This window comes from Protopterus annectens, chromosome 4.part0 (assembly GCF_019279795.1).
Source record: "Protopterus annectens isolate FY-2018-M chromosome 4.part0, PAN1.0, whole genome shotgun sequence".
Lineage (NCBI taxonomy): Eukaryota > Metazoa > Chordata > Ceratodontiformes > Protopteridae > Protopterus > Protopterus annectens.
This window is the reverse complement of record NC_056733.1, coordinates 1,011,763,841-1,011,835,929: the sequence shown is the minus strand read 5'-3', so window position 1 is coordinate 1,011,835,929 and position 72,089 is coordinate 1,011,763,841.

Sequence of the window (72,089 nt, the reverse complement as noted above, 5' to 3'; positions counted from 1 at the left end):
ATCCTACAAACTTTCTCAGTATGTAAGGGAAATATTTACAACATGTGCCTATCATTGTGCCTTTGTCCCACTTTTATTTATGACTTTTCCAGATGTCTTGCTGTCAGAGGTGGGGAGGTATGGGTGTGGGTACAAAGTGCATTCTACTGTGCAGACATGTCCATTATATGTATAGTATGTTCCACATAGCACTGTGACTTCCAGGTATGTCAGTGGCAGAGCAGTACAGAGTAATGTGGTGAACCACTGACAGACAGTTTTGTATAAGTTGGGGGTTTGCTATGACATTACTAGTGTACTGGCCCTGAAGCCCTTAATACCCATGCAGACAAGAGTGTAACCCATGTTAAGACATGTCAGCACACAGAGCCCCTGTCCAGCAGGGACACAGGTGGGATCACAGGACTGTCTTCTGTGTTTCCCGAGCACTTATACAGGGAACACATCACTAGGTGTATTGAGGCACTTGGCTTGCCATTGACAGGGAGTGAACTCAACAGATGGGGAAGTGTGTGGTGCATGTATCTGTCACACCAACAAGTCTTACTGATATCACAGCCCAGGTTGATGCTGGGCCTACAGGTTGATGGAGTGGGCCTTGAGTTCCAGATGTGCTACAGTCCCATCAAGGCAGTTTCTGGATTGCTTTGTATGCCAGACAGGGGTCACCTCAGCAGAGTGAATGGAACAGGGTAGAGGGACAGTGCTGTTAGACTATCTGTGTAGGGTAGGTGTTTGGGGATTGGGGTAAGGCCTCAGTGTTTGCATGACCCTTGTGGGTGGAGTCTACATGGTCTGTGGTGTGTAGGTTTGTGAGGTTCTCATGTGATTCTGCCTCTGAGGTGTCCATTGTTTGGGTTTTGTTTTGTTGCGGACCTCCACTTACATGGGTGTGTGTTGTGTATTTGCAGGTGATGTATACTGACCCCTTACACTGCATGGCACCTATGTAACTGCAGAATCTGTTCTGGTGTGCACATTCTCCATTTGTCTGGCCAGTGGATCCCCTTCCCCTTATGTATGTCTCTTTGTCCTTCTTTAGTCCAGTCACAGGCTTTGGCCACAGTGTCTGCTGTTATGTATTTGTAATTCTGATGTGGGTGGGGTACATGCCATTACATTGCACACAGGGTTGTGGACTTCACACCTCTGAGTGTACCTATTTAGCAGGTTGTCCATCATTGCACCACTCCATTTGCTATGGTCCTTAGTTTATGTTGCTATATGTTATTATGAGGCTACATGTGGGCCTAGCTGTCATACCATCACAGACTGACATCTGCACAGGCCAAAATATGACAGTCAGACAAAGGCCCAAACATGGGGACAGGGTATTAATCGTGTTCTGCCAAACATAGACAGTTGGGAGACCAGTTTGATAATTGCTTGTTTGCTCTTATGGATTTGATGTTTGCTTCTCCACTGTCTGCCACAGCTATTTTGACATGACCATTTCTTGTTTGGCAATTAGTTGGCAGGCAAATGCAATGTTAAGACAAGTAGAATAGATATACAAGGCATAATTGTGCTTCTTCTGTGACAACATGTGTCATTCCAGGGGTATGGCTGTTGACCACTGACATGTTGTCAGTGCTGACACAGAAACGTGGTAGCCTGTTATACACTGGCAGTACACTGACCTTCAGGTACCTCAACTTCTGAGATCTAGACATCTGGACAACACCATAAGTGATTGGGGGAATGGAGGCCTAAATGTAGTGACCATTCTTAAGTATTGGCTTTACAAACTTAGAAAGATGATTCAATAACAGGTTTTGCATTGACATGAATGTTTCTATGAGTATGCAGTCTGACACTACAATCTGTCATTATTTTCTGACCTTAGTCTTGTGTGATTTGCTTGTGAATTCCCAGGCAACCACTGTTTCATGTTATACAGACCACAATTATGATGCAAACCTCTGGACATTCTGCAATAGGTCTGTACAGTTGAGAGGTATGGTAGGGGCTGTGTAGGTTACTCCAAGCTATGAACTGTCCACCCCTGTCCATGACCTGTACAGCTTTCCTGCGTTAACAGATATTGACATCTGGACAGTGTGTACATCTCCGACCGTAGGTGTAGCTGACATGCGTAATAATTGGCACTGCAGTTCTCTGAACATGGCCTTGTCAAAGACCACACTGTACCTAGGCCACTACAACACAACAGCCAGGAGTAAGTGTTGGCCAAATCCTGACAGTATTAACCATGCATATACACAGCTCATTGACCCCTGCATATTGTGGACATGCAACAAGTTATCATGTGTATTGGGACAGCCCTGGCAATGTGTGCTTTGCTGCTATTTCCCTGCAAACATACATGTTATTACATTTCTGTGGGAATATGGGGGTGGGGCACACCTGTCAACTGTACACATTTGCACAGACTGTGCTGATATTTGCTTTACATTTTGGTTCCATTTAGCATACTATTGTGCCCATTGTCTTGGGGACGACAGGCATGTCACTAAAGACCACAGAACAGATTGTAATGGCATACATTTGAGTTCCAGACTTCTCATCCTTCAGAGTCTTACTGCAACTGCAAGACCTGCTGTGCTGTCACTGTGTAAGTCTGTAGGGGGTATTTCATCATTGTCTCCATTTGTGGGCCTTTCCCAGACATTTCTTGATTTTTGTTTACAGCTGACTTACTGGGTGTGGCTGAGGGATGAGTATGGGACTCCCACACTGACATCCATGCCTGTGACCTGTGACCCCCCCACTTAGTTGGTCCCCCACATATACTGCAGGGGGATTTGTCACCTTGGGTACTACTGCATAGTGTGGGGAGGCCAGTATTGGGCAAGCATTTCCTGGTGTCTGACATAGCTGTCAGTTGTCTGCTGCTATCCCAGTAGTCCACCCCATTCCCTCGTATGCATGCAGCAATACCATAGATATGCTAACAGAACATACTAATACATTCATTTATTGTTAAGAAGACTGACTTACCTTGTGCCTGCGGCAGTTGTGTGGCTGGTGCTTGAGGGCTGCCTATGTCGGATGCACACAATACACTGCCTATACATGGTAAATTACAGGTAGTGTGATGTGTGTGTCATCCATTTTACTGTGTGTGTGGGTTGGGGAGAGGTGTCAGTCCCTGGGTGCCTACAGTGTCAGTGTGTGTGCTATGTGTTGCTTCTTTGCCAAAGCCAGGGCATACTGGCCACACCTCCATCTGTCTACAGGAGCTGGCTCAGGGGGTTCCTCCCACATGTCCCTCTGTGCCTGTGGGGACCTTGGCAATGGTGGGGGCTGTGTGGCCCTTCCACGTGCTGTTCCTGCTGCAGTTGTTTCCAGAGGATCATATTTTGTAGCATGGCAAATACTATGAACATATATGCACATGTGGCTGGAGAGTACTGCAAGGCTCCACCAGATATGTCAAAGCAGCGTAACCATAACTTGAGCACCCCGAACACATAGTCCATAATGATCCTCATTTGTGTGTGTGCCTCATTATGGCATTCTTGAGTGGATGTGTGTGCATTTCTGATGGGTGTCATCATCCACAGCTCCAGTGCATAGCCATCATCCCCATCAGATGGCCATATGGGATGTCCCCCCTGGCAAATCCCTGATACAGTTGTGAGGAATGCCAGATGTGGGTGTCATGATAGCTTCCAGGACTGCCAGCACACACATTCATGACAATGCTTTGGGCATTGCACACAACCTGGCAGTTGATGCAGTGGAAGCCCTTGTGGTTTATGTAGAACCTGCCCTGCTCACTGGGTGGTGCTTTGATGTAGATGTTCATGCAGTCTATGGCACCCAGTACCTCAGGGTAGTCTGCTACACTGTGGAAGAGGAGCATATTGCTGGCCCACTCCTTACGGGGCTGAGGAAGTAAATGTGCTCACTGGCATGTGGTAGCATGGCATCCAGGAACTGGTGGAGTATCCTGGATGCAGATGCCTGTGAGACCTCCCCCATGATGTCCCCAGTAGGTCTTTTGAAAGTACCTGTCACTAGTATTCTTAAGGCTACACATACCTTAGTATCCACTGGGATGGGGTCCCCTCTGTTGGCTCTGGGTCTGAGGTGAGGCTGGCACAGCTCGATGAGTTGCTAAAGTATATCCCTGTCCACCCTGTAGCACTCTACTATCTCCAGATCATGTAGCCCCTGGTAGGTTACCCTGGATCTGAACACTCTTCTCCTCCTCAGTCTGGGGTGGTTGCCAGCATTATCCTCCTCACCGCCCTCAGCTTCTAGCACATAATGATGGATTAAAGCAATGGGAGCCCCTAACATTTTGTCAGTACACCAATAGTGCAGAGACTGTGGGAAAAAAACAGACTGAAAAGTGTTTGCACAGTTTATACTGTTGTGCTGCAGATACTGCCTGTGTGATTGGCTGGCTATGATACATTCCACCCGCTAGCTCTATTTGTACTTGATTGCTTTTATTCTGCTATTTCCCTTTTTTTTGTTTTCCCCCCTCCCCATTTCTGCCTCTTTTAAGCCCAGTGGCATACCGTACAACCCCTCTGCCCAAATGTAAACAGTTATGCTATTTCCATTTTTTTTTTTTTGTTGTTGTTATTTTTAAGACCCACTGTGCGCTGCGGAAATCTATTTAGCTAAAGTAAACACTTTTGAGCAGTAATGGCCCTCCTCTAAATGCAAACATGCTCCTTATTTCATGGAAGAAGTACATACGGCCACAGACACACCCCATTGCTTAGCTGTGCTAAGCTAAGCTCAAATGGTAGTCATGGAGCGCCAATGTGTTTACACCAAGCATGACACACCCCCTTTTCATGTCAGCTGCTTCTCCTGCTTACACTGCAGAATTATAGCTCCTACTCGGTTAGGTGCATTCGGACATGGTCTCCCACTTTGTGATTCAGTAAATTTTGCTCATTTGCATACCCCACTTCCTTAGTCCCTTGTTACACCACTACACTGCAGCATTTCTCCTTAGCAACCCATGTCCCCTGTTATTGTTTTGGTTCTGCATGCTACCCACTATAATGGTATAATGGAGATTTCACTTAAAATTGTCTTTTCACATTTTTTCTTTATTTTCAGCATGATCCTGTTTGCATGCCACTGCCCTATGCTTAAACGGGCCAAACTGGCCAAAACAAAACTTTTATTTTTATAACTTTTAAACTATATTCCATGCCAATGGCCATATGTTTGGCTATTGGCATACAAAATGATTAAAATACATGCTTTACTTTAAGCTGTCATGCCCCCCATTTTGATTTTTAAAGTAATATATTTGGTTAGTAGCCGAATACATTTTTGCAGCGGTCACTATTCTGGCATGGATGCCTGCCTGCTCACTGAATCGCTAATTTACCTCATTTACATGGTTTTCATCTACAAATGAGGTAATTAGCATTATTCGGTGGTGTCCATGCCAGAATAGTGCAGCCAGGCTTGTGCAAGCCCCAGCCTGGTTTACTGAATCGCACAGGCTCCGAGCTCCATGTTCAGGCCGTGCCACTATTCGAACTCGGGATTTTAGCTTACTGAATCCCAGGGAGTAACTATTACATTTGTAATATTTTTTAACAACTTACAATATCTCAACAACCACTCAAGTTACCCGCATACTGTCAGCAGCATTTTATTCATCTAGGTGAGAGCTTTCATATGAGGGTAAGGAGTTCTGTCTGTTACTTGGTTGTTGAGATATTTAGAAAATGTGAAAATTATATCTATATAAATTAATATCATAAAAACAACAGTTAATATCTATTTACTTGCACTAGACAGTCATCAAATATTAATGCAGTTGAGTTTGCCATTGTGTAAGCATTAAGATTAAATCTTTTAAAACCTTGTACATAGCATGGTTCTGGAATTACTGATGCAAATATAAACAAGCAGTAGCTGATGCCTAGAGGCATTAGTAGGAGTAAACTGCAGATGCACCTGGAGGCATCACTGGGATGTAATGAGTTAAATGTGGCTCTAGATGACTGTCACTGTTGAAGTGACACCCTGAACCCATGTGTAAAATGGGGAGAAGGGGTGTGGGTGGATGGATGGATTTAAACTGTAGTTGCTTTTGTATTATTTTTAAATACTGGAAAAGTATTGTCCCTAAAATATTTTGTAATGCTTTGCACTTTTCTCTCCAGGCCTCCACTGAAAATGGGCTCCTTTCCAGTTGGATGTTCCTGGTAATCAAATACCAATCAATCAATCAATAAATAAATAAACTTGTGAAGAAAAATTGTCATAGCCTTGTTATTGCATTTAAATTTGGAAAGTGTAGTCATTTTATGCATTGTAAAACCACATATTTGTATGAAATGAATTTTACAAACAGCAACAATGATATGGACAAACAAACAAGTAATTAGATAATTTGGTGACTAGTCTATGTGGCCTAATATTCTTGTTTGAGCAGGTATCTGTTAACCTGGTGCTTAAGAACTGTAAAAACCAGAAAAGGGCACAGGGCAGTCTGAAGCAATCAATTAATAGCTATTACCAACATGAGTGACCCGTGTTCCACACCTGAAGTCAACTGCTCGTTGGTCCGATCTGACCATAAGCTAATCACCCTTGATAGCCACATCCCGCCCCCACCCCCATTAAGGAAACCATAGTAAAAAAATTCTCCAAAGCCAACTTCATGCTTCTTAAGACAGAAGTGGTGAACTTCATGACACCCATGCAGATGGACAATACAGTTACAACTGCTGACTCCTACACAAATGCACTCTATAAGCACTTACACGAGTGCATGGATCGTGCTATCCCAAGCAGAACCAATACGCTATCCTCCAAAAAAAGGAAGCCAACCTGGTGGTCCCCTCCCATAAACAAACTGTACAACAGAAGGAAGACACTGTTGCAAAAGAGAGTAAAATCCCATGAGTGGAGGAGCTCCCTGGTCAACCTCAGTAAGAAGCTGAGATCCCTTATAAGATCCTCCAAAGCTAGCTACGAAAACAAAATCACCACTAATTCCAAAGGACAACTACAAAGCATTCTATAGCTATGTCAAGAATCTTGATGGCAACACCCAGATCTGCTCTGAGTTACTGCACAAAGGCAAGAAAATAACAGAACCAACTGATATTGCCAACATCCTGGCAGATAGGTTCAGTGCTAACTTTACCCCCTCTCACCCCCTAATGGGCCCATATCTATACCAGAAGAATGCAGAGTCCCTGTAATCACAACTACGCAGGTAAAAGCTGCACTCTCTAAAGCCAAAAACACAGCATCCATGGGACCAGACAACATCCAAGGCTGCATTTTACACGAACTTCAGAATGAACTGGCTCCCCACTTAAGCACCATGTTCGATAATAGCCTCGCATCAAGCTTTGTGCCCACTGAATGGTGCACAGCAACAGTTATGCCACTCTACAAAGGGGGAGCCACCACTGATCCCAGGAACTATCGACCTATTAGCCTGACGAACCTGGTCTGCAAGGCCATGGAACGTGTCATCATGGAACTCATAAACAACGATATTGGTAACCTCCAAACTCTGGATCCCACCCAGTTCAGGTTTGTGAAAGTCAGATCATGCCTTCTGAACCTGATCAACTTCTTTGAGGCAGTCATCAAAGCCGTAGATGAGGGTAAGGTGGTTCACACAGCCTATCTTGACCTCACCAAGGCTTCCAACACCATCCCCCATTCTGGAATTATAGCTAAACTCACTAAACTAGGTATAAATCCCTACGTCACAAGATGGGTTGCCAACTGGCTCACTGACAGAACCCACACTGTAAAATTTGCAGACTCCAAATCTGACCTCAAAGCAGTGACAAGTGGAGTTCCACAGGGTTCCATCCTGGGACCTCTCCTGTTTGGTATCTACTTCTCTGAAGTACAGGCTAACACAGAAGGCTTCTGGCTAACCAAGTTCACAGATGACTGCAAACTAGGAGCCATAGTTAAGTCCCCAAATGATGTGGACATCCTACAGAAGGGCCTCGCTGAGACAGATGCCTGGTGTCAAAGCCATGGCTTCAAGCTCAATGCCAAAAAGTGCAGTGTCATCCCCTTTGGTAAAAACTCTGTACCCATGAACTACCACATAGACAGCAATCTACTTAACACCGAATACGTGATAAGAGACCTTGGGACCCAGGTGGACAGTAGTCTCTCCTTTGATAGTCACATCACCACAGTAGTCAGGAAGTCCTTCTACATGGCACACCTCATCATAAAAGGGTTCTCATCCAGGAAAAAAGAGGTCTTTGTTCCCCTCTACTCGACACTCATTAGACCCATTATAGAGTACAATACCCCTTTTGGAATGTACCTCACAAGACATCTGCAGCAGCTGGAAAGGCCACAGAAGTACCTCACAAAGAGGATTACTGGTATCAAACAAATGCCCTACACTGACCGCCTCAAAAAAGTCCAGCTTTACTCCATAGCATATCGTCTACTCTGAGGTGATCTCTGCCTAACATATAAAGCTATGTCAAACCCAGAGCTGTTGGGCATGCTACACCTAAGAAAATACCAATCCCTCTGAGCTACACTCTCTAGAGACCTAAACCTTGTCACCACAAAAAACAGGACATGCTGGAGGGATAGAGTCCTGTTCCAGAGACTTCCCATACTCTGAAACAGGCTACCCATCTATGTCAAGCAAAGTTCTTCATTAGCACTCTTCAAGAAAAATTTTGATGAGTGGATGGGAAATAGCAAATACACCCCAGGGATCACTTCTGTGTCTCTGCTCAACAGTGGCACAGGAAAATAACTTTCTTGGGTGGCGTAAGCCAGGGAACCTTGTTGGCTAGGCTTACGTAGGCCCTTGGGCCGATAGCCTAGTACCTACCTATGAACTTATGAATATGCGCACTCTAAGAGACAGAGTAAAAATAAATCATGTCAGAAATTTGCAGGGCAGTAAGATGACACACTTACTTTGGGACAAGATATTGGGGCCAGTTCTATACTCAAGATTTATAAGTTACTGGGCTGTAACTGGTGCCAAATGAGCTCCAGCAAGGGTTTACAGCAGGCAGGTTTGGTCAAAATAACCCGGTTAATTTTTGTGATTGTGTCATCAGGAAGGTAGATTAATAATCCTGTGATGTGTGCTATTTGAATCTTAGTAAGGCCTTTGATACAGTCCCCCACCATATGCTCTTTGCAAATGTGACAGAGTGAAGAGTGGTTTAGAAATGTCAGGAGGGGTGACAGAGGTATGAATGGTTTAGAAATGTCAGTAGGAGTGGGGAAGAGTTTGTGAAGCAGAGAAATTAAGATAACAGTCACAAATAGGTCTCAAAAGGTAACAGGAAACAAATGTTCCACAGACATCAGCCTTGGGTCCACAGCTGTTTAATACATTTGCCTTTGATAACACTCAAGGTACAGAAAATAGGAGTGCACATGGGACCATGCAAGGTGAAAGACATCTCCTGAGAGAAATGCATGTTCCTTTTATTCTAGAGGTAAATTTGATATGTTTTTGAGGTCATTAAAACTGTTTAACAATCTTACTTTAGTAGTAAGGCATCTGAAGGTCTGACATAACATATATTGGTTGTCTTCACCGGTAAATTAGCCTGTTTGGGAATTTTTTAACTAATGCAACTGTGAATGACATTCCAATATTGAAGCCTACAATGTGGGTAAGGAAACAGCTTCAGAGGAAATGAAAGCAGCTATAACAAAGCTGACAACACTCATTCAGGCAGTGTTAAGCAATGCTGCTCAGCTTGAAAAGGTGAGCACTAGACAAGAAGCAGAAATGTTAACCAACCACCTATGGGACCTTGTAAGGCAAACAAGGTTGTTTTAGCAGATACCACCCAGATTTTTCCTTAAAAGCACACCATTACCAGTTACAGTTTAACATTGTTGACATGAAAAATAGAAGTAGGTCGAGTAACCTGAATGTAATTGGATTTACTGACTATAAGAAAAGCAGTTCCTATTAGAAAAAGTGTTGGCAAGAGCTTTACATTTAAAACATTATCTTGTGATAGAGCAGGCAGGCAGGGTGGCTAGCAGTCTCAAATCTTCCTGTCCCACCAAGCATTTCTTTTTAAGATTTTTGGATTACAATATCAAGGAACAAGTGTTGCGCAAAGGAAGAATGTTGAGGATAAATCATCTTGTCACAGAAGCCACAGTAAGACTGGAACCAGACTATAGCAGTACTCTTTTTACTAACAGGAAAGCCACTGTCCCACTCATTCATAAGCTAAGTGAGCTGGGATGTTCCTGCCAGATATGTTTTCTGGCCAGTTTTGTGGTCACTTTGAAAGATCAATAAACTCTGTTTGAAAATCCTAACAATGCCTACGCCTTTCAGGACATCATAACATAACAGTGTAAGTCTTCTTTGATGTAGAATGAGGTCTGTGAATTGGAAGTTTCTCATGTAGCAAGGGATAAGAGGAGATGAGTTAAGAGGGTCTCCAACCTCACCAACCAAAATGCCAGAAAGGAAAACGCTTAAACCACAACTACTTCTGCAGTCGTCTATCTTGCTATACCTCTTAAGGTACAATGGGGTGACACTAGAAGAGCCAACAATGCAGTCTGAACACCAATTTCAGTTCTGCAAATGCTTTTAGAACAAGAGGATGAATAAATTTTATTTCTTACACTTGATCCATCCCCAGACAACCTGCAGAGTCTGGAAAAGAGCAGTAAGGACAATTATTTGGACCCCAATCAGGACCATGCAATCAATGGCCCAAGGCCAATAAGGCATGATACTCTTAGAAACTGAAAAACCAACCCAAGAAGCGACACCAACAGCTCAAAATAAATCCTTTATTAGGTACAGGCACCACACTTAGAAACAAGCGCTTTCACTCGGTATAATACCGAGCTTTTTCAAGATACTCTTAGACAATACTATGCCCTCTGGGTCAAGTGGGACCCCATGTAGGGAACTTAAAGCAGACGGTGCTATTCCCAGGAATGTATCCGATGGATTATCTCTCTTCCTTGTTCTGTCTTTGATTTTGTACTTGTTATTATACTTGGTCATCAATGACTATTTAAAAGCAGCAGTTTGACAAGCACTTCTACTTGTTTAGGTGTTGAGAATCTATATTGCATGGAGAGAAATGCCAATTTCCAATTTTAGTGTCACCTTTCAGGCAAAAAGAGAATGTAAAATTGCATTAATCTTGATATATTATGCAACCGCAGGATACTCAGTTTAGAAGCTCACCTTTCTAAACTCTTTGGGTCTTTGCCTGTTACAGACCTTAGTCTGTTTGTAGACAGTATTATCTGACAGCACTAGAGTGTATTAGACTCTTTGGGTCTTTGCCTGTTATGGAACTTAGTCTGTTTGTAGACAGTATTATCTGACAGCACTAGAGTGTATTAGACTCTTTGGGTCTTTGCCTGTTACGGACCTTAGTCTGTTTGTAGACAGTATTATCTGATAGCACTAGAGTGTATTAGACTCTTTGGGTCTTTGCCTTTTACGGACCTTAGTCTGATTGTAGACAGTATTATCTGACAGCACTAAAGTGTATTAGACTCTTTGGGTCTTTGCCTGTTATGGACCTTAGTCTGTTTGTAGACAGTATTATCTGACAGCACTAGAGTGTATTAGACTCTTTGGGTCTTTGCCTGTTACGGACCTTAGTCTGTTTGTAGACAATATTATCTGACAGCACTAGAGTGTATTAGACTCTTTGGGTCTTTGCCTGTTACAGACCTTAGTCTGTTTGTAGACAGTATTATCTGACAGCACTAGAGTGTATTAGACTCTTTGGGTCTTTGCCTGTTACGGACCTTAGTCTGTTTGTAGACAGTATTATCTGACAGCACTAGAGTGTATTAGACTCTTTGGGTCTTTGTCTGTTACGGACCTTAGTCTGTTTGTAGACAGTATTATCTGACAGCACTAGAGTGTATTAGACTCTTTGGGTCTTTGCCTGTTACGGACCTTAGTCTGTTTGTAGACAGTATTATCTGACAGCACTAGAGTGTATTAGACGATGTTAACTTAAGTGTCTGGAAAGCATTATTCTACATTTTTTCTTGCTTTTTCCTTTTAGGTGTGGAAAATGTTGCACATAATTTGAGACGTAGCTGACTGTGAAAATCTTACTAGACAGGGTTAGGCACACGTACCAATTGCCACAATAGCTATCCCTCAGGATTACTTAAAAATAACCATATTATCCTGCAATGTGTAAAGCATCAATTTTGCCTAATGTACATATCTCTCGTTTTTTATTACAAACAAATCCTAATATTCCCCTTATCGGTCTTATTTATATTGCATCAAGACTGTACGATGGGTTGAGTTCTGAGAATATATGGTTCTGGCAGTGTTTGCGGCTCAGCTCACTATATGTAAGAAGCAAATGAATACTGCTTTCTTAACTCTTGATGACTGCTATTCCATTATGGTTGGAGTTTGTATTTAAAACGAGATGATACCAAAGACGAATGTTAGCAAATGTCTATCTTATACTATTTATTTTATTTGTTTTCCAGGGTAGAACACTGATCTCCATGGACTTTTTTTAGACTGAGTCCAGGAGCAGTTCCTGGTTAGGTGACTTGTTCAGAGTCACTCAGGCAATGGAGGCATTTGGAACTCAAACATTATCCCACTGGGCACCAGGAAACAGCTGGTTAACAGCTTCTTTATCCTCTAGCCAACTGCTGGACTATCAACATAATGTTTGATATGGGAAGAATACCTTTAACTGAAGTGAGACAAAATGTGAAATACAATGCATGCAGGGTCATCTGCCTAGTCCCTGTGGTGGCTTTACAAATTTCAAGCTAGTATGTCAGTGGTGGCATTCTCCTTTGAGAATTTCTAAAAAGGAATGGATAAACATTTAGCTTCATAGGTGTTTACTAGGCAAATGACTACAATGGCCTTTTTAAGTCTAGCCATGCATCCCAAATGCTAATGCTGGAGGTGTAACTGACTAGAAGTGGACTACCTACATATACTCTGGAGCTGTGATTCAAGCAAGCAGATGTGCAAGATGACACAGAAAGTGGACTCCTGGCCTCCACGTTTCTCTCTTCTAGGTTTAGATGAACCTGGTATTGTGTTACTAGGTCTAGTTGAACCTGGGACCCCTTTAACAGGCTTGCATAAAAAATGGCTACTATCATTTTCAGTAGTGGCTATAATCTTCAGTGAGTGGTGGTCAGGCCTGAATAATTTTATCACTAAGCTTTCGACATATGAATCCAGATTATAAATTAGCTCAGGTACTTCAGGACTAATGGTCTCTTTATGCTCTGTCTTACTTAGTCAAATCAAAACATCATATTCTGAGAACCACACATATTCCTATGGTTTTGAGTAAGCAGGTCTAATTACATGTGCATACCATATATGGTCATTTACCTAGGCAGAGGATACACCCTTAAAGGGAAATTACCCACAGTACACAGGATGTTATCGTTTCCATAGGTAATCAGACAAGAACAATCAAAACTGGCTAAAGATTGGAGCTGCTTGCTAGTTTTTCATGCATTCTTTGTTAGAAGGGATTATTTCTTACAGCTTAGTGTTTCAGTTGCATGTTTTACATGAAAATAAATCCTGGCTGCTGCACAGTACTGTATACGGTGCCACATGCTGTTTTCAATTTTTGCAGAGAAAAAGAAAATGTTTAATCAATTGTTTTAAAAATTATATGGAAAATTATGCAAGCCTGTTAAAGGGGTCCCAGGTTCAACTAGACCTAGTAACACAATACCAGGTTGTGGCTGACCAAGTTCGCAGATGACTGCAAACTGGGTGCCATAATCGACTCTCCAGCCGACACAAGCATCCTCCAAAAGGGCCTCATAGAAACAGACAACTGGTGCCAGTGCCATGGCCTCAAGCTAAATGCCAAAAAGTGTATAGTCATCCCCTTTGGCAAAAACAAAGTGCCCACAAATTACCACATAGGTGGAAATCCATTAAGTACAGAAGAAGTAATTAGGGACCTGGGGACCCAAGTTGATAGCAGTCTCTCATTTGACAACCACGTGGCCAAAGTGGTTAGAAAAACATTTTATATAGCCCACCTAATCATGAAGGGATTCACATCTAGATCAGGGAGGTCATCGTGCCTCTTTACTCATCCCTCATCAGGCCCATAATTGAGTACAATGCCCCTTTTGGGATGTACCTTACCAGACACCTGCAGCAACTGGAAAGACCCCAAAAGTACCTCACCAAGAGGATCAAAGGGCTCAAACAGATGCCATATGCTGCCCGGTTAAAGAAACTCCAGCTCTACTCAGTGGCATACCGCCTGTTCAGAGGCGATCTGTGCCTGACGATAAAGCCAAGTCCAACCCGAATTAATGGACATGCTGCTCCTCAGAAAATCCAAATCCCATCGCGCTACACGCTCGAGAGACTTGAACCTCAGCACTGAAATAAATAGGACATGCTGGAGGGACAGATTCATAACCCAGAGGCTCCCTTCACTCTGGAATAAAATCCCAGTCCAGGTTAGGCAGAGTCCCTCATTGACTCTCTTCAAGAGGAATCTTGATGAGTGGATGGGAGGTCGTAGGTTTACCCCGGGTATCACTTCTGTGTCACTGTTAGATAGAGGCACAGTATACTAACCTCGAAAAAGGGCATAGCAAAATAAATTTAAAATGGGTGGCGAAAGCCAAACACATTCTGGCTAGGCTTATAAATGCCCTAGGGCAGATAGCCTAGTATGAACCTATGAACCTATGAACCTAATTATGACAATCTGACCATGATAACAGCATAATTAGGAAGGGACAGCAGAAGATGAAGGTATATATCTGAAGAAAGAACTATGGAGAATGAAGGCCTAGTACAAACTGTGGCAACTTCATTTTAGTCCATGCAAATCCGGGTCTATATTACCTAATTGACCACAAATTCACGGTGATACACAACAAGGATACCACGTAAAGGTATACATGTCAACTGTACAGATTTTTTGCAGAATGTCCAGATTTTTTGCTTCATATTTTTGGCATGGTTTTCATAAAATTGTGGTTTTCTGGCAAATTAGTAGCAAATCATTAAAGACTGAAGTTAGAAAATGACAGACATTTGAGTTTCAGACTTCTTACTCTAAAGAAAATTCATGCTAATGCAAAACCTGTTACTCTATCAACTTTCTAAGTCTGTAATAGCAATATTAGCAATAACTCCCACTAATATCATCCACCCCATCCAACTACTACCTTTCTTTCACCTCCACTAACTACTTTGATGATAGCAAGCTCAGATGCTCATAAGCCTAGTACTTATTATACAGCAGGAACTTCTCATTGTTACATTTGTTAATGCCTGTTATGTACTTCACAGATAAAGATTCTAGTTGCCTACTGATGTACTATGTTCTTCATCTGTAAATATGTTGTAAGTAATTTCTATGTTAAATTGTTAATCACTATCTAATCCAATGTAACTACTGTCTGTTTATTTTACTGTGGAGCTTTTCTCCCCGGGCCTCCGCTGAAAATGGACCCATGTCCAGTCGGACACTCCCGGTCAACAAATTTAAATAAATAAATAAATAAATACATCATTTAAAAATTGTCCCTATTTTTGGGCCTTTGTCCCCACTTTTATTTATGATTTTGCCCATATTTCTTGTTCTAAGAGTTTGAAAGGTAAAGGGCAGTTAGGCCAAAAGCCATGGGGCATAAAAAGATTGAATGTTAATATTTACAGAGAACCTAAACCACAAACCTGAGAATGAAAGAGTATTGTCAAAGGCAAACCAAATGCTAATGGTAATACACTTTTGTTAAACTCTGTTAAGGACACAGTTCTTGAGGCCTTACATGGAAGGAGCAGATACAATGTGAAGAGAGTATAAAGGAAGATGATATGTACAAAATTATGACATCTGACAAACGATTAAGGTAAATTAAAAGGAGTAACTATATAATTAAGTATATAGATGTATAAGACACTATAGGGGGCATATGAGGGAAGAGATGAGCAGCATATAGGAGGCATACCATAACTAATTTAAGACATTGTTGGCGCATATGAGTAAATGACAGGCAGTGTATATTAGGTATGCTATAGGTGTATGAGGCACCTATAACAGGCACACTATAGGTGTAAAAAGCATTGAAGGATGCATGTGATGGAAGACATAGGCAGAGTATAGCAGGCATGCTATAGATTTATAAAGTACTGTAGGATTTATGTGAAGGAAGAGAAAGTATGTATGCTATAGGTAATATAAAATGTAGGGGCACATGGCAAAAGTGGCAGGTAGACTATAGCAGGCATGCAATAGGTATATAAGTGACTGTAGGCTGTATGTGATAGCACAGATAGGCAGGGTATACTAGCCATGCTCTGTATAGATATATATATATATATATATATATATATATATATATATATATATATATATATATATATATAGATATATAAAAGGCTTTGTAAGAGCATGAGACAAAAGTGACAGGCAGAGAATAGCAGGCATGCTATAGGTGTATAAGGAGTTATAGGATGCATGTGATGGTAGAAATAGGCAGAGTAGAGCAGAGTAGAATAGGCATGTTACAGATGCATAAGACACTGCAGGGTGCATGTAATGACATTACACAGGAAATAAATGAACTGCAAGGAAAACTAGCGGGACACTGTCAGCCAGCAGATCACAAAATTAAGCTTAATATTGATACAAGGAAGTCTTTTTCTTTACAGAGAGGGTCGTTGGTGGATCATGGAAACTAAGGCAGCGGGGCCTTTGCAGTGACTTGGGAGCCTCAGCAGGACTGGAAAGAAGAAGCAAGAATGACAGGTGCCTTGGGCTCACTGCAGTAATTTGAGTTGGATCATTGTGTTCTTCTGCTGATTAGTTTATAACATACCTGCCCTTAAACGACTTCAAAAGCAAAAGCTGTATTAAGATATTAAATGTGTTAAATGAAATAAAGAGTTTACTGTTTGTCTATTTTAGAATCACAAATCTTATACTAGAATAGCTTTCTTTACCTTTTTGTAAACATTTTATTCAACAGTTTTACCTACCTGTTTCCCTGATTCTCATACAATAAAATACTCAGCATTTCTATCTTCACTTGGGCTACTTTCACTCAGCACGAAATACAATGCAGAGTATATGCTTAAATTTACACGCTGCTCACTGGCTTGGTGAACCCGACATGCAGCTCATGCATAATGCAACAATCCAGGAAACTGGATGTGAAGTTTGCATTTTGCCCTGTTTCATTTGTGCCCAGATTTTTCTTCTTTATTTTATTGTTCCCAGAGTAATCAATGCCTCTCTTTTCTGGCAGTATTTCCAGGTACTGTCATTATTTCTCTCCATAAGAAGTCTGCCCTGGACATTGATACTCTTAGCTAATTATTGATCGGCTGTCAACCGCTTTTTATCTCTAGGACTCTGGAGACAGCTCATACAATTTCTGAAACTGATTTTCTGACATTCACTCCATTATTTGACATATTCAAAAGATCTTCATTGCATGCATAACTATATAAAATTGTGTTTATTTTTAAAACCGAATATTGTCTGTTGTCAACTACCTTTCAGATTTTTTTAGCTACTTCTATTTTTGCCCTTTCAACCTTGGCACATACCAGCAAGCTTACTGTAAGTTTAATATTGTTGGATTTATTGTTTTCTGTCAGTGTAGTTGCCAAAGGTCAGCCCTGCTAAATTATAGGCCCTGCTGTCAGGTTTCCACTGTTTCATTATATGACAATTCAATACCACTGAGCTCATTATGTTTACTGCCTACATGTGTCCATGCATGAAAATGTCCTAGCCCTATATCACAGGGTGTCTTCGTGTGTCTAAGGAAAGCATTTCTGTCACTACTACATTGCAAACTTTGGTAATAGTTCCTTTAGTTTAATGTCATTTAACTCAGATTCATTTAAGAAATCAACTGTGACTTAGATATTAATAAAGTGAGTTAATTCTATGCAAAATTCTATTGACTTGGTCCTTTATTCAGAAAATGATGCTACTAGAATATTGACTTCTTTCACTTTAAATGATACTTTTTTGTTGGTATTGTTTTTTAGTAGTAATGAAAGTTGGTCTTTTTTCCAGTAATCATTTTTAGCTGATATTACTCAAGTTTTAACTGTGACAGCTATGTGGAACCATTGAGACTTGTGTGCACCTACCACCTCGGCATCACTGGAATGTCATTTGCATCTGTAAAATCTATCATGTAAGGGAGTAACTTCCTACTTTTCATTAAAGGAAGGGTACCATTATATGCTGTTGTACTGATACTTTGGTGATTATAAGGGAAAATGGGGTGGTTGTTGACACAAGGAGTGAACACGTTACTTAGATCACTATATTACTATATGCAGCCATGGCAATATGCAGATGAAATGCTACAGAGTAGTCCATTGCTAGGGAAAACATTGAAGCTGTAGTCTGGTCACAGATAAGTTCCTGTGGTACATTAAACTCCCATGTTCCCCTAAGTAATAATACAGGATAAATAATTCATGTCTTACTTAATGAGTCTTTACTGCTCTATGAACCCCTTGGATTGATTAAGATGGTGACAGTAGAGCAAGAGAGATCCAGATGAAGAGCAACGTCATAAAAGTGAGTACAATACATGTCAACGGACTGTGTAGGTATTATGCAACAGGTAGCATACAAGCATCTGGTGCAGAAGGCTGTGGGTTCTATTACCACATCAGGTATATGGACTGCTGACTCTGCTGCCCAGCATAAGGGGGGGGTCTGCACTCCTGCATTTGGTACCCTTTGGATGACATGGTAATCCAAGGCCCCATCTGCCTGAATTGGCGGTAATTCAGAGGGATATAAAAGATCCCATGAAACATATCAAAAAGAGAAGGGATCCTTTAGATATTGACAGATGTACTAATATACAGATATATAAATCCATTCACACATATTCATAATTTGCTTTATAGTCATACTAAATTTGCATTCCTTCTCCATAAACACCATCAGATTTTAGTTACTATTGTTGCTAAAATCTATTTACCAATAAACATAATTGTATTTATTCTTCCATTCCATATAACATGAAAATAGCTTTTTGCATATTCTCTTAACAAATTATTTGGTTCTGTTCTTATAATATCCATAAATAATCATATCCATGTTAATTTTATCCACTTCTTTTATATTTTTGAAAATAATCTTTATATAGTTTTCCTCAAAACGTTTTTACTCTTTTACATTTCAGAAACACTGTTCCATAGTTTCTTCTTCTTGACAATGTAAACATAATGTATCACTTTTCTTTTAATATGACATATTTCCTTTTACTGGCCATTTATCTATTACCAGTCTCCACAAAAATATTGGCATTCTACTTTCTGATTACACCATTTGCTTCTTATTTTTATAGCTTTAATTTTGTCAGAAGTTTGTATTTGATTTTGCAAACCATCAATAATACAATTAAAATATGGTAAATGAAAAACTATATACAAAGTCCATAACAAGAATAAAGATGCACAAACCCATTAATACTTTTCTAATAAATCATACAGTTTCTGCCAGTCAAGTATATTGGTGTGTTACATTTTTGGTTTTCATTTTTATAGTAGATAATTCACTGTTGCGGACAGATTTAGCTAAACAAATAAAATTCACTAGTAAATGAGAGAGTAGTCTTGTATTGCCAGTTTTTGGTTATGGCTTTTCTATCTATAGCAAGGATTGACCAAAGAAGAGGTATTTTAGATATTGGAAAAATGTCTGGGATTGGGGCATTAAACAAACTCAAGGAATCTGTAATGTTACAATTGTCTGACCACAATGCTTGACAAAAACTTTCAAAATCCACCCAAAAAGAGGAAACCATATTACATTCTATAATCATATGAAGTCAATTTTTTCACTGCATCGCCAGCATTTTATTTTATTTATTTTATATATGACAGCAATTTTATGTGGTGTTAGAAAGATTCTGTGTAAGAATTTTGGTGTGTATTCTCCAGTATAAAGAAGACGTAGATTTCCCTGCTGAATTTAAGGATAATTTCTTATTTTTCTCTGAAAACTCTTCTTTAATTTATTCTTGTTGAATAATTCCAAGTCAAGTCAGGGAAAACAAATTAACTTTTAATAATCTCATAAATTATTGATAAATATGCGGTATCTTTAGTTGAATTACTGTTAATAGTTGAAAATAAATTAAAATGTAAGGATTATTTTTGCTTTGTAAACATTGTGCTGTTTTAATTTTGTCTTGAATAAATTCCTTACATATTTGTGTATCTAGCCAACTATTATTGTTCAGACTGTATCTGGCTATCAGATAGTCAGATGAGTGCAATTTGCTTTCATTCAGAAATTGATGCCAGTATATCAAACTACTATTCTTTATATCAAACATTTTTCTTGTATTAAAAGAAATTAAGCATCCATTTGTAAAGGCTATTGGGAAAAGGTATTATTAATAAATCTTAATTAAATAGTTCAAGTTCATAAATTTCTTGAATATTATGATAACTTGGTTTATGAAAGGATGAAGAGAATGGGGGTCAATTTATTAAAGCCTACACGGTCTTTTTTACCACTTAGGCATCGTACTAACCTGCTTACATGAAAGGTTTGTGATCCCGTAAGCAGTGCTGGGCAGTGTGCATGCAATCACCAACAGGGGAAGTTCTGTGACATGCAAATTACCTCATAAGCAAGTGAATCTCATGCAAATGAGTCAGGTAGAGTGATCCATCTAGCAGATAGTTAGCTCCTCAGACCCCTTGTCAGTGTCTATAGTGTACACCGAAAAATTTGGTGTACAGAAGGGTAGACAGACAAAAGGGGCTGTAAAAATGTAAATAGATGGACAAAAGTGCTAGACTACACACAGATATGACTGAAAATATCCTCTGTGTGTCTCAAAAGGTACAAAAAATATCTTAAAATATATATTTTTTAATTATCTGGACATGCTTGCCCAGCACACCACAGTGCGCAAACATGCCTTAAAAAAAAAAATCATGGAAATAACAAAATTAATATTATGAGACAGAAATATATTACAGGACCCTGTGTGGAGTATCTACAATGGTGCATTGGTGCTGCTGCTAATGTGGTAGAGCTTGGAAGCAAGTAGTATCCAGGTCATGAGCACTGATCCCTATGCAAATGAGGTGGAGTTACTGAATAGCAAAATGGGGTAATCATGTCCGCATATCCCCTCTGTGTAGTTAGAGAACCATGTTGGTGTCCACACAGAAGGTAGCTGACTTCAGCTGGAGGTATGCCCAATAACTACTAAGCTGATTGGAGCTTAGCTGCACCTGTTTGCATGATGCTCCGCCATTGTGAGTGTGGAAGACTGGGGGGTGTGCATTGACTTCTACGCTTTGTTTACCTAGGGGGAGCATGTTTCTGTATGTTTGTGTAGCGCGCCACTGTGCTGAGCATGGAAGTCTGGGGGTGTGCCCACTAACTACTGAGCTTTGTTTACCTACGGGGTGTACGTTTGTGCTGCACACCCAAATTGCGAAGAGTATCTAAAAGACAATGCTGTATTAATTAGTTTTGACCCTTGCTTAACTTAAACTAGGGCCATTAAATGTTAATGATATACTAGGCAGATACAATGCATCATAGGTAGCCAATCATGCAGGCAGCACCTACAGTAGCACACTATAAAGTATGCATACACCCTACAATCTGATTTTACCTCATACTCTGCACCACTGGAGCACAGACTTGTGAATTTTAACTGAATGAATGCTAGGTGCTGCTGCAGGTCTACTAGATCTGTATGTGCTAGATGCTTAAGTAAGTACTGCTGCTGCTGCTGACAATAGGCCTAGACGGAGAAGGAGAAGAGTGTTTAGGCCCAGGGTAACCTTCCAACATCTACATGAGCTGGAGATTGTAGAGTGCTACATGGTGGATGGGGGCATACTACAAGAACTCACTGAACTCTGTTGGTCTCAACTCAGACCCAGAGCAAACAGAGGGGAACTCATCCCAGTGGAAACAAAGGTATGTGTAGCCCTTAGGATGGTAGCCACAGCTACCTTCCAAAGACCAACTGGGGACATGATGGGGGTCTCACAGGCATCAGCATCCAGGGTACTCCACCAGTTCCTGGATCCCATGCTACCACATGCCAGTGAGCACATTTATTTTCCCCTCACCCCTGAGGTGAGAGCCAGCAATATGCAACACTGCTGCCATGTAGAACAGTACCCTGGGATACTGGGTGCCATAGATTGCACTCATGTACTCATCTAAACACCACCCAGTGAGCAGGATAGAATCTATATCAATCGCAAGGGGTACCACTACATCAACTGCCAGGTCATGTGCAATGCCCAGGGCATTATCTTAAATGTGTGTGCTGGCAGCCCTGGCAGTTATCAGTACTCCCATATCTGGCATGCATCAGAGGTGTACCAGATGTTTGCTAGGGGAGACATTACCAACAGCCATTTACTGGGGAATGCTGGCTATGCACTGGAACCGTGGATGATGACACCCATCAGAAATGCACACACACCCATGGAAGAATGTCATTATGAGGTACACACCCAAACTAGGAACATCATTGTGCATGTGTTTGGGTTACTGAAGTCATGATTCTGGTGCCTTGATACATGTGGTGGAGCCCTGCATACTCTCCAACCACATGTGCCCATATGTTCTCAGTATGTGCCATGCTACACAATATGATCCTGTGAAAACGGCTGCAGCAGGATCAACAAAGGGAAGAGATACACAGCCCCCCAGCAGTGCCTAGGTCACCACAGCCACACTCAGAGGAAGACTTGGAGGAGGAGTCCCTTTATGATGTCCCTGTAGGCAAATGAAGGAATGCACAGTATGCCCTGGCATTGGCTAAGAGACAATGCATAGCAGATTCACTGACAACCTAGGGCCCTAGGGAATGACATGTTACTTCTATTTACATACATATATTAAAATAGCTGATGCCAGGCAACCCACACAACCTATACCTATCCATGTATTGGTTGTGTACTGCTTATATCACACATAGTCAGCCCTGAACTACAGGTCTGTCAACTGCTGCATTCACAAGTTAATTCTCTAACATACACACTAATTGTAAGGATTACAATAATATAGTATTGTATGTCTGGATCTGCTGCTGTTATCTAAGGAAATATAGTGAGCTATTTGGACAGATGTAGCATCCACATGGGACTACAGATACCCAATCCAGTAGTATGTGTTCCTTAATATTCACTAGGCCTCATGGTTGGAATATTCACAACATCGGGCAAGGGAGATGTTAAACAGTGGCCCCACATGATATGTAGACAACTGTCTACCCAAGCTGATCATGTGGTGGTGTTCTCCCACCCCCGACACAGCAGTGTACCCATATAACTGCTTTAACAGAAAATCAACTATGGTATATCAGTGGACCAGGCAATCTCAGGGCTGTTACATAGATATTGCTCACACATTGTATGTCTCTCTTCACGCAGGATAACAATGTACATATTTATGCTGCTGATTGTTTGATGAATGACTCTTTTCTGTCTGGTGATCTGTGTGGCTTAGTGACTAGGGAAGCTAACATGGGTGATGGTATTGATGGTTATAATCTAGATTTAAACAAATGGTACATAACTGGAACTCACTGCCCTCTCAGTTCAAAAATTCCAAAATCAAAGTTGTATAAAAAGAGTCCTTTATTTAAGGTTAAAAAGGTTAGCGCTTTTGTTTGCAACACTGTTAAACTTCCTCAGACATTTAAAAAAATCTTACATCACTTCCTTATATTTCCCACTCTTCCATGCCATTGAACACCACATTGTCTTGGATACTTTTAAAAAACAAAATAAAGATGCAAACATTTATTATATGATAAACTTATCATCATGCCTCAATTTTCTTCCTTTTTAAAGCTTTTAATTTTAATACAGGGGTAATGGAACTGTGCTTGTTAATACCTGGCCAATTGTCAGCTTGTAATCTCACTTGCCGTTTAAGTTTTTTTATTTCTAAGTCCACTCCCCATGCCTTTTTGTCATCTATTATGACCTGATCGATAGCCATATAATAAAATTGATGGTCTTCATATTATTTTATATGTTTGGCCAAGGCATTATTTAAGTTGTTTTTTCTTATTGCATATTCATGCTAACCGCCTTTCCATTTTTCCTATTTAGAATCCTGTACATGAATTGTACATTGCTAAGTAAAAAACTCCTTTGGAATTACAATTATGTTTGCCTTTTACCTGATACACTACATTCCTAACCACAAATTCCTGCCCTAGTGTTATCTTGTGACACTATTTGCATGACCCACATCTAGCCATCCCCCATTTACTTTTGTGATTCTTTTGCCCTCTATTTTTTAATATTTCTTTAAAGCTTTTTATTTTGCGAAATATTACTGTGAGCCATTCACCTATTTGCTGCCTGATGTAGGAATTGTCCATCAAGATAGACCAATTTTTCTCAAAAATCCATTTTAAACTCCTAACATCCCCATATGTAATAATCAATGCCTTGGAATACTCTGAATCACTACTTCCATCTTTGTGTACTTGCTGAAAATTGTGTACTACCAAAGAGTTGGTGTCTGTACTTAAAGATCCACTCTATTACGTATCTACAACAGCATTGATCAGTATATAAACAGATTAAAACATGTAAAGTTGAATAAAATTGATTGAGAGTTAATAGACTATGCTAATGAGTTAACCTACCCCAAACCCCCCGGTTCTCAGTATCCTAGGAACATTTTTAACAACAGAAATCTACCTTCTAATCATGAAGGTAATTGAACTGTGGTAGATTTAGGATATGACGAAGAGAGTGTGGGACAGCAATATAACAATGAGTTTCCAGAACTGAGAAGGTCTGAAAGGATTAAGAACAGGAATGATTCTAACCACAGGCAATATCAACAGGTGGGGTTTCCAGGGGAAAGGCCAAAGAGCAAAGACTGGAGGACATAAACACAGGCCCTAATATTGTAACATGTATTGAGCCTAGTGATTTAAATGGGGACTGTTTTAAAATGCCAGCCGAATGTACAAATAAAAGTCAGATAGGGAATAACATAACAAGCCATATTGTTTCTAATAAGGAAAAAGATTTAAAAGTTTACAACTTTTCTGATGAGTGCATAATGTGGCTGATTTACTTGCAAAGGGAATGCCATTTGTGCCAGCTCATGTGTCTGACTTTACTAACACCATAATTGACTTAAAACTATATTTGAGAAAGTTGAATTTTGCCTTATTATATCAAAATAATTCCTATAGTAATGTGAATAATAGGTTTAATATTAGTAATACTTACAATCCACGCCTATCCTCGTTTGGCTACATATGAGAAAATGTGTGAATATGATTTAAAATATTTACACAAAAACAGTAAAGGAAAGAAAAGTCAAAGTTCTAATTTCAATGAACAAGAACTAGAAACTTTAAAACAGTTAAGAGTTAAAGATATTAGAATAATAAAGCCAGACAAAGGAGGTGGGGTGCTACTTATGACTACATAAATATATAATAATAAAATGAATGAGATTTTGAAAACAGACACACATGAAGAAGTATCGTTAAATGAGTTAAATCAGGATTATAGAATAATAGACACTCAATTGAGTGACATATTTATGGAAAAAATGATAAATATTGAATTATATAACTATTTGAATATAACTATTTCAAGAATTCCATTTTTTTTGGTATCCCCAAACTTCATAAAGACATAAAGGATCCTCATATGTGACCTTTGGTAGATGGGAGGGACTCGATCACATCTGGCTGTGCTAAGTATCTTGATTACGAGCTTAAAATGTGTTACAGAATGATCATCAAATCTGTAAAGACTCATGGACCTTTTTGCAATAATGGTGACCATTGATGTCTGTGATTTGTACACTGTTATCCCTCCAGAAATAGGATTGGAGAAGGTTAATGAAATGTTGGTGACACATAGGGTACTACATGAAAGAACTATTTTAATAATAGAACTGTTAGAGCTAGTTTTGAGTAATAATTTTATTTCTTTCAATAAATACTATTTACAAAAAACAGGAATTGCTATGGGGTCACCCTGTGGAGAGGCATATGCGAACACAGTGATGGCCCATTGGGAAAAGCATTTCATATTTAATTCTTGGAATCAAAAACATTTAAAAACCTATTATAGGTTTTAAGATGATATAAGTATCCTTTGGAAAGGCCCATTAGAACTTTTGGAAGAATGTTTGATATATATTAATGGGACAACTAATTTTCTACGCTTCACCTGGAAAATCAGTGTTGAAAGTATGAATTATGTGGACATTCACCTGTCTAAGGGCATAAGTGACAAAAGATATATAGCAGTCATATATGGGAAGGAAACTATTCAAACTGCTTCCTTCACTGTAGTAGTTCATAGCCGCAGTTTCAGATAAAATCAGTTGTGAAAGGACAGCTAGTTAGGGCAGCCCAAATAGTCACAAGAGAAGTAGATTTTTTAGAAGAGTGTAATAATCTACAGTCTATGTTTTTCAAAAGAGGTTATCCCTATAAATTAATAGACACGTTAATCCAAGAAGTTGTAAGGAAAAGGGGGAGTGGCCATTTTAAACCGATTTTAGATAGGGTCAACACAACCGATACAATTTTTAATGAGAGTAGCCCTTTAAGTACAGAGGCCAACTCTTTGGTAGTACACAATTTTCAGCAAGTACACAAAGATGGAAGTAGTGACTCAGAGTATTCCAAGGCATTGATTATTACATATAGTGAAGATGCTAGGAGTTTAAAATGGATTTTTGAGAAAAATTGGTCTATGGAAGATTCCTACATCAGGCAGCAAATAGGTGAACTGCCCACATAGTATTTCACAAAGGAAAAAGATTTAAAGAAATGTCAAAAAATAGAGGTTAAGAGAATCACAAAAGTAAATGGGGGATGGCTAGACGTGGGTCATGTAGGTGGTGTCACAAGATAAAACTAGGGCAGGAATTTGTGGTCAGGAATGCAGTGTATGAGGTAAAAGGCAAACATAACTGTAATTCCAAAGGAGTTGTTTACTTAGCAATGTGCAATTCATGTACAGGATTCTAAATAGGAAAAATGGAAAGGCGGTTAGCATGAACATAAATATGCAATAAGAAAAAACAACTTAAATAATGCCTTGTCCAAACATATAAAAGAATAGGAAGACCATCAATTTTGTTATATGGCTATCGATCAGGTCATAATAGATGACAAAAAGCATGGGGAGTGGACTTAGAAATAAAAGAACTTAAATGGCAAGTGAGATTACAAGCTGACAATTGGCCAAGTATTAATGAGCACAGATCCGTTACCCCTGTATTAAAATTAAAAGCTTTATAAAGGAAGAAAATTGAGGCATGATGATAAGTTTATCATATAATAAATGTTTGCATCTTTATTTTGTTTTTTTAAAAGAATCCCGGACAACGTGGTGTTAAATTGATTTGTTTATAGTATTCAATGACATGGAAGAGTGGGAAATATAAGGAAGTGATGTAAGATTTTTTAAATGTCTGAGGAAGTTTAACAGTGTTTTAAACAAAAGCACTAACCTTTTTAAGCTTAAATAAAGGAGTCTTTTTATACAACTTTGATTTTGGAATTTTTGGACTGAGAGGGCAGTGAGTTCCACTTTGTGTGCCATTTGTTATATCTAATCTGGATTTACTAACATCTTTTGCATGTGAGGTAGTACTATTTTGGTGTTTTCTCAGACTGTCATACCTCTCAAGACCATAATCCCATGGCCTGCCATGTCACAGTGTGGACAGCACACTCCCATCTGTTGCACTAGATATACTGTCATTATGGGAGCGTGAGTGTGCATGGCTACGTGGACTCTCGGCAGATGGGGTTGCTGACCTACATCCACAGGTCTGATGTTCAACTCCAACCACAAGTTCCAGCACCAACAATGTGGGGTCCAAGATAGACACTGTCTCAGCCTACTGTCTATCCACTGCATCGGTGAACTGATCCACGGTGCCCCCAATGTGGTGGAAGCAGTCATAGATGTCAGACTGTGCTGCATCCATAACCCTAAGCATACTTCTGGTCTTCTGTTCAGAATATGTCTGTGCCTCCATGATGGCTTGAAACATGGACTGAGTGACCTGTGACATGACACCTGCAACAGGTGGTGGAAGGACAGCAGGCCTCCTATGAGCACCCTTCTCAATCTGCCTGTGTGGGACCTTGCCATCTCTCTGGCTATGGCCAGTGTCTACACTGACTAGAGCCATAGTTGCCACACTTTCCTGCTCAATGTCCCCACCCTTTGACTATCCAGTATCTGTGGTCTCCGAGGATGTGGTATGTGAGGGCATACAGACTGTGTGTGGTGACAATGGGGCAGAAGACGGATGTCTACCTCAGGGACATATTCAGCTTCAACACCACCACCCATGCCTCATTGTGGCCACCATCATCATCAGAGTCTGAAAAGACACTGACATCAGGTTGTGTAGGGACAGACACCAACCCCCACAGTCACATGCAATAAAAGGAAAAAGCAGTACATTAATACCTGCACTGTTGTGTAGGAAAAGCCTCCAAGAATCATAACAATGAAGACCCACAACTGTGTTAACGGTCAAACAACTTTCGTCTCTTCTGTCATCCGCAAAACACTTCCTCATTACAAAATACAGATTTCAACGCAGGCCCGTTATAACAATCACTTGAAGTAAATCAAGTCAAACATGACCAGCAATATTTACCTTTTACTTAGTATGACACTATACTTGAAAAACAACAAATAAAAACCCAGTACAACTCTCCTAACAAATATAGGGAAATACACATTTCACTACCTAATGCATTCACCTTCAACCTGCTGTATTTTAAAAGGCATTTTAGATTATTTGCCTCATTTAAACCAGTTGTCTTATCTGCTCTTAACTGTAACTGCCAAACTGTATCTGTCTGTTGAACTACACTCCTGTTACCCCTTCGAGAAACCTTAGGTACCTATTCCAGACTGGAATTTTAAAAATATCCTACTCTGTTTACACACAGTTATGTTTACATAGCATTATTCTGGCCCTTAACTGTACTAGAATATAATTGTGCCTTAAAAAAACAGGTGTCATGCTTACCAGGAGCAAAACCACAGCCTTGGGAAATACCTGATGGACCTGTGAAAAGTTGAGGCTGGGGTAATGTCAGTACCACTGCATGTTTCAGACAACAAGGTAATACATCCATATATTTCACATGTACAGCAGCTACTGTGTTACTTGTTGTATTGGGTCACATTCTGTGTTTGAGTGTATAACTGAGGTTAAACCTCCCTAAATTCCCCCAAAGAACAAAGATCTGACACCCACATAAAAGTATCTACAACCTGACACACTGACTGCGACAGTATTACAGTGCTGATCACAGTAAGGCTACCTGCACGCTCCTCTGCTGTGGAAACTGTGGCTTCCACCTCCATGATGTATGGTGTGATGGATACCTGGGAGCTGTTGTGTGTTCCTAGGTTCATCAGGAATTACTCAGTGGCCAAGAGTGGTTGTTCTGCTGCAGGCCCTCCACTGGTGATGGCACGATCCCTGGGTACATCTGCTGCCCTTTGTCATGGAGCATTTATAAAGTTGGTTGCCCGGTGCTGAACCTGTTCATATATAAGGTCTGACCACAATGCAGCCCACTGTTCCCTGCTTTGTCTCCCCCTGGATAATAGGATGTGATGATGTTCCCTTAGTGTTTGTATAATTTCATTCTCTGCATCCGAGAAGGATGCATGACTTCTATTGTACACAATTCCTGAAAGACAACAAAAGGGGAACACATTACAGGATCACATATGGGGATGTACACTATATACAGATACAACAAGGTCAAAATAGCCAGCACTAGACATTTCTTACTCACACATATCATACTCCACAGTGTGCAAACAAACAAAATGTGTGGATACAACTGAGATAGTAGCAATAGTCAGGTATTCCCGTGTGTGCCATGACAGATAGTGCTGTATTATCATACACCCAACACTCAGGTCTACTGTGGTGTGTCCCCTATGGGCAACCCCTCGATAATATCTCATACCAACAATGCCACACAAACAGCAGTCTGCTATTAAAAACACTATAAAGGGACAGTCCAACCAGACCAGTGTGCCACAATGACAAAAGACAATGCACCCTTGATGTTTTGTACGTCCTGTGTAGGTGTAAAACAGCAGGAGGTCACCGACATGTCATTATAACAGGTCTAAGACAGGCTTAATGCTGTAATCACTATTCCCTGTAAGTCTATTCATCCATCTGCATCCTGTTGCACACAAAAATATTTACATACCTGATGGAGTGCAGTACTCCTCTGTTGATATGTGGTGATAGTATAGTTGTCACAATGGCATGCTCTTTGTGAGGCAGGTCTCATACAGAATGATTTCCCCATAGCCAGCTGCTTGCCTTTCAAACATGCTTCCCAGCAGCAGGTGATTATCTCTAAACCAATCTGTGGTCCTGAAATACTAATTGCAGCCAAAACAACTGATTTGCACTATGATCAGCCAATGACATGCAACCCCCGTAGAATATATAAGGCCTTCATGGAGATTAGGGGCCCTTTCTGATATGCTGTGCTGGACATTACTGGGGTGAGGAGACAACATCATTGCAGAGGTAGGTCTGTAGCAGCAACTTTTACATAGAGATGGGTGTGCTACAGCCTGCAGCTATTGCTGCAGGTAATAGACATAAACAGCGAGTGTGAAGACTTTGGAAGACAACAAGTTGTAGGAGTAACACCAATGAAATGACCAGTCCGTCCCAGAAGAGAAATCAGCTTTATTGCAAAATCCACCATTGACTAAGAGCTTTCACCCCACCATTGGGCTTCTTCAGAGTCAATGAACAACACTAAAAACAGCATTTAAATAGTAAATTCACACTGAATCACGAGTACCCTGAAATCAATGAAACATTAACAAATTAATGGCCAATTCAACACTTATAGTCTTTTTATGCTAAAACCACATTTCAAAATGAGCACTCTTTATGTAAATGATGTTCTGCCATATTACTAAATACAGCACCATAACCTAATAAAATTTAACATAATAATAAATATGAATAATCATAAGAAAATAACAATGTAATTAAATAAACTGTGATTTAAATTTTAATATACAAGCTGCAGAAATACTATCATTAATGCCTGGTGCATTTGAAGCATCCAGGCATAACTGCCACAGGCATTCTTTAACTTCTAAAAGGGTTTTAAGGTCTTCCCCAAAATCTTTCATAGTTAATTTGTCAATAACAAAAATATTTTTTTTTTATAATTAGCATACACCTTGCTGTGGTTAAATAAAGCATTCGTAGTTTTCTTATTCTTGATGTCCCTATTGTGTTCCAAAATACGAAATATAAGTTTTCTTGTGGTCATCCCTACGTAAAACGTGGCACATAACAGGTAGGTAGCCACATACACAACCATTTTAGTATTGCAGTTACAATGTCCAGGACATCTTAAAGTTCTTTTATAACTGCAGATTTATACATAGGGTCCATCATTAATATATTTGCAAGCACTGCATGTACCGCATTTATTCATATGTGAGGGTCTATTGTCTTGACTAATAGAATTTTTCTCAAACAATTCTTTCAAGTTAGATCCTCTGCTGTTAATAAACTTAGGGTAAGTTCCTATTATATCCTTGATGTCTTGTGTAAAAACACTGCCCCACACAGTAGTAATAATATTCTTAACCTTTCCTGATGTTGGATTATATTCCAGTACCATGCTGGCAGAATAATTCTGACAAGAGTTGTTGTGAGCAATATTTGTAGAGAAGAAACACGCTAGTGGGGATATATACATTAATTAAAATAGAACTTGAATGTTGAAGGCTTAAGCAACAGATTACGACGTGATTTACATACAGTTGGGGCCAAGATGTTTTGGGTCCATTAATTCAAGGTTTCTTGATTACTGTAATTGACTTAAACAAATTGTACTCATTAACTTGTGTATTTACAGTATTGAGTCAACATCAGTGATTGTTGGCAAAAAGATCTATAGCCTTAATACAATATGGAGTAGCGTGTTTTTGTACAATTACTACAGTTCTACAATTAGTGTTTGTAATTCTGAATGGAGAGACGAGTTGGTTGTTCTCTATATATATTTAGGTGACATCACACTTTGCTTTAGAGAACCAGCTATTAACAAATTTTATATTAACACATGAAGTACAATACAGGAGAATATCTATGCCTTCTCAAATAGCCGTGTTGAATTACAACAATTTATTTAAGGCTTTATGGGGAATGTTTTGATATATTGGAGGACAAATTATATTTATTTGGACAGAGTTTATATTACATGTAGCTTGGTACGTTTCAATTATTCTTCGGTTTTTTTTTTTTTTAATTTTGTGATTTTTTTTTGTTCACAGTAAGACTATAATATTGGTTAGATCATATTAGTAGCGGAGTTTTACAACACCATATTTTTTAAGGTTGTATGAGTATTGTTGCTTAGTATTTTACAGAACAAGATTGGATTTGTATTTAGTGACTACAAGCTGTTTATTATACACAAAGTATACTCCGTTTGAATATACCATTTATATTACAATATTTGAATCGGATTATTCAATTTGTAGTTGCAGAGTGTAAAAGATTTTGAATCAAAATATTATTTGAACATTGCATGTCCCATAACGATTTGTAAGGATTGACAAGTAGAGAGTCTTGGCCTTGCAGTGTACACAAATAATCTTATTATATAGCTGCATAGGGCTTGATTAGAGTAACACTATACATATTTCCAGATGGAGCAATTAATTGCCCAATATATGGAGTTATCTAGACAGATTATTTCCTTACTACAAGCCGATGGTCCTGCAAGGGTGGGGGATATAAGTAATGTTACCATCACCAGTTCACAAGCAGAATTCCTCACTTTACACACACCCCCAGGCCCTTCGGGGTTTTCAAATACAAGAACAGGAGCCAGAGATAAAAATATGATTCTGCTAGGCCAGGGAGACAGGGTAACCATGAAGCAATACAGTCAGCAGAATTACCTGACCTAGAATCATTATTAGCTCCACCTGTCTTTCCGAATGGTTTGGTTTCTGAACATGGTACAGGTTATGGTAATTTTAACTCCCAATTGCAGTTATTTGAGAAGTTAACCAAGAAGTTCAAAACATCTCAAATGGATAATGCATTCCTGGAACCCTCTATTGAGCTTAACCAGGTACCAAGGGGACTTAGAATATTTACATTACCCATGGGTATCCAAGAAAATTCAGAAGCGTTCCAAGAAGTATGGGTGTTGTATGACCATACTAGGATGGATTTAAAGCGGATTATTATTAGAAACAATACAGCAAAATTAGGTAAACTAAAAAATGAGTTGCTGACTTTAAAACATAGTATTTTTAATGATTTGTCATTTGAGATTAACAAGGCACGATTTGATAAAATGTTATCAGATATAGATAAATTCGTCAAGATAGGATTAGAAAGAAAGCAAAAGAAAATAACAAGAGACACATTAGAGTATAAAAAAAAGGGCATATCCCTTCCAAAGATGTAACAGCTTCACGAGAGAAGATAACTTGAATTTTGATCAGGTGGGTGACACCAGGGATGACCTGGAAATAGTTGAAACAGACATAAGTGACAGCAATGGAGTTGTTTTAGACTGTGGGCAACCATTGAGACGCTCAGACCGGATAAGGAACCGGGTGCATTATCAGAGCTATGCAGATACGAGAACCCTGAGGCATCAGAACTATCAACCAAAGGGGAGATGGGGAGGTCAACGCCAAACAAGATACAATCAGTGGCACAATCACCAGGTGAATTACAACTAGGTCCCCCTATATGGTCCAGTAATGGAAGGGCGAATGGGTCTCTAGTGGAGTTGCTTAATGATAACAGTGATGAAAGTTGTCTTGACAAATTCCGTGATGTTGATGACGGCAGCGGTACAACTAATTTCAAATTACAGGGTGACCAGCATTTCAAAATTTATAATTATTCTGATTTGTTGATTACTGAACACCATGTCAATCTTTTTAAAAGAGGTTTTTCTTTTGTCCCTACTTTTAGGTATGAGATCGGGAGATTATTAATAAATCTTAAACTGTTTACTAGGCTTCTTAACTTAAGGTTATGTTCTGGGAATAAAATTTCTCCTGACTTGGATAGCAAGTATTTAGTTCTGAAAAGAAGCAGTGTGTTTATCCCACCTAATAATTCAGTAGTTGGGATATTCGAGCGACTTTGTGGTTTGCAAATACGTAGATGTTTGGAAAAAGAGACACTACCCAACAGTAATTTGACTAGTGCAGAAAGGTTTTCCCTCAATGAACTGTCTAGCAGCAATCAATATAAGTTTATGAAACCCATCAAAGGTGGAGGGGTGGTAATCATGGTCAACATTGATTATGAATGTAAAATGCATTTGTTATTGAATGATGCAGAAACTTACAAAAGGGTCTCCAAATCTGACGTACAACAAGCGTATACAAAAATTGAGGGGATTATTTCCCATGATGAATTCAAATATCTGTCAGTAGAACATCCTATTATTCACTCAATATTTGGTATTCCCAAAATCCATAAGAATGAAAATTGTCCACCATTTAGGCCTATTGTTGCAGACAGGGGTTCAAAAACTGAACCCCTAGTGGCCTTTATCTATATCACATGTAAGAGAGTGTTGGACACCTTACCATGCATCTTGAAGGACTTCGGGCATTGCCTGGATTGTATTAGGAATACTAATTTTGAAGTTGGAGATGAATTTTGGTTTGTGACAGTTGATGTCATCAGTCTGTTTCCTGTCATCCCCCACCAGGCTGGGTTAGAAATGTTTAACAATAGTCTTCTGAAAATTAGTGATTTACATCAGGTAAAGAGAAGTCTTTTATTAGAACTGCTAGACATGGTATTGTATAACAACTATATATTTTTTGATGGCGAATACTACAAACAGACAAACAGGGTTGCGATGGGTGCTAGATGTGCACCCATCTATCCCAACTTGGTACTGGCCAATTGGGAGCAGAGCTTTGTCTTTAAATCACATTATAAGTCCAGCATTGTGTTATATTTATGTTTTCTGGACATATTCTGATTTTATGGAATTGTTCTAAGAATGAGGTAGAAGCATTCATTACTTATTTGAATCAAACAACTGAGTTTCTGAAATTTACAAACCATCTTGATCAACATCAAATAGAGTTCTTGGATATTTTGCTATATATAGATAATGAATGAATTCATTCTAAGATCTTTCACAAAAAAAAACATATAGCAACTCCTTTTTGCATTACAACAGTTGCCACTCTGTCCACCAAAAGAAAAATGTGATCAAGGGGCAAATGATACGGATGTCAAGGTTGGTTAGCCAAGACATCTGTTTCAAAGTTGAAATGGCACATTTAATTGATATGTTTATGAACAGAGGCTATCCAATGGAGCTACTTAACAAAAGTAGGGAAGACATAGAGAGAAGAAGATCTAGTGACTTTATACCCATTCTTTTGGATAATAATAGAAAATCAGATAATATAAAAATTTCTGCCAACGACAGCCCTTGTCAGAATTATTCTGCCGGCATGGTATTGGAATATAATCGAACATCAGGAAAGGTTAAGAATATTATTACTACTGTGTGGGACAGTGTTTTTACACAAGACATCAAGGATATAATAGGAACTTCCCCTAAGTTTATTAACAGCAGAGGGTCTAACTTGAAAGAATTGTTTGAGAAAAATTCTATGAGTCAAGACAATAGACCCACACATATGAGTAAATGCGGTACATGCAGTGTTTGCAAATATATTAATGATGGACCCTATGTACAAATTTGCAGTTATAAAAGAATTTTAAGATGTCCTGGACATTGTAACTGCAATACTAAAATGGTTGTATATGTGGCTGCCTGCCTGTCGTGTACCGCATTTTACGTAGGGATGACTACAAGAAAACTTAGATTTCGTATTTTGGAACACAGTAGGGACATCAAGCATAAGAAAACTGTGAATGCTTTATTTAACCACAGCAAGGTGTGTACTAATTATAAAAAAAATTATTTTTTGTTATTGACAAGTTAACTATGAAAGATTTTGGGGGAGACCTTAAAACCCTTTTAGAAGTTAAGGAATGTCTGTGGCAGTTACGCCTGGGTGTTTCAAAGGCATCAGGCATTAATGCTAGTATTTCTGCAGCTTGCATATTAAAATTTAAATCACAGTTTATTTAATTACATTATTTTCTTATGATTATTCATATTTATTATTATGTTAACTTTTATTAGGTTATGGTGCTGTATTTAGTAATATGGCAGAACATCATTTACATACTTAAGAGTGCTCATTTTGAAATGTGGTTTTAGCATAAAAAGTCTATAAGTGTTGAATTGACCATTAATTGGTTAATGTTTAATTGATTTCAAGGTACTCGTGTGATTCAGTGTGAATTTACTATTTAAATGCTGTTTTTAGTGATGTTCATTGACTCTGAAGAAGCCCAATGGTGGGGTGAAAGCACTTAGTCAATGGTGGATTTTGCAATAAAGCTGATTTTTCTCCTGAGATGGACTGGTCATTTTATTGGTGTTGTTTCATTTTACTTAAAGTTGTAGGAGTAATTGTGTGAGCTGTGTCAGTCTTGTTGTACAGCCAGGCCCAAAGTGAGAGTACGCTCTACACTCCAATGAAGGCATGTGTTTAAGGTAAGTATGTTAGGCAATAGTATCAATAACAGAATACTAGAGAACTTGTTTGGTGTGTCCTGGAGCAAGATGGGGTATATATATATATTTATTTACTGTGTGTGTGTGTGTGTGTGTGTGTGTGTGTGTGTGTGTGTGTGTGTGTGTGTGTGTGTGTGTGTGTGTGTGTGTGAGAGAATATGTCCACCATTTGGTCATTTATCAGGCCATGTATTACAATCTGGTAGTAATTTGCAGCGTGTATGAGGGCAGTCCTTGTTGCAAGCAGGGACTTCAAATGTGTATGATCATTGTTCAGCTGTGGTAATCTGCACTGTGAGTCAGAAAGGAATGTGTAGTGCACTCTGATATTAGTGACCCTCATTCACAGTACCTGAGTTGACATTCACTGTGAATGCATATTACTGCATAAACGTGACAATTTTTGAGCATATACATTTGCTATAGGGATACATGAAGTATGTTCCTACCTGCAGGCCTGTGACGTCCATCAGTTAAAAGCAGTCAATTCATTTAAAATGCATGTATGGATAAAGAGTGCATGATTCTGTCATTATTTGCTGGCTTCACAATACTGAAAATTCAATGCTACACACCACTGGATTTGAATCCAGGACTGCGCATGGCAAAAATGCGCTGTTTATGAGGCATTTAACAGACTGAGCTACTGAGTCACTGCTGCAGCAGGTGTATTTGCAAGATATATGTGCACACCTATAGGCTGTGTCAAACATGTTCTACATCCATCGGTATGTGCATGGCTTTATATGGATGTATTTCTGCACCAGGGTCCCAGCTGGGCATGTAATTTGCTATTAATGCCTTAGCAGGTGTCTTATTACATGTTGCTGATAAAAGGGCACATGTACCTGCTATTAGAGGCCTCAGTTACATCCATTATTATGTCTTTGGCATTGTAGTGGTGTACTATTGCACCAGAGTCCCAAGAACACTCCACTGTTTTCCATTAAGATTTATTCAAGTTTGCACAGTGCAGTGCACTGCACAGCTATGCTGAAATGCTCTTAATGACTGTAACTGGCAATTACTATGTTTTTTAAAGCACTTATTTTAAGTAAGAATTGTGTGGTATGGCAGGTTAATGCACTAATCTGTAAGTATGATGGTCTTGGTTTCGAAATGTGGGAAGGGTGTTTAGTTTGTAAATGTGTAATACAATTTTAAGGAAACATATAATCAATATAGCTCTATTTAGCTGAGCTCAACGAAGCTACATGATGTGGCGCAAAGCACAGCATTGTGCTAAAAATCTATAAAGAAAAGAAAAATGGGGAGATAGGAAAGTGGTGAAATGGGGTGCAAGCTGGGGGAAAACATAGTGGAAGGCAGGTAGGGATGTGCATGAATTGTGTAGGAAAGAACCATAGCTATCCATTCCTTGTACAGAAACAACTGTGCACTTTCACAGAATATGCATATGGATTTGAACTCTCACCCACAGAGACAGGGAGAGGGCATCATAACTGGATTGTCAACCCAGTTGGACCAAATTACTTGTGTCCAGTGGACACATGGGTGAAATAGAGAGCTATGTATGGGGCAATATTTTTTGGGGGACAGATGCCCATTTTTATAAGGTGTGAATGGAATGTTAGAGAAGAGAGATAAGTATGCATGGGATAGCTAAGTTGGATAGTTGAGGATACATTTGCAGACAGACAAGACAGACAAAACAGCAGACAGGGGCAGTGTGTGACACATGAGGAGGTGAACATCTTTGAGAAGGAGGGTGTTGTGGAATCCAAGTGCCATGTGCCTCCAGACAGCAGCAGCATGACTCACATCCCCACCCATGGGACTGTCAGCACTGCTCCTTCACTGCCCCAAGGGTGGCACTGCTGGAGGCTGGGCACTGGGGGGAGGCTGCCCCACCAGGTCAGCCAGCATGCCCTCAATCCGGCTCAGATGGTGGTCAAACCCATTGTAGACTATCTTGCACAACACGACCGGCAGCTCATCCCAGGTGAGAGCACACCCTCCAGCACTGCTCCCAGAGTGGGGCCGAGTCCCATCCCATGTGGTGGTACTCCTCAATGCCACAGGTAGTCCAGGGGCAGCAGAGGGAGCAACTTCTTAATCTCACATGAAAGCTCTTAGCTAGATGAATAAAACACAGATCACGGCATGTGTGTAACTCGAGTGGTTGCTGAGATATTGTAAGTTGTTTACAAAATATTACAAATGTAATACTTACTGTGTTTACTGTGACTTATAGAATTCAGTTTAAGATCTAGAACCTAAAGAATACTTCTTCTTCTCGTTTTGGTTGCTCCCATTAGGGGTCTCCATGGTGGATCAACTGTTTCTATTTCTTCCTGTCCTCTGCATCTTGCTCTGTCACACCAACCACCTGCATGTCTTCTCTCACCACATCCATAAACCTTATCTTAGGCCTTCCTCTTTTCCTGTTAACTGGCAGCTTCATCATTAGCATTTTTTCCCAATATACTCTGCATCCCTCTTCAGCACATGTCCAAACGAACATAATCTTGCCTCTCTGGCTTAGTTTCCAAACCTTCCAACCTGGGCTGTCCCTCTAATATACATATTCCTAATCCTGTCCATCCTCATCACACCCAGTGCAAATCTTAACATCTTCAACTCTGCCACATCAAGCTCTGACTCCTGCCTTTTTGTCAATGCCACTGTCTCCAACCCATATAACATAGCTGGTCACACTACCCTCTTGTATACCTTCCCTTTCACTCTTACTGGTACTCTTCTGTCACACATCACTCCTGACACTCTTCTCCACCCACTCCATCCTGCCTGTACTCTCTTCTTCACCTCTCTTCCACACTCACCATTACTCTGAACTGTTGATCCCAAGTATTTAAACTCATCCACCTTCACTACTTCTACTCCCAGCATCCTCACCATTCCTCTATCCTCCCTCTCATTCACACACACATATTCTGTCTTAGTCCAGCTGACCTTCACTCCTCTTCTCTCTAGAGCATATCTCCACCTCTCCAGGGTCTCCGTCACCTGTTCCCTATTCTCACTACAGATCACAATGTCATCTGCAAACATCATAGTCCACAGGGACTCCTGTCTGATCTCGTCTGTCAACCTGTCCATTACCATTGCAAATAAGAAAGGGCTCAGAGCTGATCCTTGATGTAATCCCACCTCCACCTTAAATGCATCCGTCACTCCCCCCGCAGACCTCACCACTGTCACACTACCCTCGTACATATCCTGTACCACTCTTACATACTTCTCTGATACTCCCAACTTCCTCATACAATACCACAACTCCTCTCTAGGCACCCTGTCATATGCTTTCTCTAAGTACACAAAGACACAATGCAACACCTTCTGACCTTTTCTGTACTACTCCATCAACACTCTTAGAGCAAACATCGCATCTGTAGTGCTCTTTACTGGCATGAAACCATACTGCTGATCACTAATCATCACCTCCCTTCTTAACCTAGCTTCCACTACTCTTTCCCATAACTTCATGCTGTGACTGATCAATTTAATCCCTTTGTAGTTACTACAACTCTGCACATCACCCTTATTCTTAAAAATCGGTACCAAAATGCTTTTTCTCCATTCCTCAGGCATCCTCTCACTTTCCAAGATTTCATTAAACAATCTAGTTAAAAACTCCACTGCCATTTCACTTAAACACCTCCATGATTCCACATGTATGTCATCTGGACCAACAGCCTTTCCATTCTTCATCCTCTTCATAGCTATCATTGCTTCCTCCTTGCTAATCCACTGCACTTCATGATTCACTATCCGCACATCATCCAACCTTCTTTCCCTCTCATTCTCTTCATTCATCAGCCCCTCAAAGTACTCTTTCCATCTGCTCAACACACTCTCCTCACTTGTGAGTATGTTTCCCTCATTATCCTTTATCACCCTTACCTGCTGCACATCTTTACTAGCTCGGTCCCTCTGTCTAGCCAATCAGTACAGGTCCTTTTCTCCCTCCTTAATGTCCAACCTTTCATACAACTCTTCATACGCCTTATCCTTAGCCTTCACCACCTCTCTCTTTGCCATGCACCTCATCTCCTTATACTCTTCTCTACTTTCTTCATCTCTCTGACAATCCCGCTTCTTCCCCAACCTCTTTCTTTGTATACTCTCATGTACTTCTTCATTCCACCACCAGGTCTTCTTGTCCTCCTTCCTCTTTCCAGATGTCACACCAAGCATCTTTCTAGCCATCTCTCTTATTAGCTCTGCTGTAGTTACCCAGCTATTCAGTAACTCTTGACTGCCACCCAGTGCCTGTCTTAACTCTTCCCTGAACTCCACCTCAGAATTACCCTTTTTCAATTTCCACCATTTGATCCTTGGTGCTGCCCTCACACTCATCCTCCTCTTCTTGATCACCAATGTCATCCTACAAGCCACCATCCTATGCTGCCTAACTACACTTTCCCCTGCCACCACTTTACAGTCTCCAATCTCCTTCAAACTGGCCCTTCTACATAAGATATAATCCACCTGTGTGCGTCTTCCTCCACTCTTGTATGTTACCCTATGCTCCTATGTTAAAATATGTATTCACCATAGCCATGTCCATCCTTTTCGCAAAATCCAGTACCATCTGACCTTCTGCATTCCTTTGCTTAACACCATACTTACCCATCACTTTCTCATCCCCTCTGTTCCCTTCACCAACATGCCCATTGAAATCTGCTCCAATCACCAGTCTCTCACCCTTGGGTACAGTCATCACCACTTCATCCAACTCACTCCAAAATTTTTCTTTCTCATCCATCACACACCCAACTTGTGGAGCATATGCACTAACAGCATTCATCATTACACCATCAATTTCCAGCTTCATAAACATCACTCTATCCGACACTCTTTTCACCTCCAAAACACTCTTAGCATACTGTTCCTTCAGGGTAACACCTATGCCATTTTTCCTCCCATCCACACCATGATAAAACAATCTGAACCCGCCTCTGATACACCTAGCCTTGCTCCCCTTCCATCTGGTCTTTTGCACACACAATATACCAACCTTCCTTCGGTCCATCATATCAGCTAGCTCTCTCCCTATACCAGTCATACTGCCAACATTCAAAGTTCCGATCCTCACTATCACAGTCCTAGCCTTTACCTGCCATCAGACATGCCTTCCCCCTCTTCTCCTCCTTCGGCCAACAGTAGCCCAATGTCCGCCAGCAACCTGTTGGCCAACAGTACTGGTGGCAATAGTTGTCCGGGCCTCGACCGATCTGGTATGTATATTTGTACTGTTGTCCGCATGTATGATTTGGCAAAATTTTACGCTGGATGCCCTTCCTGATGCAACCCTCCCAAAAATAGTTTGTGCTGAAGAGTTTGCCATTTATACTGCTGTCATAATTCCTGTGGTTCCAGAGATATGAACATTTGTTTGAAATATGGGGGCATAATTTGATTCTGTCAACAGGCTGAGGCTCCGCCCATTGGAAGTTGCAGTGCAAACTTCCTGAACTCTGTTGGAGTGAATGAGTTAGCAAAGTATGTTAATAGTGAATCATAATAACACATAACAATATTACATCACATTTTTCAAAAATACAGTTAGTTTAAAAACATATGTTAATATTAAATCATAATAATAACTAATGATAATAAATAAATGAAGGTAAGGGGTGGAGAGAGAGAAAAACATTCCATTAGTGGCATTGCAGATTTTATTTTATTTATTTTATTTTACATTTTTAACCGGGCTAGTCCAGCTGGATATATTTCCATTTTCAGTGGAGGCCCAGGGAGAAAAGCTCCAATGGTAACACTGAGATAAAACACTTAAATATATCAATTACACGTTATACAAAAGAAAGGATGTTAAAATAAATGAGTATTAATGAGAGAAAAAATACATTAAAGTACTATGTGCATATAGGATAGGAATAAGTCACTGAACATTATGAAATCTGTAGAATATGCAGTACATTCCAAGGATTACATTCATAGCATAGGTCATTTAATTTTAGTTGAGATATTCACTACTATCCAGGGGGATAAAGTAGTAATGGTTAGTAAGAGGAGGCAGTCCAGAGATAGTATTGAATGGTAAGAGGAGGCAGTACAAGGATGGCAGTACAGAAAGCAGAGTATTAGTCAGGGTTACAACAAGGACATAACCAATTAGTTTTAAGATGTTTCTTGAGCTTCTGTTTAAAGAGCTGCAGGGAGGGTTGTAAAGTTAGATCAGGTGGCAGAAGGTTCTAATTTTTTCCTGCAGTATTGGAGAACAAGGAGTCCTCTGCCAAGTTATTAGACTTGCTTGTGCTAGCAAGAAGTTTGTTAGAGGATAGTAAGGAGGTGAGATTCCTATAGGGGGTGATAAGGTTGGAAAGTATAGGTGTGTTATTTGGTTGATAAAATATCTTATGAACAATGGTGAGTTGGGAAAGTCTCAAAATGTTTATTAGTTCTAGCCAGTCTAGCTGCTGTAGGTTCTGACAATAGTGAGTTCTAAATGGATTCCCTGTGGGAAATCTGGCTATACTATAATAGGAGTTAGCTAGTTTGGCAAGATTACTTTTTTTCCAGTTAGTGTATATGGGTGAAACTTAAAGGAGAGTTGAGATTAAGTGGGAGTGGGCAATTGTAGTTCTGGAGATTGGTGTTAAGAAGGGTTTTATTCTATATAAGGAGCCCATTTTTCTATTTACTGTTTTAATGGTGTTGTTAATATGGTTATCGCATGTGAGGTTATTGTCAATTGTGATACCTAACAGTTTGGTGGTAGAGTCTGGGGATATAAGGGTACCATTATTTGATTTAACTGTGAAGTTTATAGGGGAGGATTTACTGCTAGGTGTAAAGAGTAAGAGCTTGGTCTTACTGGCATTCAAATGGAGGCAGCGTTGCAAGAACCAAGTCTCTACTGTGCTGAATACTTTCTGGGTAAGGGAATGTAGTTCAGATGTGGAGTTGGCAGAACAGATACGTGTAGAATCATCTGCATATTGCATGCAGGTGGCTTGAGGGATTGCTACATGGAGGTCATTGATGAACAATGAGAAAAGAAGATGTCCTAGAATGGAGCCCTGGGGGACACCAAGGGAGACGGGCAGGTGGGAAGATAGCTTATTTTCCCAGAGAACTGCTTGTTGCCTATTGTTAAGGTAGGACTTGAACCAGTGGACTGCCTTGGTGTTTAGAGAGAGGGATTCTAGGGCCTTTATGAGTAGGGGGTGGTTGACCATGTCAAAAGCTTTTAATAGGTCGATGAAGAGTGCTGAAGAGAGGCTGTTGTTATTACGGTTACAGTTAATGGAGTTTGCGAATGAAAGCAGAGCTGTGGTGGTACTGTGAAAAGGTCTAAAGCCATGTTGGCAGCTAGCTAAGATGTTGTGTTTGGTTAAATGTTTTATTGGTTGATGGTGAATACATTTTTCCATAACCTTTGCTAGGGGTGATAAGAGAGCTATGGGCCTGTAATTGGAATAATCAATGGAGTTACCACCTTTATGTAATGGGATTATGTGGGAGATTTTCTAGATGTCTCGGATGATTCCTTCATTTATGGTTCTGTTTACAAGGATGGATATAGGGTAGGCAATGTATTTAGCAGCCTTTTGTAGGTATTCTGAGAGTAACTGGTCTGCAGAGGGGGTACATAGCTTAAGCTTTTGGATGATTTTTTGGATGCAAGTAGTAGGGATAGGTTGTAGTTGGAAGGTTTTTAGAGTATCAGGTAAGGAGATAGGGAGAGTAGAGTTGTCTGTGGACAGTTGACAGGCTAGGGACTGTATGGTGTCTGTAAAGAAGGAATTGAATGCGTTAGCAGTATCCTGGGGTGGGGGGTTATTATCAGGTCCTTATGGAGATGGTGTGCTAGAGTGTCCAGGGTGTAGGAATCTATTTATTCCCGACCAAAACCTTTGTGGATTATTATGGTGATTTTGCTGTAGTTTGCAATAGTAGTTCTTTTTCTCAGAGAGTATGGCTTTTTTGTGATGTTTCGCAACTGCCTAAAGGTTTGTTGCACATGGGTAGTTCTGGAGGATCTCCATTTAGCCCAAGATTTGTTCCTCAGCAATATCTTTTGCCTAGTGTCTTTTGACAGCCAGGGGGCTATTTTGGACTTCATTCTAATAGACCGTTTGGGTGTATGTACGTCCAGGATTGTTAAGAATTTCGAGTTGAAGTATTTAACAGCTTCTTCAAGTGGAAGAGATTTTAAAGGGTACCAGTCACAGGCATTAAGTTAATTTTGGAAAAGTACAGGGTTAAAGTGTTTATTGGACTGTGAGATCCTACACATGGGGGAGTTGGAGATGTCATTATTTTGTCTTATAATGTAAGGTAAAGTATGATCACTTACATCATCAGGCAATGTTCCTACTTTATAAGTTTGTTGTTGTCTGTTAATAAGTATCCAATCTAAGATACTCTCTTTTTTGTTTGGTTTGTTAATCCTAGCAGTGGTGGTAATTGTTTGACTGAATCCATGAAGATTAATATGTGAGGAAGGGTTGTCAGTATTGACACACTTCCAATCAGTATTGAAGTCACCTAGTATGATTGTTTCTTGTGGGAAATTAGTAGATACCCAACTAAGAATATCCTCTATTATGGTGCTATTATTATTACCAGGAGGTAGGTAAATACAGACGATGTTTAGGGATTTGCTAGTATTGAGTTTAAGTCTAGAAATAAGGACTTCAGCTTTACTATCTTGGGGGGGGGGGGTAAAGGGTAGTGAGGAAATCTGTAATCCAGTTTTAAACAGAAGGGCTACTCCTCCACCATTACATTTAGTTTGGTCAAGTCTCAATATATTATAACCTGGGGGAATTATTTCAGTATCCTTAGTGCTTGGTTTTAGCCAAGTTTCAGTAAGACAGAAGATATCGAAGGAATGAATGTCAAGAAGGGCATGGAGATGGGCAACTTTGTTGTTGATACTGCGGATATTAAGATGACCTATTACTAGTGACTTGGAGAGACTGGTCAAGGTAGGTAGGGTGGCGAGAGTGTTGCTGTGAGATGTTAGTGTGGTAACATTGGTTGGGCCTGGGCTGGGGTGGATGTCACCATCATTAAGGGTTGCAGCTGTTGGTCTATAATCTGAGTTATAAGTGTAGCTAGTTAGGTATTTTAGTTTCCTTACATTGGAGTTATAGAATTTGATATGTGTGAGGTGATTGTATTTGGATAGTAGGTAGCAGGGAGTGGATGTGGTATTTGATTGAAAGTGTGTAAGAGTAGAAATATAAATATCTGTCTGCTTTGGAGAGTAGTTGAAGTGGGAGTTTTTCACCTTTTCAAAGGAGGTGAGGAGATAGGCAGAACTGAGGAGTGGTGTAAGTATGGCTGTAAGTAGTAGCTTAGTTTGAATGGTTTTATTTATTATAGGCATATTGCAAGGATTACCTGTGCAAGTACAACAAGGTTTCATGTACAATTGTAAAAGAAATTAAGCAGGGATAATGGAAAAGTAGAAGAAGAATGTAGGGTAGAGTCTAGATAGAGAAAAAGGAGAAGGGAAAAGTACTTAGGGTACAGGTGCTAGATAAAGTTGGGATAAGGAGATAGGTAATTGAGGAGGGTTGTGGCTAGGTTGTCTAAATTGGTTGGAGTGGAGGATAGGTAGAATAGTGGGGAGGGTGTGGTTTGTGATGTATACGTGTAGGAGTACTGGGGGTGGTTTGGAATTGGTGGTAGGGTAGGGGAGCGGAGTGAGCCCGCAGGGTAAACAGAGCGGGGTTGAGCCAACCAAGAGGGAAATGAGAGACTAGAAAAACAATCAGTCACTGGGACACAGGTAAGTAACTTATTATTATATGTCAGTGTTGCTATGTGTGAAAGAGCAGGTTAATAGTGGGAAATATAGCAGGTTGAAAAGTAGGGAGAAAACAAGTTTGTTGGTAGAGGTTTCAACTGCGGAGATGGGGATATCAAATCTGGAGTGATGTTATGCTCTGATGTTTGCTGCCACCTAGTGGCTATATGTAGGAAGGAAGATTGTAAAGAAAGTGGGGCTCGAGGGTTAGATCTACAGGTAGAGAGGTATTACGTGGAATTGATAATGCCTATAACCCATATATTCTGTAAATCTAAAGGGAGCTTAATGGAAGAACAGAAACAGATATTGGGGGGTGAGAGAGGCGGGAGGAGGACAAGGGCTGAAGCAGGCCGCTATCTTGCTCGGGAGTTAAGTAGCATTAAACAGAATTAACAAGCATTCAACTAAGTTAATAGGCTACATACACTGTGGGTTCCTTGGAAGTATAGGAATATTCATACTGCTAAACACAGCCAGTACACTTGGAGTCTTCACAGTTCCTGGAATTACTTTAGTTTGTTTAGGGTGCTCTCAGAGCAGGAAGGGCGCACCCGAGGAAGCAGGACTGTGGGTTCCTTAGAAGTATAGGAATATTCACACAAACACAGTCAGTACACTTGATTCTATATACATGAAAACATTGATAATAAATACTCTACAGGTCTGTCATGTCAATTCTGGTACAGTGACTACAATTCTGCTATAGCTGATGTAGCACGTACATACCTCTCAAGCTGTTAGCATGGGTCAGTATGGGCCAAGCAATAACAAATGCAGGTACACAACTACATTTACATAATGTGGACTTATACAATTACCAAGCAGATTTGGTAATACATTGCATTCCATGTAGTCTTTCTCTGGTAATCCTATGACAGATGGATTAGGCAGTTTTAATTACATTATGAGAAATTGTGACACTTGAGAGGCATGTCTGAGTACAGTACATAAACTAGACAGCCTTCATGGCTTAGTTGGGAGGCATGGGGATAGAACCCAATAGCTGTGACTGCAGGGGACATCTGCAAATAATGTAATAATTGACTGCAGCAACTTAGTACACACATGGAAGGAATGCAGCCATACTTCAAGTAAACAGATTTATTTATGAATCAGCATTGCTGGTGAACACTTTCTTGCTATTGATTTTAAAATTCTGTGAAATCTAAACACAATATCTGCTCATAATATGGGCTACCTCACCCATATACCTTTTGTTCCTGGGGAGAGAGAAAATGTGAGCATTATGTGACTGATACTGAAAATTTAGTGCTACACACAACTGGATTTAAAGCCAGCACTGTGTGTGGAAAAATGTACTATGTATAAGGCATTTAACAGACTGCAACTACTGATGACTGAGATTGGCCTGGAGAAAACTTGGAACCATACTATGAGCTGAGCTATACAAGTTACAGGACATTCTTCTTGCATTCTAGAACTATTAGAGTCTTATAATTGACTGCAGTGACTGTACAACACACATGCATGGAATACAACCGTACTGCATATATTAATACAGCTTTATTTTAGAATCAGCAATGCTGGTGAACACCTTTTATTGGTATTGCTTTGAAATATCTGTGAAGTTGACACACAATATCTGCCCATGAAGTGGGTTACCTCACCCATATACCTTTATTACCTGAAGTAGGAGAAACAGAGAACAGTATGTGCCAATACTGGCCTGGAGACAGCCTTGGCCAGTACTATGAGTTAAACAGTACAGGTGCAGGCCATTAGCTATGAATTCTACAGCTATTACAGTGTTATACTAGACTGCAGCAACCTTACCATAGACAATCAATGCATACAGCTCTACTGCAATGGTTATGACAACACAATCCTGCTATACACCATTTTATTTACTGTTATTGGTATTGTTTATTGTTTATTGCACTACAGTTGTTATTGTTCATTTATTGCACTACAACTCTAATTGCCCATTTATTGCACTACAGTTGTACATGCCCATTTATTGCACTACAGTTTTTCTTGTGTATACTTTATTACAGTAAATGCTTTACTCTTTCTTGCTTATTGCACTACAGTTAGCCTAGTACAATGTTACTTACCACACTCACGGTGCAACCTGGCCAGGCGCCCTACATGGGGCTCAACATTGCAAACCTTCTTGGCTGCAGCTGTTGGGAGAGAAGCACACCATTTTGCATACCAGTTTTGCAGACATTCAGCTTGCATATTGGCAAAACAGAGAAAAAATTACTTAAATATTTGTGGGGCATTCCCTGTTCTAGCTTCTTGGACCCAGGTGTCCAAGGTTCCTTTCTGTATCCTCTTCAGGTCAACATAATAGTATTGTTCACCTGTGTGAGGGATACCAGTAACACTGCTGAGTTCCCTGGCCAAACAGTCCCAGGCCTCCGCCTTATACTCTGAATCCTGGAAACCATCCTGCAGCAGCCTAGGTTCAAGGTTTTTCACCAGGAGCCCAACCATGACCCTAGACTTCTGGATACCCCATTTCTGCACCTGAAAGCGTGCACCTTCACCAACACCACCTGCCATATCAACAGTTGATTTAATGCTAATAAGTGGTGCAGAATTCCCACCTCTTGTGCTTTATATAGGCTGTTTTCCTGCCCTTACATGTCATTGAGCAATATTCAAAAACGTGCCGTGTCACTCAACCAAGCGCAACCAGTTAAGCAGTGCTGAGCAGCTCAAAAACTCCCACAATCATGGTTTTAGTGCAGCTTAGCACCATGCAAACATTGGTAGCCATTAGCATGTTTATGTAGTGCTTAGCATGGCTGAGCAAAGCTTAGCAGAGCACAGCAGTGCCATATTTCACAATTTTGTTATTAAATTAAACAAAAAATATACATTAAATTACAAACACATTCTGCCTGTTATGGACTCAAACCCAGGACCTACTACATAAGGCCATAACTCTAACCATTTAGCTACTTGGATATTATAAAAGTTAGTGTAACTTCACATATACTGCTAGGCTACCTGTTAGCGTTGCTGAGCACCATGCCACACAGCACAAACACATGTAAACAGACCTATAAATAAATAATTAATTACATCCGGTTTCTATTTTTAGATGTCTGGCAGGTGTTGGCTATGTGAGTATAAGTAGTGCTCAGATCTACCATGCTCCATGCTGTGCCATGCAAATGGCAATTAAAAAAAAATTATAATGGAAAAATAAAATAATTAATTATGATAATTGATTATATCCAGTTTCTATTTTTACATGTAGAGCAGGTGTCAGCTGTTCATATGTAAGTGTGGTTTGGCATTGCTGCACTCCATGCCACAAAACATGCAGAAAATGAATAAAATAAATAACAACATATAGCTTATATATTACACATTTAACACAATTCACAGCATGTTAACAGTGGTGGGGTGCATTAGAGGGAGCCACACCCTGTACCTGACATCTAACCAGTAGCCTCTACACATCTCCCTACACTGATTCAATATCCATGTTCCTATGCTCTCCTTAGCCAGCGCACTATCATTAATATGCATGGCTCTCTACCAAGGAGGAACTGTGGCCATGTACACAGATAAATTCTGTGTAGGCTCTATATGGTGCCTACACAAAGTTTATTAAATCCTGGGGTATGTTTATGTTTGTCATTCAATATATAATCTGTTAAAACCCATGGAGAAACATTTCTATCAAAGTTTATAAAGGGTTTGATTATACATTTATTATTGCCTACTATCATGATTTCATGAATTGATGTCCAGCAGGAAGTGTAAGAGGAATCTAGCCACATACGTGTTATTTAATTTATTTGGAGCTTTTCTCCCCGGGTCTCCACTGAAAATGGATATGTATCCAGTTGGACTAACCCGGTCAACAAATGTAAAATAAAATAAAATAAATAATAAATAAAATAATAATAACAGATTTAGTGTACAAGTCAATGTTAGCGAAACCTATACCACCCTCCTCACAGCTATTGATATGTCATTGGATGGAGATTTTTATTTTTTTGGGGTACCACAGGAATTTTAGCAGAATGGAATTTACTTTGCTAAGACTTTTTTAGAGGGGGGAATCAACGATTGGCTAAAAAATAATTTTTTTTTGAAGAATGATCATTTTAATTAAGGTGAGTCTATCCTCAAAAGTGAAGAGTACTTTATTCCAGTTATCTACTAATTTGACTATTGTGTCAATTAAGTGTTGGTAGTTAACTGAGAATGATTTTGTTATAGTTTCATTCAGTGATAATTCCTAAATATTTTAGCTATGAATTGTCCCAGTTAAAATTTTTATAGGAATTTAACTTAGAAGATATGTCTTTGTTTATTAGCAAGGTTTTAGTTTTAATCATGATTAAAATTCAGCCCTGAGATTACAACAGTCAGGAAATCCTTCTATGTGGCACACCTCATCACTAAGGGCTTTTCATCCAGAAAAAAAGGAGGTCATTGTCCCACTGTACTCATCCCTCATTAGACCCATTATAGAGTATAATGCCCCGTTTGGTATGTACCTCACAAGACATCTGCAACAGCTGGAAAGGCCACAGAAATATATCACTAAAACAATCACAGGCTTAAAGCAGATGCCATATGCTGACCATCTAAAAAAAACTCCAGCTATACTCTGTCACATATTGTGTACTCAGAGGCAATCTCTGCTTAACATACAAGGCCATGTCAAACCCTGAGCTGTTGGACATGCTCCACTTAAAGAAATCCCAATCCCTCAGAGCCACACACTCCAGGGATCTAAACCTTGTCATCACAATGAACAAAACACGCTGGAGGGATAGGTTCCTGACCCAGAGACTCCCCATACTCTGGAATAGACTGCCCATACATGTCAACCAGAGTGCCTCATTGGCCCTCTTCAAAAGGAACCTTGATGATTGGATGGGAGATAGGAAATTCATCCCAGGTATCATGTCAGTCGCCCTGCTAGACAGGGGCCCAGAGAAGTAAATATTGTGGGAAAAAATAGCCAGGGAATTGTTATGGCTAGGCTTGCATAGGCCCTAGGGCTGATAGCCTAGTACCAACCTATGAACCTATGAGATCTTTTCAAAGAAATCCATAGAGCTAGCCAGATTATCTAATAAATGTTCAATACTCCCACCAGTAATCAGAATTTCATCAACAAATCATTGAATTTTATGTGATACTTTTTCATTTATTTTACACCTTTTTATATTTATGTTAGATCGTATAAAGTTATAAAAAACACAGGAAAATTATGTGATACTTTTTCATTTTTTTTACACCTTTTTATATTTATGTTAGATCATATAAAGTTATAAAGAAAACACAGGAAAACATGTTTGATTGGAAGAACCAATGAAGTCAAAACATTTAATAATGTTGCAAGTAAAAAATTTCACCTAACAAGGCTTCCTCAGCAAATAAATCTCACTGAATTGTAGCAGCAGTTTAAAACTTCAAAATCACATGATAACCTAGACATATGTTAAAATCATCATAATTCAAAAGCATGATAAAATAATAATAAAATAGTGATAAAATACTGATAAAAAAGAAAAAGATCACTTATTACAACAAATACACTTATAAAGTGCATAGGTATTCACTCAAAACATTGTTATAGCTATACTGTTCTGTTACAACAGTTCTGCAAACTGTTGACTCTAATATAGTTAGGGAAAGCATTGCAACAGCTCTATACAACAAAATGTAATGGTAGACTGTAATGTAATGAATGCATTGCATATTGCAACAGGTTTGAATCTTAACACTATACAACAAAATGTAAGGGTAGACTCTAATGTAATGAATGCATTGCATATTGCAACAGGTTTGAATCTTAACTCTATACAACAAAAATGTAATGGTAGACACTAATGTAATGAATGCATTGCATATTGCAACAGGTTTGAATCTTAACACTATACAACAAAATGTAATGGTAGACTCTAATGTAATGAATGCATTGCATATTGCAACAGCTTTGAATCTTAACACTATACAACAAATTGTAATGGTAGACTCTAATATAATGAATGCATTGCATATTGCAACAGCTTTGAATCTTAACACTATACAACAAAATGTAATGGTAGTCTCTAATGTAATGAATGCATTGCATAATGCAACAGCTTTGAATCTTAACACTATACAACAAAATGTAATGGTAGACTCTAATATAATGAATGCATTGCATATTGCAACAGGTTTGAATCTTAACACTATACAACAAAATGTAATGGCAGACTCTAATGTAATGAATGCATTGCATATTGCAACAGCTTTGAATCTTAACACTATACAACAAAATGTAATGGTAGACTCTAGTGTAATGAATGCATTGAATATTGCAACAGGTTTGAATCTTAACTCTATACAACAAAATGTAATGGTAGACTGTAATGTAATGAATGCGTTGGTCCCCATTGACTTCCCTTTTTTTAAACCAGCCACTTCCTATGTCAGAACCACACCCATGGAGAGAGACAACAGCACATGCTCAATGACCCAAGAAAGATTACAACTGACCGATAACTCACATCTAAGTCCAAGAAGTGGAATGACTTGTTTTTAATCTATCGAAGTATATACTAAGGATGAAGAGTCTGTTCTTAACAAAGGATTAACGTTTGTTCCTGCTTATACTGCTGACATTGTGAAGGCACTTTCTGATGTGAAATATTTTGTTAGAACACTGAACTTAAAGGCCTCTCTTGGTTCTAACTTTATATAGAATGTAAGTACTCTGAAACATTCTAGCACTTTTACACCTGTGAATAATCCAATAATACATGTTTTGAAAAGGCTACCGAGCGTGACATTTATGATATGCTTACTAAAAGTAAGAAAAATGGGTTTTATAATATCACTGCTAATGAATGCTTGGCGGTTTTATTGTTGATCAAGAATCCTGACATAGTTATCAAGAACACTGATAAGGGAGGTGGGGTTGCTGTTTTAAATGCTTTTTTTTATATGAGTCAGATGGTAAACAGCAGTGATTATGAATGTATTGATAAGACTAACTATAATCATATTGTTCCTACTGTCACTGAACATTTACATATGCTTTTGAGTCAAGAGGTGATTGAACCTTCATTGTTTGATTACTTATATACAGACACACAGAATACTATTTTCATATACAGCATACTCAAAATTCACAAGTCTCTACTTAAACCAACTCTAAGACCTTTTCTTTTGACTAGAGATTGGATTACAGAATCCATCTTGAAATTTTTAGAGATGCAACTATGAGTGGGTTTTGCTAAAACAGGAACTATTCTCAAAGATACTAATGTTTTTCTATGACAATTATATATATATGGTCAAACAGTAATAATCTTGATAGATGTCTTTCTATGACCCTGGATGTAGATTCCTTGTTTACCGTAATACCTAACGAGACAGGGGAGCAACATGTGAAAGAATTCCTTCTTGAATTTGCTGGTATAATCAATCCCACATAAATATACTATGTCAGCAACTTATGTTGGTGCTTATGAATAATATTTTCTTGTTCCAGAAAAAGACCTTTTAGGCAAGTATGTTTTGTAGCGATGGGTATGCCCATCACTAATACCTATGCAAATATAGTAATGCACATCTGGGAATGTAAATTTATTCTATCATCTTTGAATGTATATGTCAAAAATATTACATTCTATAGGTACTTTGTTGCTGACTTGTTCTTGACATGGTAAGGTGATGAAAGCTTGTTTAATGGTTTCTTTGATTATATTTCTGAGACACCTGAAGTTTTTAAGTTTAAGAAAAATATCTCTAGTAAAAGAATAGATTTTTTAGATGTCACCATTGTTAAGAACAGTTGTGGCTGCATAGAAAAAATGTTGTATAAGAAACCTGTAAAATGCAATTCATATTTACACTAAAATAGTATGCACCCAGATTTTACATTTAATAATGTCATGCGTAATCAAATGATGACAGTAGTGAGACTAAATACTATTGATAATGTGATGAATAATCAATTAGAAAATATTGTCACTGATTTTAATAATAGAGGGTATGCTACTGAAACTACTAGACCTATTTGTAATGATGTTAAAAATCAGTGTGATTCCACAGCAAAGACCATCCCCGGGATTCACGAATGGCTGATTTCCATGCAGGAAAAGTGTAGGAGCTCCTGCACAGAAGATGGCCGCCAAGCGATCCATGAAAGTGCTGTTTTCATGTGCACGAGCGGCCCTACATTGTTCCTACACAGAAAGCCATGCGGGATGCAAATCACCTCAACTGCTGGTAAAAGCCATGCAAATGAGGTGATTTTGCAATCTGCAATGCTGGCCGGACTCCGTGCAGGAACAGTGTCAGAGCAGAAATGTACTCAGTTAGCAACTGACTACATTTCTGTATCTGAACAAATAGAGGTAGGACAGCTCATGGAAAACATGTATTACAATCAAACACACATGCCAATGGCCAAATATAAGGCCATTGGCATTAATAACAGTTTTTTTTTTAAATTAAACTTTTGTTTTGGCCAGTCACGGCCATTTAAGCTTAGGGCAGCTGAGTGCAAATGGGATTGTGCTGAAAATAAAAAAAATGAGAAAAATCAATTTGAAGTTGAATCTGCATTTTGCTATTATAGTCAAAGGCATGCAGAATGTAAACAATACCAGGGAGCACTGGTTGTCAAGGGGAAAGGGTCCATTTAAGTGCAGTAACTAATGACTTACACCCTGGGGTATGCAAATGAGGGGAGTTATACTGAGTCACAGATTTCTTCAAAGTGTCAGCTTGTACCTAACTGTGTAGGTGCAGCAATACAACAGTACAAGTCTAAGAGCTGGATGACTTCATAAGGGGGTTTATCATGCTTGCTGTAAGCTCATTGGAGTTATGTGGCCCATGTCTGCCCTTAGCTGTGGCCATGTGCACACCGCGCACCCGGATATAAACCAAAAAAGAAAAAAAAATGATTTGAGCATTGGGTCTGCATGGCATGCCTCAGGGCTTAAATAAGGAGGAACTGGGAAGGGGAAATAGAAGTATGAAAACAATCAAGGAGAACTAGCATAGCTGGCAGGTGGAATGTATCTGAATCAGCCAATTACACATACAGCAGCCCAGCACACGAATATAAACTATGCAAACACCCTACAGACTGTTTTTTTCCCACAAATTCTACACCACTGGTGTACACAGATGGGGGATTTTCAACTGGCAAAACTAACTAAAAATGTTAGATGATGCTGCTGCTGCTTTACTCCATCAATATGTGCTAGAGACTGAGGGTGGTGAGGAGGAGAATGCTGTCAACCAACCCACAGTGAGGAGGAGGAGAAGAGTGTACAGACACAGGGTAACCTACTAGGGCCGACATGAGCTGGAGATAGTAGAGCGCTATAGGGTGGATAGGGACATTATACAGCAAATCATTGAGCTGTGCCGGCCACGCCTTACACACAGAACTAATAGAGGGAAACCCATTTCAGTGGATATCAAAGTATGTCTAGGCTTAAGAATACTAGCCACAGGTACCTTCCAAAGACCAACTGGGGACATCATGGAGGTCTCACAGGCATCAGCATCCAGGGTACTCCACCAGTTCCAGGATGCCATGACACAACATGCCAATGAGCACATATATTTCCCCACCATCTGTGAGGTGCTGGCCACACGTATGCATGTCTTTCACCATATACCAGAATACCCTGAGGTAGTTGGTGCTATAGACTGCACACACATTTACATCAAAGCACCACCTGGTGAGTGGGCCAGGGTCTACATAAACCTCAAGGCCTTCCACTCCATCAACTGCTAGGTCATGTGCGATGCCCAGGGCATTATCATGAATGTGTGTGCTGGCAGCCCTGGAAGCTATCACAACTCCTACATCTGGCATTTTTCACAGTTGTATCAGGCATTTGCCAGGGGGGAAATCCCATATGGCCATCTAGTGGGGGATGCTGGCTATGCACTGGAGCCGTGGCTGATGACACCCATCAGAAATGCACACAAACCTGAACAAGAACACCATAATGAGGCACATGCACAAACCAGGATCATTGTAGAGCATGTGTTTGGGATGCTCAAGTCACGGTTCTGCTGCCTTGACATATCAGGTGGAGCCTTGCAGTACTGTCTAGCTATATGTAGACAAATGTTCATAGTATGTGCCATGATGCACAATATGATCCTGCTGAAACAGCTGCAGCAGGAACAGCATGGGGCAGGGCCACACAGCCCACCCATCATTGCCAAGGCCAGCACAGGCACAGAGGGACTTGGAGGAGGAACATCCTGAGGCTGCCCCTGTAGGCAGAAGGAGGTGTGCACAGTATGGTCAGGCCTTGGCAAAGAGGCAACACATAGCACACACACTGACACTGTAGGGACCCTGGGACTGATACCTCTCTCTGACTCCCACATAAATTAAAAGGTATGCCAAACATGACGCTACCTGACCTTTACCATGTACAGGGAGTTTACTATGTGCATCCAGCATAGTCATCCCTCCAGCACCGTCCTCAATACTGGCCCAGCAACAAGGTAAGTCACTCTTCCTATCAATTACTGAATGGAGTAGTATGCTCGCATACTTGTATGTATGATATGGAGGCAAGCATGCAAGGGAAATGGGTGGCTGAATGGGATAGCAGCAGACAGCTATATGGGGCAGCAGGAAATTCATAACAAATACTGGTGTCAACATACTAGGCAGCACAACACAAGGTGACAACACCCACCGCAGTACATGTGATGGCCCTAAGAACTGTGGGTGCCAATAGGTCGCACATATGGATGCCAATGAGGGTCACATATCCACCACCAGCCTCACCCAGCAGGACAGGTGTAGATGACCATGAAGAAAGGCCGGCCTAAGGCCCCCAAATGATGGGAATGGTGAACAGCCCCCCATCAGACCTACACAGACATACTACAACAGGTCTGGCAGCTGCAGTCTAGTTCTGAAGGGTAAGAAGTCTGAAACTGAAATATAGACCATTATGATCTAACATGTGCACTCTACTGATATGCCTCCTGTCTGCATGATAGGTCACAATACAATATGAAATGGAAGCCAACAAAGTAATCGAAATACCAGTACAGTCATTTCAAATGTTAAAGTCTTCAGGTGTGTACCCCCCCCCCCATAATACCATGCAGAAAAGCAGTAACAGATGGCTTGCAGCACTCTCAAATGGCCTACAGTCCTCTGGCAAAGGCGCATGCCTCACCCATGGTGTCAATGTACAGAATGTCAGGGGGTCCCAACTAGCAACCTAACAGTAAACAGAAAGCAAATGGGTTATCTTACAGATTAGTACCTCGCAGGATGCGCAGTAGCAAATACCGCCCCGTCACGCCCCCCGTCTACTATGCAACTCACAAGGAGATGTAATAGTACCGCCTGCGAGGTACTAATCTGCAAGATAAACGAAAACAGTACTTTATGCACAAAATAGTACTTTATGCTTATTATAGTACTATTTACTAAAGTTTAAAGCATGAGCCAGTTAAAGCTCTAAAAGCAAATGATACACATCATATACGCTCCGAAACGGCTATTCCTCCTCGGTGTAGCAATAACATACGACTCATTCACAAGCACCCGAGAACACATACTATAATACTATACAATAATACATTCACTGGGATAGAGAGCTTTTAATAAAAAGTAACGGATCGGTGCGCTTCTACTTAGACCCTTTAAAGAAGCATACACCCTTATTTACTAAAGTTTAAAGCATGAGCCAGTTAAAGCTCTAAAAGCAAGCACCCGAGAACACATACTCTGGGATCGAGAGGCGTGATAAGCAGGCAAGCTTATAATAAAAAGTAACGGATCGGTGCGCTTCTACTTAGACCCTTTAAAGAAGCATATACCGTTTTACACTGGCCAGGATCTCTGTTTAAGGAACAGGGTATACTAGGCTACTGACCACTGTTCCAAGCATGAGCCAGTTAAAGCTACTCCTGCAATAAAATACGACTGATTTAGTGCTCTCAAACTGCCGGTACAGAGAACCTGGGCCAAAGTTGAAACTTCAGTATTTTTGGTAGAATAACGCGTCAGGCACAAGCACCCGATAACAGATACAACTGAAAAGGTAAATACATTATTAAATAATAACCTGCACCATCCTCGAAAATAGTAGTTTATGCACAAGCACCCCATACAACTCAAAAGTTTAATACATTAACAATGCATAACGCGACTTTGTAACGGTTTGTGTACTATTTACTTTACTCCTAAGTTTAATAAATAAATAATTAATAACAACACTGTACCATCATACCAACAACAGATTTGTAATATTACAAAGTGTACCGGTACTACAGTCACGCAAAACAGTTACGGTTAACCAATGAAAATAGTAGTTTATGCACTAATAAGTTACTAACAACAGTGCACAATCCTCACGCTATTTTACCTACATGCAAGGTCTGTTATTTCACTTAATATTATATATCACACCCTGACATGTCACACCTATCACACCTATACTGTCGTTAACGATGCGCAAGTGTAAAATTCACACATGCAGTTTAACACCTGATTGTATACTATTAATTGTCCCATTGTATAATAATTGTCCCATTGTCCTGCACTACCTATAAATTCACCGACATTACCTTTGCTGCTTTTTCATCGTAGCAAAATGAATAGGATGGACGACTCATCACTGCGCAACATCACCTCCTCGCCGAAATCCACAATTACATTCCTGCAGTCTGTCGGAATTGTCCCAACGGAGAAACGGTGCCATCTATGTGGGTCTCGTTCGTCCTTGGTGCGGCATCGTGCTTCCTTCTCCTGGAGATGTACAGGAAGGAAATGTAGAAGCAGGGCTGGAATGCTCTGTGGAACCTTTTTCCATCACAGCCGTCTGCCTGTCGATACTATCCTTAAAGTCATGTACTGGTGGTGCAGGAAGCTCCCGATCTGTAGGCTAGCGCAACACTTGACAGTATCCACGACAACGTTGGTGGATTGGTATCAGTTTCTTAGAGATGTGTGCAGCTGGACACTTCTGCAGGACCCCCTTCTACTAGGTGGTCCAGGTGTTGAAGTCCAAATAGATGAATGCCTCCTTGTGAAGGCTAAATATAATCGCGGACGAGTCTTGGGCAAAATGGACCATTGGGTCTTTGGTATATATGACTGTTCAACTAGATGTGGCTTCCTTACATTTGTTGAGCGACGAGATGTGGCTACCTTACTCCCAATCATAAGGAAGCATGTGTTGCCTGGTTCTGTGATTGTGTCCGACGAGTGGGCTGCATATAGGGGAATTTCTCAACTGTCGGCAATGCAATATACTCACCTCACTGTGAATCACAGTAAAAACTTTGCAGACCCTACAACAGGTGCACACTAATGCAGTTGAGGGATGTGGTCTGTAAAAGCAGCTGAAGCAAATGAACGGGACACTAAGACATATGGTGGACAGCCACCTGGATGAATTCACTTGGCGTGAAAAGTATGGCCGGCAAAGCAATGACTTGTTCCTGTGCCTCCTGGATCATATCAGAGAGTACCAGGAGGCACACCGGGAAGAGCTGGGTGCCCGTAGTGTATTGCTGTGATGTTACTGTAGTGTAATTGCTCTGTGATTTGTGTGAATAACATGGGATATTGCTGTGATGTTACTGTAGTGTAATTGCTCGGTGATTTGTGTCAATAAAATGGGGTATTTGCTGTGTGATTTGTCAATAAAATGGCTGTAAAGTATAATTGCTGTGTGATTTGTCAATAAAATGGCTGTAAACTAAACAAGTTGTAAAAGAGTTCTTAATAGATGATTAATGAAGGAATGGTTCTTATCTGTACTAGTTTCGGTAATCGGGTTCTATTCAAAAAGCGCTGTTTTCGGTTATCGGGTGCTTGTGTATAAACCACTATTTTCACTAGGTTAATGAATGTAGCAAGGTCGCGCTATCAACTGCAATAATAATAACTGTGCTATTATTACATGTTATAAACCATTAAGAACCATTATCAAGGGAAACATTATCAAGTGGAAATAGTAATTTACCGATAAAATAGCATGTGCTGGTCCTGGTACATATTGTAACAACAGCTTTTTTTTATCAAGTGGAAATAGTAATTTACTGATAAAATAGCATGTGCTGGTCCTGGTGCATATTGTAATCGGGTGCTATTCTAAATGCGCTGGTTAATGTTTTGTCTTACTTGGTGAATGTATGTAGCAATGAATGTATGTAGCAATGTATGTAGCAAGGCCGCAGTATTCAAAAAGCGCTGTTGTAACATGCTGGATTTTATCGGTATATTACTTTTTTCACTTGATAATGTTTCCCTTGATAATCTATATATCCGTATATATATATTTTGTACTAGTTTCGGTAATCGGGTGCTATTCAAATTGCGCTGGTTAATGTATTGTAGTACTTGTATGCAGCAATGTATGTAGCAAGGTATATTACTGTTTTCACTTGATAATGTTGATAATGTTGCCCTTGATAATCTATATACCCAGATCGCGATGTTGCTTTAGTTGTCATGTCAATCAGTGGTCACACCCACAGGCGACTGCCAATCACAGAAGACACGCCCAAGACACGACCAAAGCTGCGCAGTACCGCCCGCGAGGTACTAATCTGTAAGATAACCAGCAAATGCAAGGCCATGTTGACAAATGCCAGTAGCATGCCTCCACATGTCCTACTGCAAGGACTGTGGATCAGGCCATAAATACTACTGGGATAAAGGCCCAACTATAGGGATACCTCTGAGATATTGTCTACATCATGTTAGGTGGAGGACAGAATAACAGAGGGGGGTGTAGAAGCATGGATGTCATGGAGTGTGTGAAGTCTGAAACTCTAATGTCCACCCATACTACTCCTGACAACAAACCCATGAATGAATAGCCACAAAAAAGGCTTGTAAACCACAATGTGATGGTAAACTGACCAGATATATGAGTCCTGCCTCAGGATAACCTGGGTGTATCTGTGCAGCTGAGAGGGATGGCCCCAGCAGGATATGGCCATTCTGTGCAGTTGAGAAAAGCACAAGGAGGGGATTCCCAGCCAGCATACTAACAAGGTGCTGCACCATTTACACAGAACCAGCAGTCTATTGTCTGTAGCAACCTTCCACAATGGCAGGTGTGTGCCAGATTGTGTAGTCTATATGCCTCAGAATATTGGTCTCAGCTTCATTCATCTTGTATTTCACGATAAATAACTGTGAGTAAAGAATGATAACTGTCAGTAGTTGATGACATGCTACATCACAGTGTAAAACAGTACATATGTCAGAATATCTATGCTACAACCAAAAATGTCACACAAGCACCACAGACAGCAATAGGTACAGTATCCCCCATATGTTAAGCCCATTGTGTCTCCATATTGGCAATCTATCTACAGATATCCTGCAGAAGCAGTTTGCTAGGTGTAGCTGTAGCACACAAAACCCTGAACTGGAGTCCACACCTCTATGGAGTGGATGCACACACTCAATATAGAAGGTCATACTGGTCATGTTCCTATACTTAGAGAAATGAAGCCCATATCTCACAACACAGTGGACTACAGATATCGGTTATTCTCAGCTGTCTGTGCACACACACCTAATTGTACACCATTGATACTTCACACACACACACACACACACACACACACACACACACACACACACACACACACATGCATACTGGATAGGAATAGTCACACATACCTAAGGCCAATATAATATAATATGTCAAACATACACATACAGAGATATGGGGAAGAGAAAGACAGACAACGACAGAGATAATCCCATTATGAGGCCTGTCCCACCCACTATACATCCCACTAGCCTATATCACATGATGTGCTGATGTCATTCACTGTAGAAATACCTTTGGTTAGCCCTCAGTCCTATAGTGTCAGTGGTGCTTGTGATAACTGCTTAACACTACAGTACAAATAGGTATCCATGTAGCAGTTGTAATCGCAGTCCTGTCAAATGTAAAGTTGTGTGTGAGTGTGTGTGTGTTTCGAGATGAATGTGGTTGAGACCATTCACACTCACTAAACCTCCCTTATCTGTCGTTCAGCACTGCTGCTGATGTCACTCACCTTCAAAGAAACCTTTGGACAACTCTCCAACATATAAGCTCTGTGGCACTTGTGATAACTGCATTATACTGTAATGTAGCAAACTAGTTAGGTAGGAGTTCACTCCTGATCTTGGCAACTGTGTAAATGTGAATGTTTGTGCATCCTTGTAGAGACCTGATTTTATGGTCATTCACACTTACAACACTTCCCTTACTCCTCCATTAGCACAGCTGCTGATGTCACTCACCTTCAAAGATACCTTTGGACAGCTTTCCAACATATATGCTCTGTGGTGCTTGCGATAACTGTGTAATAATATAGTGTAGCAAACTAGTTAGGTAGTAGTTCAATCCTGATTCTTGCAACTGTGTAAATGTAAGTGTTTGTGTGAGAGAGTTTGTGTATCCTTGTAGAGACCTGATTTTGTGGTCATTCGCACTTACAACACTTCCCTTACCCCTCCTTTAGCACTGCTGCTGATGTCACTCACCTTCAAAGATACCTTTGTACAGCTGTCCAACATGTAAGTTCCATGGTGTGTGAGATAAGTGTTGAGCAATGTAGTAGACATAATTACATAGGTAGGGGGTTGAATTTCATTCCTTGCAAGTGTTTGTGTGTATACATATGTATGTCCATACCTCAAAGATTTTGGCCCCATTTACACCCAGTACAGATCTCAGTGCCTGACTTTATCAGGCCTGCAGATATCATCCACCTTAGAAGTACCTGTTGGCAACCCTAAACCATGTAATTTCAGTGGTACATGTGGTAAATGCATAACACAATGATCCAAAAAGTTAGTTAGGCAGAGGTTTGAACCTCACTCCTGGCAAATGTACATGTGTGTGTAGGGTAAAATATTTTGTGGACTATCTCACCCACTACATCACCCATGCCAGTATTTACAAGAGCTGGTGATGTTCCTCACCTTAGAAGTACCTTGGGACAACATCTATCCTATAAACTCTGTGAAGCATGCGATAACCGCAGTACACTGTAGTAACAATACCTAGCTGGGTAGGGGTTTGAAACTCAGTACTGGCAAGTGTGTCTGTTATCAGTATCCTGTATGGGGGTCGGTGTGATTGTGTAATAACAGGAAACATTGGGGGCTGGATTTTGCTAAATTATTATGTTGAGGACCTACTATATGTCACAATTTCCACATTACAAGGCCAACAGTTGTCAAACACCGTAGAGGTTGGTGTAGACAATCCACAGCCCTTAATGTCTAGTGCCATTTGCAATGACTACGTGACAGTATGGATTAGTGAACAATATAGGCAACCCTTCTAATACTCAGAGACCACTCTCCACCCTGTATCATACACAAACACACTTGCTTAGGCAACAACCACCATATTGGTAGTTCTCCTGCATATTGCCTCACAGATAGTACCCACAGTGTGATTGCAGTGGACTACATGCCTGTTGACCACAACAGTGCCACTGACATCAGAAAACACTTTGATGTGTTACATTTCCTGACTGTGTGTTATCCAGCAAGTAAAAGGACTTGGCACCCTGTTCCATGTTCTCAGTAGCCCAATCAATGTGTACAGTGGCCCTTTTGCCATGTTCCCCACTGGACACCTGCAACAACTTTAGAGTCTACAAACATACCCCAGAAAGGGAATACCATGCCTTATACACATGCCCTTTATGGACAGATGCCACTAACCCACTGAATACCCATATCATACTGTCAATGTAGGTGCAATCACTACCTCAGTTACATAGCCAGGTCTCACCAAATGAGGTCAGGAATGTTAAATCAGAAGATACCAATATGTCCATACACCATGGCCCGGAGACCTCAAGCACACTTCCACACGTCAAAGAACATGCATGTGGGACATGTGCACAACCCAGACACTGTCCATGTTATGGAATATAGATTACATACATGGGAAACAGTGCACATCACTGGCCACCCACAATAGAAATCTGGATGAGTGGATTGGGAATACAATACCCACCCCTGGGGACCACTCCAGTGACTATACTCCTGAGCCACACTGGGGACTATTGTCATATGGCCTGATGCCAGGGTATTCCCTTGGACTAGCCTTGTAGAGTCTTCAGGCCCATTCATCTACTACACACCTTTGATGCAATGAACCTATGGATCTCAGTACTGGCAAGTGTGTGTGTGTGTGTGCGTGTTTGTGTATGTGTGTGTGTGTGTGTGTGTGTGTGTGTGTGTGTGTGTGTGTGTGTGTGTGTGTGTGTGTGTGTGTGTGTGTGTGTGTGTGTGTGTGTGTGTGTGTGAATAGTAATCCCAGTGTTTTTGGTTGATGAATATCCCCTGTCTGTGGCTGTGGTTATTAGCAATCAGAGGCATGTCCAAACCAGAACATGTACCATTCTCCATTCTACAACAGATGTACATCAACATATACCTATGTACAACCCTCAGCCCTATAATCTGTGAGGCATATGCAATCACTGTGTTACACACCGGGGATTACCATGCAGATACTGTACCCTGCCTATGGCATGGTGGATATGTCACCACACTGCCATACCCTGTGGCCTTGCTGCAGGGCCAAATCCTAGAGACACACAGATGCCTAGAATGGAAATGGATACAGCATGTGAGAACACATTCAATCAGCACTTCACTTGTGGGGGGAGAGAGGGGTAAAGCTGGCACTGAATGTGTTGCCAAGACTGTGGCCAATATCTGTTGTCTCAGGATAGGTATTAGCTTTGTGTAGTAACTCACAGCACTTGTGCTTAATGCTGTGGAGGTTGTTGATGTAACTAACAAAGACTGTTGTGACTGTCATTAGTGTCTGCTGCATCTCTGCTGCCATAGATACCTGTCGGGGATTCCATGAGGGCTCCAAAGTTGTGTTCGGGGCTAATAAGGGAGTTCAACAGTCATGGGAGACAACCTTTCCCTGCAACAGTGTCCTCCTTCTGATGTACACTTTAGTAATGGCAGGGGGGCATCACATTGTCTCCCTGTGTCTGGAGGACAGTGTCTGGGTTCTGTTGGCTCTGGCTAGTAGCATGCATTCATGTACCTATTTGTACAGCACCTATGTGCATGATTCCAGGGTCATGCAGCTACTTCCCATTGCCATGGGTGCAGTGAAGACATCCACCCCTATTTTCATGCCTGCAAAGTCAGCTTTGGAGTGGTGTTGCCAGGTGGTTATCTTTGTGGGGGGTGTGGCTGACATGTTGAGTACAATGTTGATTACAGCCTGTGTGAATCTCACCATGCAGCGAATGACATCTGTGGATGAGCAAAGGTCCCATATTTAAGTGGTCAACACATATCAAGGTTATTGCATCCTCTATCAGGGGTCAGTATGAGCTGGTCTAGGGCAATGGAAATGATAAATCCCAGAAGTGTTGGGCCGCTTTACTGGTGGTTGGCTACATCCCCCAGGTGATGGAGGGGTAGTTGAAGACTCATACTATGTCAGTGTTACGTAGGACCATCATAGATGACAGGGTGTTGAGGAATGTGCATTGACAGTTTAGGGACATAGATGTGGAACCATAGCAGGCTATGGTCTGGATTGCACTATTACCCCAAGGCAGTTTTACCAGAAGTATCTCTGATGCATTATGCTGGGATACTAGTCTGGAGGTGTTCCTAGCCAAAATGAATATGGAGACACCACCACCTGTGGAGGTGTGTTGTGGTCCATGTTTGGGGGCTGACAGCTGTGGAATACATCATAGCCTGATACTGCAGGTCTGCTGTCTGCTGCTGTGAACCACCTCTCCATTACAGCAGACGTGCCCTCCACTCCAACGACTGCTATGAGTGACTGCATCCTGACAGTTAGATGTCTACTGTTGAGCAGCATGATCCTCAGATTGCATACATGTGTAGCTGTTATGGTGGTAATAATATTAGGAACACTGCCTAATAAGGCACCATAGGGGTGGGAAGACACTTAGCCAGCACATGGCAACCCAGCAGTGACAGGTGTAGGACATCCATGGCAAGTCATTAGGTTCTGTCAATCATGTCATTCCAAGCAGAGATGTTTTGGATCCCCTGAGAATGACACATAACACATAAGCCAATGTTGAAATAAATCATCTGTTGATAGTACCGCACCATCATTCTGGGTGACAGTGGTACACTGCCCAGGGCTATTGTCACACCTGCCTGGACCACATTATCAGAGAGTTCAACCATGTCTCTTGTCATGTAGTCCAAGGAGGTGTGTCCCAAGTCATTCACACCCACATGGATACGGAGTGATACTCATAGTTGTTATGGAGTGACATGACTGACTGTGTCATGTGTTGGATGCTGGCATGTGAATGATATTTGGCTGTTACCTGCTCCATATTCAACTTAGTGAGTGGGATGTGTATGCCTCAGTATTCAGTTACCTATGATCACTGTATTGTGAAAGGTGGTTAGTCTTAGGGGCTTAGGTTGGGGGCATACTGTGTAGGTTAAATATGTGTCCCTTAGCATATGCCATGTCGCCGTGTCTGAGTGGGTGTCTGCCTTGCTGGTCTGTGCTGTTTGGGTAGATGTCCATTGAGTGCCTCTGGGAAGGTGGGTGTGTGGCTTTTCACTGTATGTCATGGTTGTCAAAGTGGGTGTCATGGTGAGCTACGTGCTCCACATGGTGTGGTGCAAGTGTTGATCTTATCCTATTGACCTGCTAGTCCAATCTTTGCTGGAGAGTGCATATGTCCACATTGGGTGATTATGGGTAATCCTCACAGGTCTGAGTGTTTGGAGTTTAGAGGGGATGGTTGTCTGTGTACATGCGGCAGTTGCAACAGTGCCCCAGAATGGACAAGTGCACCAGGTTAATGGGTGAAAGCACAGATAACCACCCTTCAAACATGCCAGGAGGGGTAGACAGAACTAGTAAGTACTGGGGCAACATCTGTGATGAACGAGTACAGCTGATGGCTCACAGGTGTGCCAGACATCTTGATACAATAACCAGGAGAAGTGCCAAGCCATAATGCTAGTTGAAGTGCAAGGCAGAAAGAACTAGCATGATATATATGTACCACAGCTGTGCAGTTATCAGCAGCTTTGGCCATGTGACAGTCCTGTAAGCTCTGTAGCATGTGCGGTAACTGCATAACACTATAGTAGACATACCTAGATAGGCAAGAGTTCTAATCCCAATACTGACAAGTGTGTGTGTGTGTGTGTGTGTGTGTGTGTGTGTGTGTGTGTGTGTGTGTGTGTGTGTGTGTGTGTGTGTGTGTGTGTGTGTGTGTGTGTGTGTATGTGTGTGTGAATCATGTATTGTCTGGCTCATACCATTTTTGACCTGTGTACTACTTTTTACACTTCCTTTCACTCCAATTTAGTAGACCTGTTGATGTCATCCACCTTAGAAGAACCTTTGGAAGAGTTGGAACTATACAAGCTCTGTGGCACATTTCATAACTGCGTCACATTATAATAGAAATACCTAGATAAGCAGAAGTTCTAATCCCAGTACTGGCAAGTGTGCTTGTGTGCATGTATGTATGTGTGTGTGTGTGAATCATGTACTGTCTGGCTCATACCATTTTTGACCTGTGTACTACCCTTTACTCCAATTTAGTAGACCTGATGATGTAATCCACCTTAGAAGTACCTTTGGAAGAATTGAAAATGTATAAGCTCTGTGGCGCATCTCATAACTGTGTAGCACTCTAGTAAGAATACTTAGATAGGCAGGAGTTCTAATCCCAATACTGGCAAGTGTGTGTGCATATGTACGTGTGTGTGAATCATGTACTGTCTGGCTCATACCATTTTTAACCTGTGTACTACCCCTTACACTTCCCTTCACTCCAATTTAGTAGACCTGTTGATGTCATCCACCTTACAAGTACCTTTAGAAGAGGTGGACATGTACAAGCTCTGTGGTGCATCTCATAACTGCATAGAACAATATTAGGAATACCTAGATAGGCAGGTTTTCTAATCCTAATGCTGGCAACTGTTTGTGTGTGTGTGTGTGTGTGTGTGTGTGTGTGTGTGTGTGTGTGTGTGTGTGAGGATCATATCTTGTGTGGCTTATACCATTTTGATGTGTATACCATACACCACTGGTGACCACCTCCCATTGCCATTACTTTGTATAGTGTGGTAACAGCATCTGCCTCACATGCATCAGATTAAACCATTGCACAGTCCTCTGTACAGATGTGTCTGGAATATCCATATGTTTGAAACCTATACATGGTCAGAAGTGGTCTGTGTGCCTTAACAATGCCCATGTATGTGATATTATAGCCAAATAGGCCACGGCGAGTGTACTGACACACATAGCAACATGAGGCATTATACCTGACTGAAACATCATGCTCATAGGACATCTGCCACCCTCACAGGTGGCTAGCCTTGTAGGTACAATACATGAGTCCAGATGATTGGTTTTACAAGTGAACTGTACCTGTTATAAGTCACATTTAAGACTGGAAGAGATGTGGACTGTCATATTCTGGTCCTAATTAGTATGTAACAGGAACACCTTGCATCTTAAGAGGGGTGTGTACACAATTTATATTCATTGTATACCAGTAATGTGCCATGCATGACCCTACCTTAGTCTGTTTGTCCAGCACAAAATGCTGGCCACTGTCCAGATGTCTTGGCACTGAGAAGTTGTGAGGTATGCTACAGGAATGGTGAATTCATGTCAGATAGGCCCCAGTGGTGACCACTGTGATGCAAAACTGTTAACCTCAGCACAATGAACATGTACAACAAGCAATATAACTATTACATAAAGAAATATAGCTATTACTGATGGTTGTGTGCATGGTAAATTGCATGCATTTCACATGCCTGGGGTATTGCCAGGCAACAACAGAACAATGGCATACTCATCAGCTTCAGGCTGCTGTCCCATATGCAGACCGGAGGGTCCTAGGTAGTTGTGAGAGGAAGTTATTATCAGCAGACTCACATGTGGCCTTGGTACAGGATGGATGCAGCATGCTTGCACATCTACAGTACTAACCGGAATAATGCACAATGTCCAGTCCTTACCATAGATGTGCACCTCTGTGCATTAGAAAACCTCATCCACAACTGCAGTCGGACCAGGCACATGGATGTAGATACAATACAGATACGTGTATTTCAGATACATTAGTGTACTAATCCCTACTGTGCATTTACCAGCACACTCCTCATCCAGTGTGTGTGTGTGTGTGTGTGTGTGTGTGTGTGTGTGTGTGTGTGTGCGCGCAACCTACCTCCACAATGCTTCCCTTAGTGTCATGGCTTGTGCATTCAGCGTGTGGCCTAAATGTGTTGAGGAGCTCCTTGATTGTTGTCAGTGGGGGATGGATGGCTGGGCCCCCACCTGTGGCTAGCTGGTCCCTCGCTACAGCAGCAGCCCACTGATGGGCATGGCATTTGAGGTCAGTGGCATGATGCTGCACATGTCATAAGTTCAGCTGTGCAGGCTGGCATCATCTACCATGTGGACCACACTGTTCCACAGGGTGATCTTCTCCCACACATCTTCTGCTCTCCATCCAAATAACAGGGCAAAATGTCAAATCACATATTGGGTGATGATGTCTGTTTCCCCAACAGAGAATGCTGGTAGGTGAGCACTCTGCATGTTACCTGGAAGACATAAACAGCAAAAAGGTCACAGAATTTCATACAGTTGACAAAATGGACATCAACAGTGGATATTATTTGCAAATAACCAACACTACACCAAAATCCTCCAAGCTATCATGGCTATAGCAGCTTGCATTGCACACCTGTCCCTGAGCTATCTTATTCCCCCCAATGTTGGACACTTGATTGCATAATCCTCTAACCTCCATTCATTTCTGTGTAGAAGGTTGACAGTGGGCATCTTCTATGTGGATGGTGTGTGGATGGTGGCAGGCATGTGTTTGACTGTGGTGTGTGATGGCACTCTGACCACATGCCTGAGGTCATGTAGGAGGCAGACACTGATGTTATTATACCCTATGGAGATATGCTTTTGTTGCCATCAGTAGGCAATATGTACATGCTCATCAATGCTGAGGGGAGGAGTGGAGTTGATGTGCATATCTCCTGTACAACTTGGGTGGACAGGGTGGCAATGTTCCCACCTAACACATGTGATGCAGGTTGCCTATATCCATGGCATGTGTGTAAGAGGTGTTCTTTACCCCCAGTACAGGGTGACTTGTGTTGTTTCATCTGAGACTTACAACATATGTGGAGACTTGGTTGCAATTGCCCCTGGTGGTGTGGATATGTCCGATTCATAGTCATAGTCAGCCTTACAGGAAGTCACCTGTGAACCTACATGCTTGCTCAGATATAGGTGTACTTGCTTCAAAGTAGTTGCCTGCTCCTATGTGTCCCTGTACAGCCAGTGTAGCAACCTATTGTGTGGTTTGTGTATTGCTGCTGTCCACCAAAGGGGATTACTCTACCTTGGTGGAGGCTGGATATACAGGTCAGGTACTGTTGTGTCCATATAGCTAGAGTGGATATGAAGGGTACACAACCCTGATACACTGCCTGGTATTTGTGCAATTGAAACCTGACACCACAATAACTCATTTCATAACAATTACCACCTGTAGTGTGACCTATAGCCTGTACAATTCAATTAAAAACATAACAATCGGGTCTGTGAAAACATATGGAAATAATACTCATTAAAATAAGCCAGTTGAATGAATGTGCATACCCTTAAACTGATATGTTGTGTATGCACCTCTTGAGATGGTTACAGCATTCATCCATCTTTGTCTAGACTCTAACATCATGGCACATCTTCACTTGGCAATAGTTGCTCACCTTCCTAGAAACATCTTTGATTGTATTTCAATAGAATTGTACAGGTTAGGGTCCCATAAAGACATGAAAGCAAGACCTGTTATTCTATCAACTGTCTCAGTTTATACAAGAGCAATTTTTAATAATATTTATATGTTCCCCCAATATATTTGGCCTTGTCCAGATTTCCTGCATTAACAGCATGAGAGGTACGTGCAAATAAATTGCTTTATAGAATTAAGCATATCCAAACCTCTCAACTGTCCCCGATTTTGGCTCAAAATGTTGCTCTTCCCCTAATAATCCCTCTGCAAAATGGCAATTTTGGAAGAAAACATGGAGGGTTTACAATTAATAAATAAATGTAATGATCAGAGTTATAGATTACTTTTATTTCAGAAATGCATTTAGATTCTTTTATTTTGTCAGCTGCTCAAGTTAGCAGTACTAATATTAAAAAGTGTCTCTTCTTTGACAGGTTCCCAGCTGTATTGTGTGGCTATTTTATATTTTTGCATCACATTTTTGGTCCATTTTTCATAAAATTATGTTATTTTTGGCAAATTAGTGGCAAATCATTAAAGACTGAAGTTAGAAAATAATGACAGACATTTCAGTTTCAGATTTCATACCCTTCAGAAAATTCATACTAATGCAAGACCTACTATTCTATTATCTTTCTAAGTTTATAAGAGCAATATTTAAAAATTGTCCTTATTTTTGGGCCTTTGTCCCACTATTATGTATGGCTTTGACCAGATTGCTTGCTCTGAGGTTGAGAGGTATGACAAATGTGTCAGAGCCATCACAGTCAGCCAGAGACATTTCAAATTGTGACATACTTGTTGCACCCCACTCCCCCATGTAGTGACTCTGGATGTTTCCAAGCAAGGCAAGGAGCAGTTATGCAGTGTAACT